The sequence below is a fragment of the Haemaphysalis longicornis genome, unplaced genomic scaffold (genome assembly GCF_048455015.1).
Source record: "Haemaphysalis longicornis isolate Haplotype H1 unplaced genomic scaffold, Haemaphysalis longicornis Haplotype H1 scaffold_1, whole genome shotgun sequence".
In the NCBI taxonomy this organism is placed as follows: Eukaryota; Metazoa; Arthropoda; class Arachnida; order Ixodida; family Ixodidae; genus Haemaphysalis; species Haemaphysalis longicornis.
This window is the reverse complement of record NW_027526203.1, coordinates 353131965-353204053: the sequence shown is the minus strand read 5'-3', so window position 1 is coordinate 353204053 and position 72089 is coordinate 353131965. Positions and strand designations below refer to the sequence as shown.

The following is a 72089-nucleotide window of genomic DNA, read 5'->3' as shown; positions in this document are numbered from 1 at the left end:
GTCACTTTCAGATGGGCTGGAGTCCATACGATCTGGATCTGTCGCTGCAGGGGCTGGCGGAGTAGGATTGCACAGGCCACAGCGTGAAACGACTTGGAAGTGCCGGCAGGCCTGTTGGCTTCCGTCACTACAGTAGTAGTAGCCTGGGTAGAGGAGATGGCAAGGGCGATTGCCGCCTCTTCAGCTTCAGCTGGTGAGAGTGTTTTGACAGAGGAAGTGATAGCCTGTCCTCCTTGGGCGGGGTTTATTGCCAAGGTGAACGCTGGCTAGGAAGGGTATGCTGCCGCGTCCGTGAAGACCGCGTCCACATCTTGACTGTACTGTCATGAGATGGCCTCCGCGCGAGCCTTATGCTGTCCACTGTGGTGTTCAGGGTGCATGTTACGCGGCAAGGGTTGAACTTAAATGAGTTCTTGAGTAGGTTGGGGGAGGGGCTCTAGAAGCGGGCCGTTGTAGCCCGGTGTATTTATTCCGTCCTGAGAGGACCTGGTGGCCCACCTTGGTGAGAGAAGCCTTCGGTATTGCTGCAAGAGATGTCCTTCAACTAGTTCAGACGACGTATTGTGGATACCGAGTTGAAGGAGTAGCAAAGTGGATGTGTTTTTCGGAAGGCACAGTGTGTGCTTGTGTGATCTTCGGATTATTGTATTGACGCTTTCTTCTTCATGTTTGTTGAGCAGGGCATATTGGACTGCGTACGTGATGCGGGAAATAATGAAGGCGTGCACAAGACATAGCGCCGCATTCTCCCCAAAGCCGCGCCTCTTTGTGATGATTCGGCGCAGCATATGGGACACCTGATCCATAGTGTGCTTTACCCGAGTTCTAAAGGTGGGGTTCCGTTTATTGTGCTGGAAGATCATCCCAAGGATCTTGATTTGAGGAGTAGGGCAGATGGTGTGGCCCTCGAGGTGTAATTCGACCGGTCGAGGTGGGTCCCGCTTGGGTCTTCCTCGTTGGACCACAAGGAGCTCAGACTTTGCGGGGTGCATGAGAGTCCGCAGTATTTGGCGTACTCAGTGACCACATCGGCCGCTTCTTTAAGGCAAGCTTCCATGTCCCCCCCACGAGCCTGTGCCTGTCCAGACTGTCACATTGTCAGCATAAAGCCCATGTTTGATGTTTGGAAGAGCTGCAAGGTGTTGTGGCAGTTTGATTAGGGCGATATTAAATAGCATTGGGGAGAGTACTGCTCTCTGTGGAGTGCCTCTTCTCGCCAGGTTGATGGGGTGGGACTTTGCTTCGCCAATGTGGAGTACCGCCTGCCTGTTAGTGAGAAAGTCTCGCACGTAAGCGTACGTGCGTTCCCCACAATGCAGCTCTCGCAGGTGGGCCAAAATGACTGAGTGGGACACGTCAAAAGCCCCCTTGAAGTCCAATTCCAGAATTGCCGCGGGAGAGTGTCGGGTGGCCGGGGTCATGACTTGTTCTTTAATCTGGAGGAGAATGTCCTGGGTGGAGAGATGGGGTCTGAATCCAAACATAGAGGTTGGTATGAAGTCCCGATCGTCTAGGTGACGCTGCAGGTGAGCGAGGATGAAATGCTCCACGAGTTCACCGACACAGGACGTTAGCGATATAGGTCGCAGGTTGTCAATGGAAGGGGTCTTGTTCAGTTTGGGAATGAGGTGAACATAGGCGAGCTTCCATTCTGCAGGGATCTTGCCCTCTCGCCACACTCTTCTGAGGCACGCAGTGAGGGACACGAGGGAGTCGTCATCGACGTTGGCTGGTACCTTGTTGGAAATTCCATCAAGACCTGGTGCGGTGTTTTTCCGTGTGTGGGACAGCGCCGCTCGTACCTCCGAGATGAGGATGTCTTGATCCAGTGCGGGGTTCGGCGATCCATCGTAGTCTGTGTGGCGCTGTTGCGGACCGGGTGGGAAGAATTTTTCCTCGAGGTTCGTCAAAAGTGTGCCGGTTTAGTGATTGTGCAGGAGGGCCTGTAGTTGGTTTGATGATGTTGCCTTCGAAGAGGAGGGGTCCAGGAGGTAACGAAGAATTTTCCAAGTTTTTGACGTGCTCCCGTGGTTGCCCATGGCGTCGCAAAGGGAGAGCCAACTCTCACGGCACAGTTCCCGTGTGTATTTTACCGCCCTTTCAGTGAGTTGCGCAATGCGGATGCGTTTTTTATTGTGCCACTGCTTTTTCCAGCGCTTTTGCAGGCTGCGTCTAGCTTCCCATGTGTGTAGAAGGTGCGTGCCTACACAGGGATTGCCAGTATTTGTCTTGATGTTAGTAGTACAAGCAGCCTGGTCCTGAATTATTTGGGCTATTCATGCGAAATATTGATCTTCCTCTGTCGGATCTGCGATGTCCTCTGTACGGCGCGATGACCTCATTTTTCGAAAACCTGGCCAGTCTGTCAGGGCGGCACATCCCACTGTGTGGACTAGCTCAAGGCCTAAAATGATTAATTCAATAAGAAAATTATCACTGCCCAGTGCCTCTTGCATGTTTCGCCATACGCACGTCACCTGCTGGTTGCTCAGGGAGAGGTCTGGTGTAGTATCGCGAGAGGCGTTTGTGCCCATGCGAGTGGGTATGTTGAGCTCATTGAAAATCAGCCATGCCTTCTCGTCTACGTACTTGTAAAGGTAGTTGCCCCTTGGATTAGCATAAGTGTAACACCAAAGGGGGTGCACCGCATTGAAGTCTCCACTGACGATGAGTTAGTGCCTCCCTGCTTTCTTTCGCGCCAGTTCCAGCATGTCATTTAGGGCCTGTGGGGAACATTTGGGTCTGCAGCTCTTAAAACTATTTCTTTTAATTTTTAAGTAAACTCTGTGAAACTTGTCAGCCTTGCTGCTTTTCCCCCACTGATTTCAAATATGGCATTATTTTTTTACTTCATCAATTAGTTCCCGAGATAATTAGAGGTAATTAACCATTTTTGGAGGAACAATAGACAAAAAAGTGTTGGTCATAAAACTGTAATCTTTACATTTTCCAGCGCTATGAACCCTGGTGAGTGCAATAAGAGAATAAGTTTTTTGATGCATCGCTTGGAACTAATTTTAGAGCTCATTAAACTTCAGTGCTTGAAATGGGCATTCAAAATGGTTCCTTGCCACTGGTGCCACCAAGGTTTAATGAGCTGTAAAATTAGTTCTCCATACGTTGTCAAAGTCATGTTGACCTGTGGTGCAGTTTGCATTGCCCAGCCAATATTTGTTTTGACTAGGCTAGGAGCCTGCCCTGCTATTCACTTCCGAAACATTCATTGCCGAGAGTAAGGGGGGGGGGGGGGGGGGAATTATATTTGGCTACTCAGCACTACCATATTGTCACGTAGCCAAGGACGACGCAGTTGTCTTGCAGGAGAAACAAGTTTATTGGAGCGAACTTGTGCTCCCCTAACAACTTAAAAGAATACAGAGGCGGCGAAGCAGCGGTCAACAAAGTGACTTGCGTCAGCGAGCGTCGCAGAATCGAATGCCCCGGCGTCCGCACTGCAGGCTTTTTATCTTTTGGCGCGCGTGGTTCTCGAAACGTCGATTCGCATCGAGAACATAGTAGACCCAAGAAGATTATTCTGGGCTGTTCACGTTAGATCGGAATGCTCTCCCTATCACAACAGATAACACATGCGGCACAGAAAGAAAGAATTGAACACGCGCTTTCCTTGGCGCAGAGATAACACAGACCGGCACAGCCGGGCGGTAAAAGCAAAACACAAATAAACAAACCCAATGTATGGTTCGCGGCATTACCCCCCCTCTAAGAGTGCATCGACCCGATGCTAACATAAGCGACAGTCCGAACAAAATGAAAATAAAAGTTCGTCATCGTTCGTAGAAAGGTTTTAAGCGAACCACGTGGACGACTTCAGGCCGCGTGCGTCGTCGTGATGTGCCGGAGTCATCATCGGGGATCACTTCGTAGGTAAGTTGGCCAACACGTCGTAGAATCTGGTAGGGTCCGAAATACCGTCGCAGGAGCTTCTCACTGAGTCCGCGTCGTCGGATGGGAGTCCAAACCCACACACGATCCCCTGGTTGGTACTCGGCGTCTCGGCGACGGAGGTTGTAGCGGCCGGCATCCACCAGCTGCTGGTCCCTTATACGAACTCGAGCGAGCTGGCGGGCCTCCTCCGTGGACGTCGGCGTTGAGGTCGTCGTCTTCTACGTGCGGAAGCATGGCGTCGAGCATCGTAGTCGGCCTTCTACCGTAGACAAGCTCGAACGGCGTCAGCTGCGTCGTCTCCTGGATAGCAGTGTTGTACGCAAACGTGACATACGGGAGAACTTCGTCCCAAGTCTTATGTTCAACGTCAACGTACATTGACAGCATATCTGCGATTGTCTTGTTCAGACGTTCTGTTAGTCCGTTCGTTTGGGGGTGGTACGCGGTCGTTCTTCGGTGATCCGTGTTGCTGTAGCGTAATACTCCTTGCATCAGCTCTGCAGTAAATGCCGTTCCGCGGTCTGTGATTAGGACTTCCGGGGCTCCATGTCGTAGCACAACTTGGCTTATAAAGAACTTCGCCACTTCTTGTGCAGTCCCCCTCGGAAGAGCGGCGGTCTCTGCGTAGCGCGTCATGTAGTCTGTCGCTACGACAATCCACTTGTTGTGTGATCGTGACGTAGGGAACGGGCCTAAAAGGTCCATTCCAATCTGTTGAAATGGTCTCGATGGGACGGCGATCGGTTGCAGAAGTCCGGCGGGTCTTGTCGGCGGCGTTTTTCGTCGCTGGCAGTCACGGCAGCTCCGGACGTAGTGGGTGACGTCAGAGGTAAGGCCGGGCCAGTAGTACCTCGCCTTGATTTTTCCAATAGTGCGGGCTGTGCCCAGATGTCCGGAAGACGGGTCGTCGTGGCACGCTTCCAAAATTTCGTCACGAAGGTCCGCGGGGATGACAAGGAGGTAATTCGCTCTTGTTCCGGGGCAGAAATTCTTCTTCACAAGGACGGAGTTTCTCAGGCTGAATGCTGGTAAGCTGCGTTTGAAGGTCCTAGGAACGGCAACGTTGCATCCCTCGAGGTACTCGATTATGACGCGTAAGTCGGGGTCGGCACGCTGCTGGGCGGCTAGGTCGCTCTCCGTCACGATCCCGAAGAACGCTCTGTCTTCATCAGAGTCTTGTGGTGGGTCGACGGGGGCGCGGGACAGGCAGTCGGCGTCGGAGTGTTTCCTGCCGGATTTATAAACGACGGTAACGTCGAACTCCTGCAGGCGCAAGCTCCACCGCCCAAGACGGCCAGAGGGGTCCTTCAAATTGGCGAGCCAACACAGCGCATGGTGGTCTGTTACAACCTTGAATGGCCTTCCATACACGTATGGACGAAATTTTGAAATCGCCCATATAATAGCCAGGCACTCTTTCTCAGAGGCAGAATAGTTTTTCTCCTCCTTCGACAGACCACGGCTGGCATAGGCGATTACCCTTTCGCAGCCGCTTTGCTTTTGGACAAGGACGGCACCCAAGCCGATATCACTGGCGTCCGTGTGCATTTCCGTTTCGGCATTTTCGTCGTAATGAGCTAGCACGGGCGGGCTTTGCAGGCGTATTTGCAGCTCGCAGAATGCTTTTTCTTGGTCGTTTTCCCAGCTGAAAGGGGTGCTATCTTTCGTCAAGCGCGTGAGTGGCTCTGCAATGCGTGCGAAGTTTGCCACGAAGCGCCGGTAGTATGCGCACAGCCCGAGAAATCTTCGCACGCCCTTCTTGTCTTTCGGCCTTGGGAAGTTCGCAATCGCTGAAGTTTTTGCCGGGTCAGGTAGGACTCCCGCGGCGTTGACGACGTGGCCCAAGAACTTGAGTTCCCCGTATGCGAAACGGCACTTTTCAGGCTTTAGCGTCAACCCCGACGTACGAATGGCCTCGAGTACAGACTCCAACCTTGCAAGGTGTTCGTCGAAAGTCCGGGCGAATACCACTACGTCGTCGAGGTATACGAGGCAGGTGTGCCACTTAAGGCCAGCTAGCACAGTGTCCATGACTCTTTGAAACGTCGCTGGTGCTGTGCACAGCCCAAACGGCATCACCTTGAACTCGTATAGGCCGTCTGGGGTTATAAATGCAGTCTTCTCTCGGTCTCTCTCGTCCACTTCAATTTGCCAGTAGCCGGTCTTCAGGTCCATCGATGAGAAGTACTTCGCGTGGCAGAGGTGGTCGAGGGCGTCGTCGATTCGGGGGAGGGGGTACACGTCCTTTTTCGTGATTTTGTTCAGTCGCCGGTAGTCAACGCAAAACCTTAATGTGCCGTCTTTTTTCTTTACGAGTACGACGGGCGCAGCCCAGGGGCTTTTCGATGGCTGTATAATGTCATCGCTCAGCATGTCGTCGACTTGAGTCCGGATGGCTTCCCGTTCGTGTGAAGAGACGCGGTACGGTGACTGTCTGGTAGGTCGGGCTCCATCTTCGGTTATTATTCGGTGCTTCGCTAGAGGGGTCTGACGTAGTTTTGCGCTCGACGAAAAACATTCGCTGTAGCGACGCAGCAAGGCCAATAATTTTTTCCGTTGTTCTTGCGGTAGCGCCGGATTCACGTCGAATGGCTGCGGGAGCTTGAAGGTTTCTACGGGTGTGCGTTCAAAGTCGGCGACTGCGATCACATCACTTGCTTCTTGCGTTTCTTCGAGGAACGCAATTGCAGCTCCCTTGTTTAAATGCTGGTACTCTTCGGTGAAATTAGTGACCAAAACGTGAGATTGGCGTTGCTTAAAGTGCGCAATGCCTCTTGCGACGGAGACGCCGCGGTCGAGAAGCAACCTTCGATCACTCTCTACGATAGCGTCGATGTCAGAAGCAGCATCCTCACAGTAGACGGCGATCATCAAGCTTGCGCGGGGTGGCAGGGTGATGTGATCGTCGGCGATCCTGACAGCAGCACGGTGATCGGGGTTCGGTTGCGTCGTCGTGGAGTGATCGGAGGAAAATGTTATCGACTTGGTCTGCAGATCAATTATTGCGCCGTTGTCCGTCAAAAAGTCAATTCCGAGAATCACGTCGCGGGAGCAGTTAGGCAGAACGACGAACGCCGCAGGGTACGTTGTGCCGTCTATGGTGACGCGCGATGTGCACATTCCACTTGGCGTCACGAGGTGGCCTCCTGCTGTGCGTATGTGCGGACCGTCCCATCTGGTCATAACTTTCTTCAGTTTAGACGCAAATGGTCCGCTCATTACCGAATAGTCGGCTCCCGTGTCTACGAGGGCGACTACGTCAAAGCCGTCGATGGACACCTTGACGTCGGATGCCGCCTTCCTCGAGTTCCGGGTGTGTCGGGGCGTCGCATCTCGGCTTGTGCGTGTTGACGGTCGGGCACTGTGCGTCGTCGTTGTCATCGTCTTCTCAGCGGACGTCTCGTCGTGTACGGGAGTCTCGTCAGGTCTGGGTCGGGTCGTCGGGATGAGGGCATGTTGTGAGTCACTGTCTTCCGCGAGTCGTTGCGTCGTTGGAGGGTTTTCATTTTTCCGCGATCGTGCAACTTTACCTCCAGAAGTTGCTGCTTTTAGTTTCCCCCGCGTGGGCTGGGGGACCTTCCACGTGAGAACTCAGCATTGCTACGGCGGTTCGGCGACTGGTATGGGTAGGGTGACGGCGAACGGTTGAAACGGGCTGGTCGACGGCTGGTGTTGGACAGGTACTCTTCGATCTCCGATGGGTGCTGACCAGTTCGGGGGCGGGGTGCGTCGACGGAGAACCCTCGCAAACCGAGCCTCCTGTAGGGGCAGCGACGGTAGACGTGGTCGGCCTCTCCGCAGTGGTAGCACAGCGGACGATTGTCGGGCGTTCGCCACACGTCGGTCTTCCTTGGGGCAGGGGGTTGCGCCGCAGGTGGTCGGGCCGGCGAGAGGGGACGACGGTACGGAGCCTCGTGACGATAGGGTGCAGGTGGGCGAGGGCGATGTACAGCAGCCGCGTAGGTCATGGCTTGCGGCTCGCGAGGTGCTACTGGCGTCGTTGAAGTTCCCAGCGCTTGCTGCACTTCTCTAATGACGTCGGTAAGAGAAGCGACTTGTGGTTGCGGCGTCGTCGGGAGCAGTTTCCGCAGCTCCTCCCTCACTATTTCGCGGATAGCCTCGCGTAGGCTATCAGCCGGAACCCGCATGTTGTCGATGTAGTTCGCACTGGCCGCGCCAACAAAGTTCCGGTCATACTGCTTAGCACGCATTTCGAGAGCCTTCTCAATCGTGCTGGCTTCGGTCACGAATTCAGCGATGGTTTTGGGCGGGTTGCGGACAAGTCCAGCAAACAGCTCCTCCTTCACACCGCGCATCAAGAAGCGTAACTTCTTTTCTTCCGTCATTTCAGGGTCCGCGCGGCGAAATAATTGCTTCATCTCCTCAACGAAGATCACGACCCCTTCGTTGGGGTGTTGTGTCCGAGTTTTAAGCAAAAGCGCAGCTCGCTCTTTTCTCACAACAGTAGTGAATGTCTTCAGGAACTCCCTTTTGAAGTGAGTCCAGTCGGTCAAAGAACTCTCATGGTTCTCGAACCAAGTTCGAGCAGCATCTTCTAAGTAAAAGAAGACATGCCGGAAAGTTTCTTCGTCGTCCCACCTGTTGAAGATGCGGACGCGCTCCAGCTTCTCCAACCATTCTTCGGGGTCTTCAGCGGGGGCTCCCCGGAACGATGGCGGTTCCCGGGGCTGCTGCAGGACGATTGGCGATGTTGTTTCTTGCACCATGGTGTTGGTTGCAGCGTTCTTTTTCTTGGGTCCTTCTGGCATCAAACCGAACTCGGGTGGTAAATGTTGCAGGCGGGGGCTGGCTCTTGTTGGACTGGCTTGGCGGCTTCTCGAGGTTGTAGTGGGCATGAAGGGTGCGTACCCCGCACCTCCACCAGATGTCACGTAGCCAAGGACGACGCAGTTGTCTTGCAGGAGAAACAAGTTTATTGGAGCGAACTTGTGCTCCCCTAACAACTTAAAAGAATACAGAGGCGGCGAAGCAGCGGTCAACAAAGTGACTTGCGTCAGCGAGCGTCGCAGAATCGAATGCCCCGGCGTCCGCACTGCAGGCTTTTTATCTTTTGGCGCGCGTGGTTCTCGAAACGTCGATTCGCATCGAGAACATAGTAGACCCAAGAAGATTATTCTGGGCTGTTCACGTTAGATCGGAATGCTCTCCCTATCACAACAGATAACACATGCGGCACAGAAAGAAAGAATTGAACACGCGCTTTCCTTGGCGCAGAGATAACACAGACCGGCACAGCCGGGCGGTAAAAGCAAAACACAAATAAACAAACCCAATGTATGGTTCGCGGCAATATATACATGCTTACAAAAGTTTACATTTAGTGTTTCAGTGAGCAGTTTGTGTAATAATTCTGCCACATGCATGTTGAGGGATTTAGTCAAGATATATTATTGGTCTATGCGAGAGGTCTATGCGATGCTGGAAGACACAAGCACCACGCTCTGAAATGCTGTCCTTGTCAGTGTATCTGATGCATTCAGTATTAATTCTAGAAACACCAACTTGGACCAATGCACCACAAAAAGCTGGTGTGCTGCCTAGCTGTCAGAAGTCCTTGAAGGCCTTCTCAAATGATCCGAAGTTGTCAAAGGAAAAAGCAGACTCGGGCAACGTACCTCAGGGATGTCATCTTTAGCTTTAGCTAAGTCCAAAGTGCCCCATTCAGACAATGCCATTACTCAATATTGGGGCCCCTCCAGGCGTGAAAAAAAAGAGCCAAATCACTGCCACACAACAAACGATGCATGTGAGACGTGCACGCAACTTCTACCAACAGTAAAAAAGTACAGCCAATGAACAGAATACTATGAAACGAAGCCCAAGTCATCACACCCTAACTGGCCTCGAGGAGTGCAAACAACTTTTAACATAATTCTTGCCAGGAGTACGAATAGGGACAGCTGAAACTATCCCCTATGCCTGGAGGTGTGCACCGGCATGGAGGCTTGGTCAAGGCAATGTCTCCTTTGGCTGTTATGCATTATTAGTTATCTAATTAAATTACTAGTTGATCAATTTACTATTTTCTGCTACATGTTATTTAATGAAATTATTAGTTTATTCATATAAATGCCTCAATCATTGTTTCTTTGGCTGTAGATACTTGTCGGCCAAACCATTTGGAGCGGGAGAATAGAATCATCCATACCATTAAAAAGCCAAGAGCAGACACAATAGCGAAAAACAAAAACAAAAACAAGTGAAAAAAAAAAATCTAAACAAAGAGTGCTACAACCCAAGTGCCATATACTGGTGCAGTTATGGCAACTCAATAAAATTCTGCCAAGCACCAATGAGTAGCATGATGTAGCACGGTGCTACTACCAGCTGATATTCATTGAAGCCACTGGCGATATTTCCACATGCAACCTTATGGCTGCACTTCTCTCAGACCACAGAATCGTGCACTCTAGGTACCACGGGCATCGGCAAGAGGTTGCAAAAGGGGCACTTGCCCACCCCAAGCCACACCAGAACAAAAATGCCCCCTTCCCCGCCGTCTCCTCCATAGCGCAGCAGGTTTGCCTCCTTCAAGACAAAATCCTGCCAACACTCATGCTAGGTACCCAGCATTCCTGAACCTTACCGAGGCCGAAACACCCTTAGCTGGGGCGTGGTGGCAAGATTTACCTAATGCATACCGAACATACGACACTGCCGACAGGCTTTGAGTGGCCCGGCCTATTTAAGGAGGAGTGTTCATATCGCGACCTATTAAGCCAGCGAACATAGTCTTTCTGGAGCTTCAACCCAAAGTCTGGGAACAGAAGCTCATTCGCACTTGGTAGCTTGAACGTGAATGTCAGCCCCATAGTGCACTCTTTGAAGGCCTTCAGCAAATCCAGCGCCGAGATGTCTTAAGTACAGAATCTGGTGGCCGCATTTTTGAGCATGTAGCTATAATGTGCGCCTACAGCAGCAGCTATAGGTTGTCGCACAATTTTGGCATTTTTTTCCTGTATAAATTTGTGCTTACGCCAGGCACACACAGCAAGCGTGTAGTTGACAGCCTGTGCTTGTGTTGCAAATATCTTATTTCAATGCTAAGTTTCATTCAGCTCATTCATTTTCATTTGCACAGTTTTCAACTAAGGACATGTGCCAACTCGCTCAGTTTGCTGTTCTTATGTATGTAAACATGCAAATGACATGTTTTGATTGTTTCAGATGACATTTCCTAGCGGTGGCATACTGCATGATCAATGCACAATATGCATTGTCAATATTTAGTTAGTAAACAGGCAGAAGTCTTTTCACAAATTCTCATGCATGTGCTGGTGTGTGTGGACACTTTTAGCACAGATTTGAGTCAGAACACAACACTATGCTGGCAGTGCCGTCCGACATCACTATAAGCCCTCCACTAAACTCATGTCCAGTCGCGTTCTTTCGTGTAACACCGCGTCTGCACCTAGTTCGCACTCCCAAACTTTTTTAGATTGGCTAATCTGACAACACTATGCTTTCCTTAACGTAACCTCACCTCACCTAACCTAACCTAACATAACCTAACCTAATGTAACGTTATCTAATAGAACTGATCTTTTAAAAACACGAATGTAAATAAAAATAATTAGCGAAACAAAAACTAAAAAAAAGACACAAGTGCTGGACTTGAACATCGGCGTTTTGGATTACGAACTTCAGCACACAGTGTCGTTTCAAAATGACAGATGCCACTTCAGAAAATCCAGGCCCATCATGTGCCTTTCCAACTTTATCGACCATAATCAAGCTTTAGCTGACATGAGCCTCAGCATTCCTGAATTAGTGTTTAATAGCAGACCCATTTCATATTACTCAGAAGGTCATCTAAGGTGAAGTTGTGTGTATCAGTGGTAAAGGAGATTAGGGCATTGGCACATTGGAAAAGATGGGGGAAAATTAATTAAAAAGAAGACAATGTCATCACAGTACCTTCCGGAGAGTACTCAAGGAAAAGCAGCAGATAATGAGGCTAGCATACAGGTATCAAATGGGAGAAAAAAGCAAAAAAAAAAAAACTGTTCTGATAAGCGATCAGAGCTTTTCATCAGAAACCTCAAAAGCCTTGAATTATGAGTCAATGATTCTGTACGCAGCCTGCATTGATTTTGACACCACGAACACGTTAACTGCTTGCTACGATAGTTTTTGGCACTACAGTTGCACAGTACAGTTGTAGTGTTGGAAACTCACTGCACACAACATTCATGGTCGCACATCTTGTGTTATCATCAACGGTGCATTTTTAGGGCATCACATGATTCCAAGTTGAAAGAAAAAGATGGAGGCAGCAAAATTTATTTTGCCTGCCTAAAGGCTTAGCCTTGCCCAAACAAAAAGCGAGCATGACAGATCTCATGGAGGACTGCACATTGAGTTTAGTGTCATGAACATCATATTGAATCTGTGTCTACATGTGAATGACACAATAAAATACACTCTCATTGTTGTCATTGAGAGACGAGAGGATGAGGAAGAGCAAATTACACAGCCCGCTGCCCAGCTTTTCATGCATGGCAGACAGGGTGACACCCCCTTTGTATTGACAAGCTTGCCAGCAGAAGGTATGATGGGATAAGCTTTTATCAGGAGTCTGTAACTATGTTGTACATGCCGACATGACAGGTGGTACACTGTAAAGTTTAGCCAATTAGGTGAAGCATGGTTCGTTCTTCTGTAGTGGTACACTTGGTGCATGGATACCTAAATTTCCCAGGTGCCATTTAACAGCTGTGGGCTATGTGCAATGTTACCCTGTGACACAATACAGTAGTAGGATATCTGTCGCATTTTTTAGTGTACAAGTCGTGGCTTTTTTTTTTTCACAAAATTACAGGCTATGGTATGCAAAATTTTCAGGGTCACACAATAAGCCTGCTATAAACAATGTAACATTTCCACCTTAGTTATCTCTGATGCCCACAAGGATTGGTGCTGCCACACTTCTGAGGCAGAATCCTTTGAAAAAGGATGCAAAGTGGAGCACTGCACACAGTTGAAAGTAAAAAGTGGATACCAAATATGAATATTTTTTTAATCAAGTGAATTGAGATTACCACATCAAATTGTTGTAGCTGCAGACAGAAGACATGTAATAGATTTTAGAGATGACAACTTAACGGCTTAGTCCCAGTTGGAAAAATCCAAGTTGGGAGAACAAAACTTCTTGAAAGCAATTTACCCAGACTCGCTCATCTTCTCCGTGTATGCAATGGCCGGCTTTTCAAACAAGTTTTAACCACATAATACAGCAGTGGCCCACACGTGGGTATTGTCGCAGAGGTCATGGTTCCTACCACATTCTTATTTTGAAACCCCCTGCACATTTCATAAAGGTGTCCCTGAAAAAGTCCAAAAGTTGTGACAGCAACTGAATGGATGCATATATGTATTTCACGCTGCTAGTTGATGGTTTCCCATTCCTACTCCCGTGTCTTAAAAACTTCCCATGTGGCTTATACTGAGAACAGAGCATATCAACTGACATCTGATTGCTTTTGACATTTACATTCCACATTCCCACGCGCCAAACTTTAAATGGAGAGAGCAAGCTTCTGATAAAAAGACGGCAATTTCGCATACAGGCCTATCTTAGCTGTCTTGCTTTTGAATGGAATGCTCTGGGGCACTGTAAAACACATCACATAGTAAGCTTTCTAGTTTTTGCATGTTTACGCAACTGTGCTCATATTCAGGCAATAGTTGTGGCACCTCTCCCCGAGTCCATTTGAAACAATGGCACAAGGTTTGCAAGAATGCCAGTGAAGGGCCAAGTTCAAGGCTGATATCACAGTGAAAAGCTGCACAACAAAAATTTCAGTGGAAATAGCATTGTCCCATTGGCCACGTTGCTTGTATGGCTCGCTTATTTTAGGAAAATGAACATTAATTTTGCAAAACAGACTGAAAAACAGGAAAATTCTCTGACATTTCCCAAATTTTCCCAGGCTTCCCATGTTCTCTGAAATTTCAAGGCTTTCCGGGTTGATTGACATCTCAGTAGTGCAATCGCAAAAGTAATAAAACTGGCTTTCACTCGTGTGTGGTTGGCAAAAACCAAACGCATATGCAGAATTCAAAGTGAATTTTCATTGCACCCATTGTATAACGCAAGACCTATGCAAGAAAATATTTAGGACAAAAGCAGTTTTGAGGGACGTGCAACTTATACAATGGTGCAACTTACAGATTAAAAGTATGGTACATTCGAACCTCATTATAACAAAATATTATTGGGAGCAAGAATTTCTTTGTTAACACTCATTACAAAAGTACAGAACCGTTGATGAGCCCTGCAGGCGGCAGGCACTTACTATCCACAATGGAACAGAACTAATGCACACTATTTTAAGACCTCCGCTGCACTATGAATGTAATCGTGCACCTTGACATTATCATCATTGTGTAAATCAGTGGTTCTCAATCATAAGTGTGCTGAGGACCCCTTTGGGGCTTGCAAAGGTGATGGAGGACCCCAAAATATTTTTCGGAGGGAAGGTGGGGGTGGGGGGTGGGGGGGGGTGGGGGGTTATGTCACCGGTAGAAGAAAAGTAAAAAGAAAGAGAGCCTATCCCAAACATCGTCTCCGTAATTTTTTTTTTATCCTTGTCATTTTTATTTTCATTTTTATGTATTAATATATAAATTTGGCATATAAATATGGACGAAAAAGACTGAAAGGGGGAGATAGGGCGATTAGAATATTACCGAGAGTGTTCTGAACAGATGCACCCCCTCCCCTGGTTACGCCCCTGCCCCACGGTGATCGTGTTGATCGTGTCAAAATGTCAAACAAGCTACACTTGCAGCAAGAGTTGCCAACATATTCATTCAATTCCCTTTTATGTCTGACTTTTATGCTTATGCATTTAATATTGGCGAACAATTTGCTCTTGCAGCCAAGAGTCACCCAGCGGTTTGCGAGTCTGGCTTTTTTGCATAGCTTGCGTGTCGTGCAGAAAGCCAACATTAAAACATGGGCTATGCAAAGAAATTTTATGTACAAGTCACGCAGCAAAGCCACCTCTTCGCATTTCCAACAAGGTTTAGCAAAAAGAAGAAATGAATTGGGTGGGAGGGTTCTGGAAGAGCTCCGGGGAGGACTTTGCAGACCCCTGAAATGCCCTTGCGGGCCCCCTGGGGTCCGCGGACCCCCATTTGAGAACCACTGGTGTAAATCATGGTTCCCTCTGCAGCTCCTGGCCCTTTGTCTGCTGGTTTTCCATAACATTGTGATGCCAGGAAACATGTTAGAAGACTGGAGGGACCAGGCGCCTGGCTCCCAATTCGGTGCGGAGTCAACTGAGCGAGACAGTGGACGCACCCAATCCTCCCCTTCCTCCCTCAGCACGCTGGCGCCCCTGCCTGCCTCAACCTCTTCCTCTTTGTCAACACACTCTCGCGGACATGCTAAGAAAATCCAGAAGACACAGTGCCGGGATGCAATATTCCGTTTCCTAAATGGTACGGCATGACTGACTAAACTTTACTGAAGGAAAGACGAGAGAAAGAGAAGGGGAAGAGAAATGTTTGAAAATCACAGGTGGAACCCCTCGTTCAGGGCTCCAGTGGCTTCTGCTCCTGCCTTTGCTTGGCTGATTAGGTCCTTTGGGATCTGCAAGTCGGGGCTGGCGAGAGTGGACTCCACGAGTCTGGAGAAGGGAGCGGTCGGTCCTTTGATGTTTGGTCCCTTCCCAGAAGTCTGGGCAGGCCCATGTGGCGTGGAAGAGGGTAGCCTCACCTGCTGGTTTGCTTTAAACACAAGTGAAATTTATTTGACCAACTGCTAAAGGCAGACCTGCTGTTCAAACTTCATGACCTTGGGATGCTGTCTCTGGTTCCTATTCTAAAGGCCTGGGTTTCAGTTGAGAGATTTTTACATGAAAATCTCCTAAATCAATGCTCTTGTGCCAATCTTTTTCATAAATAACAGTGGTTTGGTATGTTTTAGATTGCTTTAGGCACCGTGTTTGATTGATGCTTTTCACCGTGCAGGAAGGGCTGGCTCTGTACTGTTGAGGAAATGGAATGTCACGGCTGGGACATGCAGAGGATACCATTATTCTATTTAAACCATGATGATGATGTTAAGGTGCACGGGAGTCAGGAGGCTTCATCATCTTTTTCAACAGCAACCCTTCAGTCAAGGGATGAGGTTTTGGAGAGGCTTTGACTGTGCCCACTAGCTTGAATACTGCTTTTGGCCACATGGTGAGTGAAATTCATTCACTATAACCAATACTGTTTCGTATCAGTACTGTTTCATATCAGTAATTGATACCGTGTCATTTAAATTCAGCATGACCAACCAAACCTCAAATTTCATTCGTTATATTCAATAATTCTTAATCAGTGAGGTTCAGCTGTAAACAGTTATCTGCTCTATGTATAGCTTAAGTGTAAAAAAAAGCATGTCCAGCATACTTGGTAGGGTATGTAGCTCAGTAGATGTGAAGGCACAAGCAGGCAATGACCATATGAGTTATTATGCAAGTAGCCTTCATGCCACAACACTGGGCACCCGACGGCGCAGAAACTAGGAGCTGGCATGTGCTCGAGATGGCAGATATTCGAGCACACGTAAATCTATAGACATCACCTGAATTCTAACATAGGCACAATATGTCAATCTAAAAAACATTAGGCACGATAATAAGTCGGTTAGTCTCCATGCACCAGTAACAAAACGCCAAAAATCTGCGTTCCTCCTTTCTGAGGCCTGCTTGTGCACCAGCCAGCTGTGCCCCACACCTCACTTTGGATACCCATGCATGTCCAGAAGGCAACCCTCAGGATCATCCAGTGGTTCTGGTCCAACACCGACCTAAACAGAATTACACAGGAGAAAATCAATCATCCACCGCCCTTCCTCAACACAACCACCCTCCCCAAAATAAATGCAAATGCACAGGTTGATCAGCTAACCCTAGGTACACAAAAATTCATGACATACATCTTACATTGGAAGCTGTTCATGCGGCCCCCTCCCCACCTTGCTGTTCTTCGTGCAACCTACAGATTCAGCAACCTGCCCAGCTGGTGCCATTCGATTACAGCAAAGGCACTGCAACTCCCGTTTTAATGCACATATTTTGTTTCACTGCTGAGACAATCTTATAAGTGTGCTCAGTTTCACAGACTTCTTAAAATTATTTTTTTTCATGGAGTCTATATTTTTGCGCATATACCCTGCACCGAAAATGTGAAAATTTAACGGGCAAAGCAGAGATCCGGATTATACGCGAGGTATTTCCTTCTGTGCAGCTTCACTGCAATGAATGTTGTGCCGTGAGGCCCCTACAGCAGCTACTCTTATTTCATTGATAGTACTCATTTTTCCCACACAGCTCAACAATATATCAACCTGAGAAAAAAATATTTGGCAAGTCAGCTAGAGTTTTCTGGAAAGGAAAAGGACCGTTCAAGAGTAAACAGCGTGAAAGCCAATACTCAAAAACACCATGAAAACACCGGTGCATTCCATGATGATGATAGATATCTGAATTTTGTTTGAAAAGAGGTGGTGGCTTTTGCCGCCACACTACACAGCTTATTTCAGATACTTAATTTATTGTAAACTGTTTCGAACTTTTGCTCTATGATAATTGTATTCTGCATTCATACAAGAATGATAGGTGGCGACACCTTTTTATGCGTCACTGAACAGACCATTCAAAGCACACGTCGAGTGTATTTACGCTGAATGGATGGCTCAAGGTCTCTATGACTTAACACCGACAGGGAACGTCTGCAGGCCTGATGTTGCACTGTTTTGTAAGTGGATCGCCACGGCATGGAAGGCGATTCCACGCAAGATGGTTCGCTACAGCTTTAAGAGATGCTGCATTACAAACAGCATGGATGAAGCTGAAGATGATATTGTGTATGACAGTGACGACTGCGGCCCAAGTGATAGCTTTAGCGAGAGCAGTGACAATGAGTGATTATGCAGAGAATGTACTCGGTATGAAATATAGGGAAGTTTTTTTTTCCGTCGACAAATGTGCCATGTTGCTCATTAGCTTTGGTCCAGCCTTTCCTGTATAAAATGAGCGGGCAATATGCAGGGATATTTATTTTTTTTTGTTTGTGGATTGAAATGGGGGGTGCGGGTTACATGCAAAGGCGGGTTATACGGGCGAAAATACGGCACGCCTAAGTGAAGCACAGTAAGTTCAGAGGCACTTATAAGAAGCACTATAGATATCCTGTTAAGGTTACTTCCAAGCTCTCCTAATTTCTATACAGCACTAGATAGCTTCATAGCTGTTAGTTGCAATAACAGTTCACAAGGTTTTATATTCCAAAGTAACTACAAGTTGTAAGAAATGGTAAAGGGGAATTACGACAACCCTGATTTAAATTGTCTCATTTTTTATGCGGGCGGAAATGATGCACAACCAGGTGCAGCAACAACTTCCTCGCTTTTTTTCCGTTTTTTGTTTTTATCGCCTTTCAGGCTGGAAAAAATGATGCCAAATTAGTGTGTACATTCGGACTCAATATACTCCTACAGGACCAGCCAAAACTATGGCAAACTTTTAGAAAATGCGCATGCGCCTTCCGTAATTCTCACTTTTTCAGCCTTACACCCTGGTTGTGATTGGTGATGCCCGTGCCACCACATCTGGTCGACGCCGTATTTCCCCATTTGTCTATGACCCCAGCAGCATTCATTGTGCTGGCATCATTCTGACTGATACCAGGCGAACACTGCGAAACACTGGCACACTTCTCTCCAGGATTGTACAGACAGGCTGCACATAGTACGTGCAAGGGCAGGTGCCAATGGAACAGAACATGGCGCTGAACAGATTACTGGTCAAAAGAATGCTAGCAGAAATAACAAAATTTAATAAACAAAATGCTCTTACATGAGTAAGTATGGCAAACTTGATGGCATCATGTAGCGGACTAATGTTCATGTAGTCCATAAGGCCCTGGAAGCAAATATCTTTTTAATGGCTGTCTCCGGATGAACTATTGCATCAGAATCAGTGAAGCCAGCAAGGGCCCATTATTATATGACATATATTATGACCAAGCAAAGAACGCAAGGATATCAAACAGTATGAGAGTGCAACTCTTTTGGACGATGTGTGAAAGGCTCGTTTCAAGGCACTTCAATTAATACTTTCTTTTCTTGCAGGGGCTCTTCGAGTAAAATTGGTATTTAATCATCCACCCCTTGTCGAACCGGACGTTTTCGTAGAATGTCTGAGAATTTTGTCACATTAATACCTGAAAGGATTGTTTGTGCACTGGCGTGATAACTGAACGGGCATGACATTGGCAAACACAACCTTGGGGCATAAGGTACGAGCGCTGCTTATCATTGTGCAAGTGCATTGCTGTACCAGACACAACTTGCGAATACCCCTGCTACATTGGCGTCTCAAATGCTTTCAAGGCGATGTCATTGGACTTAAATGAGGGGATTCGAATGCCATTCAAAATATGCCGTTCTCCACGATTTTGATGGCAGCATCAATTGCTCGCCGTGCTGCGTGGCACTGCTGCCATTGAGTTTTCATAGAATGATGTAACCATCAAACTAAGGAGCAGTCTTTGGCAGTAAAATGATATCAAATTGCACTGGAACCCCCCCGCTGATACATCCCCCGAACTTACGACGACGCGCTTCTTACGACGGATCACCACAGTCCCCATAGAAACTCCCCATAGAAACAATGCATTAAAACCCCGATGATACGACACTCAAGTGCATGCGGTCCACTTCCTATGACGAACCCTGGCATGGATAAACCGGCGTTTTTCCCATACTTTACACCGCTTCACTGTCTCGTGCCGACCTTTCTTTATTTTGAACCCCCATTCGATGCTGCTTGATGTGCAAAGGTCCACATGCGGGCCAGACCACTTGCTGAACAGATGCAAGCAAGCAGGCGGGTACTTGCGAGCGGGAGTTAACCTTCGACGGCCCCACGCGGCAGCAGTACGCCAACGTGCCAACCGCGAGGAGTTGAAGTTCAGGTGGCAGGTAAACAGTGAATTTGAAGCTCGTATCGAGCCGCCGACGAATGCAAAAATACATGCGACACAACCCCATGGCGATGACCAAGCACCTGCTTTCCCCACCCACTCGACGCTAGTCGCTCGACAACGCGCTCTCTCCCTATATCTCTGCTCTCTGCTTATCAGTGTCTTTCAAAGCCGCATTGTCACTCCACTCCATTCTTTGCTTGGGCGCCTCGATTCAAGTGCGTCCGCCGCAAGGGTGGCGACACGTATACGTTGGCGCCGCCATTGTAAGTCACTCGCTGGCCCCCTCAGCAAGTCACTGTAGCAAGACCATGCTATAACCTTCGCCGCAACATGGTTTTGAATCATCTTATCTATTTCGCGTTGCTGGGTATTGTGGGAAATGAAAACAGCTATGTGTTGAGCACTTTGACCAAATAGCGATGGCACGGTACAGTTTAAGGGGGGACGTGGCAAGTAAAACTATTTTTGTTAATTATGGACCAAATTTAGTCAAATTAGGAAATTTTATGTAGTTAACTAACCTAATAATAAAACTTATATCAGTTTAAAAATATCTTCTATACTTTTTGAGTTATCAGACTAACTACCTTCACAGAGCTGTCACAAGATTATTTTTTTTTATTTATAAAATACTGCAGGCCACAAAAAAATAATGGCCCTAGCAGGAGTGGGAGGCAGTACAACGATAATGATATGACCAATTACATAGTTGTACAGGTGTAGAGAAAGACAGAAAAAAAAAAAACAGACAGGTATTCAAAATATTCACAAGTAACCTAAATCACACTTCAAAGTAATTTTCAAAAGTTTTTAGTACATTTCCAGGCTCAAAAATATGAAATATGGTGCGGCAGTTCGTTCCAGTCTGTTGTTGTGCGAGGGAAAAAAGTACTTAAAGGTGTTAGTGCGTGCAAAGATAGGTGTCCATTTGTAAGAATGGTATCCTCTAGTAGGACGTGAAGATAACGGAGTGAGGACGTGCGAAAGGTCTATGATACTGTTTTTCCTTGATAGATGAAAAATAAATTTACGTCTCGCTAGTTTCCTTCGGGATTCTAAAGTTGAAATTTTGTTATTAATTATTAGTTCTGTCGGGGAGTCAAACTGGCGGAAGCGATTGTAAATAAACCGAACAGTTAATCTTTGGACTCTCTCAAAATTGTTAATATGTCTTTTAGTGTGTGAATCCCAGACTTCAGATGCATACTCTAAACAACGCCGGACTATTGTGTTAAATGCGAGAAGTTTAGTTCTAGGGGAAGAGCTTTTCAGGGTGTGCCTTAGTAAGCCTAATTTTCTACGGGCAGATGAGAAAATCTTTTCAATGTAGCAGGTTAAATTGTTGGTGATTGTGACGCCAAGATATTTATAACTTTGTGTAAGTAAAATGGGAGTTCCTTTAATACTGTACGAGTTAAGTAGTGGTTGTTTTTGATGCTTGTTGACTTTTGATGCTTGTCCGCATCAGACTTGGTTTGTGCGTAAATATTAATCATATTAAAAGATTTAAAATCGCATACACTAGCTCAGGGAGCGATTTAAGATATAGTTTTTGATACCGCTCCTGAAGAAACATTGCCGCCGTCCCCCCATTCCTTGCGAAGCCGGTCCTGTGCGGAGCGCAAAGAGTTGTAGCTAGGCATCAGCTCCTGTATCTCGCAACCTTTCAAACAAAGGGAACAGTCACCTGCTAATAATTGTGACAACAGCAAAAATGCAAAACCAAAACAAATTATTAGGACTTGGCCTGCTGGCTTTGGCAGAAGGCATTACAATTCCCGGTAATCGTATGTAAGGCAAAACAGTTTTTGCAACTTTGCCAAACACTCGAAAGTATTGTATCACATCCCTTTAGGTTGTCATGGCATGAAATTATGCCAACATGCACTATGGGCCGCACAAAATATACGTTGAGTTCCAAATAACCTAATAGGCGCGTACGGGTTTTATACCAGGCTTCTAACCAGTACGGAGCCTTATTGAGCAAAACGAGTCACGTGCACGGTAAAAATACAGTAACACTACGTTTGTTCAGACCTGGAGACTTATTTTGGTACATTTCCCACAGCCATACCTTCACAATATTCAGACATGCGTTACAGTAAAACTGCACACATGCGGAGGAGTAGGGGGAGGAGAAAATTTTAGTTTACAGTAAAATCAAGCTGGTTAGTGGGAAGGGCTCCTCAGTCCAGGACAAGAGGGTAAGAGTAATTTTCTTCAATTTATAGAACGCCCCCCAGAGTAGACCATTATTTGTTCTTTACACCCGAAAGGCTTGGAAAACAATAAAGGGCTGCTTGTACGTATTCATCGGTTTCGATTCTTGCTGTACTGGAAACCGGCACATATACTATTTATTGCGTCCATTAGCAAGTAGGTATATCAAGAAGACTTCACCACCGTAATCACGCCTTAACTGTGCAGGTTGAGAGTCCGTTCGTTATGATAACGATGGTCACGACAGAAATTCGGGGCACAAAAGCCACCTTCGAGTACTCTGGACATTGTTGGCTGCGCCGTTTCACAGTGGCGTAGCAGAAACCTTTTCATTGCATGCGCATGTGAATAAATGCATGCTGCGGATATGCACACTGCGGATATGCACCTTCTTGCACACAGCCATTACGAAAGCCAATTTGTGAAGAAGGTACTGTATGCCTTACAGCCAGCAAAAAATATCCACACGAACATTACGAGCCTCCCAAACACCCCCAAACTTCCTAACAAGACATTTGTGATGGTGCAGAAAAATTAATGCGTTGGGCACAGAAAAAAATATTCACCTGATAAAAGCCAACAACAACAAAAGGAATAGTCGTTTTATTTCCAGCTGTGTGATGCATGTGTAAGGGCCCGCTGCTCGGTGCGTAGCATTAGACTGTTGAATCTCTATAAGAGCATCTCAAAAATACTTCAGCGAAGCCTACTCCTTTGGATACTTATGGAGGAGCTCCGACCACTGAACCTTGCAGATATAGGCTAGAGAGGACGAGTTACACACAATCATCTGACCAATGCTCTTAAGAAAGTTGTTCTCTCTCTGCTCGTGTGTTGCAAACTTGGGCGGGATACAGCTTGAAATTATACAGATCTGTCAGAAGCTGAAAAGATAATTTAATTACTGCAAATACCCTTTTTAATGCACTAACGCATCAAAGCGGGCTATTTCTAGCACAGGCACTGTTGCCCCTCAGAAGCAGAGTGAAGCAAACGACAGCGGCGCGAGTCCCTAAGCCGACGTCAGAGCCAGGGGGCGCCACTCAAGCATCTCACCGCCAATAGAAATAATAATACCACAATCCAGGTGTTCTTGTGGCACAGTTGCACCTCAAGACCTAGAAAGTGCTAGGTGAATTGAAATTTTTTTTTGTCTATAAGTAAATCAAAAATGCTGTAATTCTTGCCTTCTTTTCCATTCACATGTCGTTCCGAGAAATAATTTTACACGAACAAAAATTCAAGAGGAAGCATCATCGCCGAAATAAGAGAACAACATAACGAAATTCTTGGGTGCACAAAACAAGGACATGGTGATAAACCTGCAGGAAAGCATAAAGCAAGCATGTTCAATGGCCAGATTTTTAAAAAGCTTTCTGCTTGAAAGAAGAGCACTCATTGTAACACACACTTTGTACAGCCAATTTAACTTTTTGAAACTTATCTTCAGTAGCTTTCTTGTGTCACATTTCAAACAAGCTCATGCAAGCTTATAGTTTCAGAGTGATCGTTAAGATACCAGGCTTGGACAAAAGGTGCGCTTTAAAATTTTTGCAGGTATTAATTTGAGTTATCTCGAGTCCACCTGAAGATGTTTCAACACAAATGGGTAAAAATGTATGAACACACACGGGGTCAACATGGCCTCCAAGTTCGACAGTTTGAGTTAACAAGGTTCTACTGTAATAAATGAAACTGAAGTGGTAGTTTTACAGCTGCAGATTAGATGGCTGGGCATGTCTGAAAATACAACAGGAATTGGGCGACGAGCCTCTGAATCTAGCTATAGCGGGCCATCGGCACTTAATTGGCCTCACACGGAAAAGTTTAAAGAGGGCAAGCAATTGACCTCTAGCATTTCATCACAAGCTCAGCATGCCATAAACCTGCCCCGTCTTTGCTTAACCTTTCAATTCCAAGTTCTTTTTTTACGGCTGGTCCTCACTCCCTGCAGGTCTTTTTTTTGTTTTTCATGTTCAGAAGAAATTTTACCCTAGTAATGCACTACCATGCTCTGCTGGACGTGCAAACAATTTATTCAGCTGTACTTTATCCAATAAAAACGTTGTACCGAATATAAACAAACTATTATTGAAGTAATTATAAAAATATTTATGTGGTAATTATGATGTCCAGGTGTTCCAAAAACCTTCGAGTATCATATTCTTTAAAATGACGCACCACACAAAGCAGCAGCTGGCAGCTCACATAAAGATAACGAGGCTCCCTTTGCTGCTTTGGCCGCACCTGACCCGCCATGGCCAGCACGCCCATGTGACGCGAATGAAGAAACATGCGCTTCATCTATTTGTATAAAACTTACCTGACACGATCTATGCATTTATGTGACTTTTCAACATGGCACGAAATGATCGCAGTAATACTTTTACATGAGTTTCCTCGCAAGCAGTGGCGAGTGAGGACGAGGCGACACGAGTATACTCGGGCACGGTAGGGGGTGTGCATGTGCGGCTGCCCGAGTTATCTCGGGGGGAGAGGCAGTGAAAGGGTTAGAGAGCGTCGGGCCTCTTGCGTTGGGGCTATCAGACACAGAATTTTGTAAATGCGCTTGCTTGGTATTTTCTGTAACTGCTTAATGAGGTTTGGCTGAATTAAAAAGAGGAACTGAAATTATAAATGTTAATGGCAGCTGAGTTAGAATCCTATAATCCTAAGCATACACACGCATACAAAAAATAAACGGAAAAATGCGAAAGCTAAAAAAAAAAAGCTGCATTTTACGGTTGCACACTTTGCAACAAAAAAAAACAGGAAAACTTTTGTAAACATCATCCTACGGAGCCTTTGCTGTGAACCTAAATTGGATGTTGATTTAGCGCCTTTGAGAAATAAATACACTGCTTACACAAGTGTGAGCATGATGCCATGGAATAGGTAGGGTTGCCACCTGCCTGGTTTTTGACCGGCCCGACCGGTTCTTTAAAGGAGCCATGAAAAGAAAACACAAGTTTGGTTCATTCAAAAGATTGTCTCGTTAGAATCATACTGACACCACTTTTAACGTAAACTTCGCTCAAATAAGCTACATAATTAGGAAAAACGGGAATGGTCATGCGACCCACCAGCTCATTTCCCGCAACAGAACCTATGTCGTCACATGGGCTAAGCTCTGCGATTGGCGGAGGCTGGCAGAAGCAGACGCAAATTAGGTAGAACTTACAAACTAGACGAACGAGCGATTTGCGCTTAAATTTAGGGCACATTCTTTACAAAGCAATAAGAATGATGGGACAAACAGTGGAAGTTACGAAAGCACATGTAAACATAGAAGTACTGATGCGTTCTGCTGTTCGTACTGCGCACAGCATGCTTGGTTTCGCTGCACAGCACTACGGGGCTTGGGGTTGTCTCAGACGACACTGGCCGATTGACGCAAGCAACGGTGTCTTACATGACCCCATTTGTCGAGCGAGCACTGTTTCAGGGAACGAATATTTTCTCCCAGAACAAAAACAAGCCAGGTTTAAATGCGGGCAAAAACAAACCAAACGCTTGCCACGGTATGGTGGCGCCATCTAGGTTACGGAACGTAAAGAAACGCGGGAACAAACCAACACCGCTGTACAGGGTGGAGACAACCTTTGAACGGTCCCGTGCCGCCGCAATTGGGCCAACGGGCTCAACGCGTTATTCTTTTCGTTTCCCACGAGACTTAGCAACGCGAAACAGGCAATATGATTCAAACTTCTTCAGTAAACCGCGTTGCGGCGATAATTTTAGCGCGGTTTTGACACAATGACTTGCTTCGGCGGCGAGCGAGCAACCGAAAATGGCGGCGCCAGCGTATACGTGTCTCTACCCTGTACGGCGGATGCGTGAATGAAGGTACTCTAGGCTGCAGAGCGGTCGGTTTCAGTGATGTCACTTGGGACCACGAAAACGCACGATTGAGCGGGAAAATCAAAATTTTAACCTAAATTGTTTAATTTCTCAGTGAATAAAGCACCGTTTGTATCCGGACAAGCGCTGGGGGCACTATAAAACATGAAATCTTTCGAATAAAACCAACTTGCATTTTCTCTTCATGGCTCCTTTAAATAGCGGGGCGGTTGCCACTACGTACTTAAAACAGACCGTCATTGGCTAGTTTTTTGGCCACTGTGACGTGATTATATTTCTTTTGGCACTTTATAAGCGTCAATTCAGCAACTATGACAATAAATATGTGTAGACAAGCTGCGCAAAGACACGCGAGCAGAGAAAATACGCGGGCGAGCACGCTTCCTTCGATGGAGGGAGATCAAGAGGAGGAGGAACAACACAACGAAATGCCGCCGCCGTGGCCAGGTGGCGCCATGTGTTCACTTGGGAAATAATATGTGTATGCTTTGAAACGCCACTACACAAGGTTGGTTCTCAAAACGGCATGTCAAAAAAACATGACGTCTTTCTTTCGACACAAATTTAACCTCCTGTATGCCCCCCCCCCTTCACCTTTAAAGAGCCAGGGATTTTTTTTTTTTTTTTCAGTGAAAGGTGACAACCTTAGAGACAGGGTGGAACATTTATCACTATTTTCTCATTTTCTGCTGCCCTTCTAAAAGAAATTGGCTAGGTTATTAACAGTGCACTGCTTCCAGAGCACAAAAAAACGGGAGTAAGCAAGGAACAGCACTCATCCAGTTGTGTTTTGTTCTTTCTTCTCACAGTATGTGATGCACGCCTGTCTACAAGCAAACACATTGCCTGCACATTTGTTACGCCACATCATCATAGTCACAAGAAACAGCAACGTGCCACTGTTCCTCTGGAGCAGCGGGGGCCCCGATCCTCCTCCTGCCAATGAGGGATGCCGGTGATGCGCTGTACAGTGGAACGATTGACTGATTGATTGACCTAAATACTTCATTATCCTGGTGGACTGAGCATCCTTAGTCCACAGCACTTTCGCAAATGGGGCCCAATTTCAGTGAGCACAGGGTGTGAGGCACTGTAGCAAGCTTATCTTGCCAGGCCAATAAGTATGGCCACCTGGCTGATTCTGCCCAGCCAGAGTCAGCCAGGCTGGGCTGAACAGGGTGTGCAACTTTGTCAGAGAGGGCAGTCGAAGATGTGGCTTTATGGCCGGACATTCCCACAAAACACGAATCTTGTTTGGATAGGCTGCCCAGCGATAAACAAGTGGCTCTGGGGAGCTTTTGCGTGTGTCAGCAAGCAGAACACCTTGTTCTCTGCTAAGAGCGGGGAGGAATCACCTGGCGGTTCAGCCGCAATTGGGCCACGAGGCATTCAGAAAGAGGTGGAGCCCCCACACTAGGAGCTTGTGGAGCCCTGCTCTGGGTGATTGCACGTCCCCAGCTTACATTGCCATTCAGTAGGGCCACCATTACTACGCGACAATGCAATGGCTCAACACCACACTATCATGCGAGAGAAATCGAGAGGAACGTGTTCAGTTTTCATTCAGTTTTTGAAGTGCAGCACTTGCAGGACATCCCTGCTGCATTTTCACTCTTTGTTAATGAAAAGGAAAAAAAAAAGAAACCAGCACCTTCAGAATATCCCGTTAAACGGCAGGTCAGTAATTGAAAAACACTCATTTTGTGCAGCCCAACGCCAGCTCCGTGAACACTCACAGGTGGCAATGTCCCAACAACTGCTGGTGCGCCTCGAAAAAATTCCCTGCTCCTGGCCACTGAAGAGAAGGCATACTCAACAAGAGCGAGCACCTCTGGTAACGACTCCTCCAAGAGAAAGAGGCAAGCATTTGGGCCAGCGTCAAATGAATATGCCAGCTGTCAAAAAAGAAAAACACGTTAGTTGTCGCCCCCACAATATACAATACCTTCGAGTTACTCATGATAAGAGCTAAAAAAAAAAATGTCAGCCAGATGTGCGCTTTACTTGCATTTCAAGTTCACGACTTTCACAAAACATATGCATGCAGAATAATTGACTACACTGAATAGCTTCAGATCCAGTTTTTCCAGCTGCTTTGTTCATGAAATTTACATCAATTTTGTAGATACAGTAAACAATGGTATAGCAGCTTTGGATATCGGAAATTCCGTTGTTGTATTAAATAAAAGGGCTGGCCGCAATTGATTTCACATGCCTTTTGTGGAAAAATATCTCAATATAGTAAATAGCGAAACGAGGCAAATTCACTATAGTAAACACCGGTATCCTTGACAATGGTCTCAGCCTTGGAGCTTCTGATGCAGCACAATGTTTTGAGGCAGAATACTGGCAAAGTTTTGCTACGCCGTCACAAGCCAGTTTGAATTTTCAACCTTGCAGTATCTGCGGGTGTGACTGGATGAATGACTCGATGTAAAAAGAAAACGGTTTTCACAATAGAAGTGTTAAGCTGGATATAAAAGTTCGTCAAAATGCAGAAACCGAACAAGCAGTGTTTTGCAATAAGGGTGCCTGAAAGTGCTCCATCTAAGCCACGGAGCAAGAATATATAGGAGGCGAAAAGGCCCATCGCAGCGAGAGCGGGCGAGCGACCAGATAATGTCGCAATGAAAACCAAGGTGGACTGCAAAGCTTCGCAGCTGCGATGGCGAAGGAAGAGGGTAGCAGCACCTATTGGACTGAATGATAGCGGCCGCAACTCATTTCGTGGCTGCGCAGTGAAATGCTGATCACAGTGGCCGCGCAGTATCTTCACCCACGCAGATGCTGCTAGGTTAACCTATGATGAGCGCTTGTGACATTATCTGGCCGCGCTAGGAAGCCTTGTTTCATCTCCTATCTTATTTTTGCTCCGTGATCTAAGCATAAACTTGTGTTGGCTTTGTATTCTAAAGGAGAGAAATATACTGTAGATGCTGGAAATGATAGTGCATGCCAAAGACAAGCTTGGAAAATTCTTGAATGAAAGGCAGACTTTTTATACCAAACTTTTTCAATGCCCCATATCTGATGCGGCATATAACACACACTTGCTGCATCAATGTGGCATTCCACATGCCCGCAGAATAACAAACGTTTCAGTTAGTTTCCAAGCAATTTCAGTAGCTTAAATCAGCGTTTAAAACGACTTTATTTATGGTGAACCTCTGACTATAGAAAACACTTCACTCAACACCAACTGGTTTACAATAACAGGCATCTGCTGCACTGCGATTCATGGGTTATATTGCTGCAAGACCGGGCCAAATGAAGTTAACTACAAGCTCAGCTAGTAGGTGCCCCCCCCCCACCCACCCTGAAATGCCACCCCAGTTGAAGAAAAGTTTGTCCAGGGTTTTAGTACGCAAAATTTGTCCAGCATTTTTCCTATTTCTGGAAGTGGCATAGCTTTTCTTTGTAGCTGTGTCGTTCCATCAGAGTGGATGGCTCCCATGTTACCTAGAGGCTTCCCAGAAACATTCAAACAGATACCAGGCGCCCCAGCAAAGGTCTCGTGTTGGTTTAAAAACTTATCGTAAAATGGCATACCTTGTTTGTGCCGTAGAATTTATTGTAGCGATGAACCAGGGTTACCACGTGCCATGAAGCTGAGTTCATGTAGTGGATGGGAGGGTAAGTGTCCAAACATACAGCGTGCAGCTGGTTGCTTTCCTTAAAATAAAAAAATTGCTTGAACTCTTTAAACTCCAAAAATAACCAAACACAACGAAAACGCAAGTGCCGGGTGCGCAAGGTATTTGAGAACAGAATGTTGGCTTCAAGCACAACAAAATATCTCCACCAAAACCAGACCTATTTTCACCAAACTTTGCAAAATATTTCTCTTATGGTTTGTTTCCATAACTACTCAATGAATCCACCATCAACAGCAGTAAGCGTTTCGATTCAGCTTTAGAAACGGCTGCATGCATGGATCAGACCAAAGGATGAGCAGATGTTGGCCATTGAGTGAGCAATGGCGGCCTTCGATGAGTCTTTTGTATTATGTGGCTGTTTGTTGGCCTCTCCCTCAATGACGACCCGGACATTGTAGTCAAGCGTATTTAAATCTGGAGCACTAGGAGGCCACAAGGTGGAAGTGATGGGGTCTTAAGAAGTTGTCAGCCAGCCATTCTTGGGTGACCCAGGTGGTGTGGGCAGGAGCCGAATCTTGCTGAAACACTCTCTATGCATGGCTTTACAACGGTGGAAAGCATATCCACGTATGTGGCAGCGCTAACGCGAAGTCCTTATGCAAAGAACTGTGGCAGCATGATGTTATCCTCGTTGCTGACGACGGATAGCAGCATCACAGACAGAAATTTTGTGTGTATCACTGTAGGCACCTCATCAGCGCTTGCACAAAGCCACCTGTCATTACGGCGGTTAACTTTTTGGTCTTGGTCAAAATTTTTTTCATCTGGCTTACAAAACTGCTCTTGGACTCCCCGCATTTACCTCTACCGAACGACTTTTACAACTAGGCCTGCACAACACACTATCGGAGCTCATAGAGGCACACACCAACAACCAGTTACAACGCCTATGACTCACAGCAACCGGGCTACAAGTACTCGCCAAGCTAGGATACTCCCTCCCCCAAACTGTGGACACTATACGCCTGTCGGCTGCTCATCGAAGCGCCATACACATTCTCCCGATACCCAGGCACATGCACCCCATCAACAACACAGGCCGACGACAACATCGAGCCCGCCTCCTCTCTACAAAATACGCCAGTGATCAAGAAGCCTGCTATACTGACACCGCATTCTATCACACTCACCCCGCACATGCGGCTGCAGCCACCAAGCCAATGGCACAACTCTCGCTACGGCTAGCCTCCTCATCATCTCCATCACCAAAGCCGAAGAAGCAGCCATTGCTCTAGCAATAACACACGCCCCTTCCTGCTACATAACATAAGCCACTGAACAAGGCCAGGAAGAACCAACGGATAGCACCAAAATCTTCTGCCAAGATTCCGCAGAGTTGTGACAGCGAAATCCAAGAAAAAGAATGCCATACCCAGCACCAGGAAACTGCCCCCAAAACTGTCATTGTTCCGCGGATCGGTTGGAACAAAAGAGCGGTTGGAACACGTTGAGAGAGCCTAGATTTTCAACAGGTGGGACAATGAAGATACTTTCAGACAAGTGTTCTTCTGCCTAGAAGATCTGGCTCAAATTGGCTTGGGATCCGCAAGAGCTCCCTCAAATCATGGTCAGTGTTATGACGTTCCCACAAGTGTGCAGAAAGAATAACCTCGGCTTCCTAATAAAGGCATTGCCATGTTCATCAAGAGACAAAGAGATTCTTCTAGCGAGCTGAACTTGAAATGGCGGAAGAGAAGCAGCTGAGCTGCTTCATGTGGGGCATCAAATGGGAACACTTCAATGGAATCGTCCGTAACCCCCCGAAAACCATCACCAAGTTCGCATCTGAGACTGCCACGATGGAGAAGGCCTTCCACATGGGAGCAAGGCAGCATGACCAGAAAGTTTGCACTTTTATGCTTTTATGACAAACTACGTTGAATGGAATCACAAACACCATTACCATGGCATGGTTCGCACAATATTTTAAATGTTAATCTGCAATGCAGTAAAACCTGTGAAGTTATACATTCTGCAATTAATTTTACTCAGCTTCTGAAATGTATAAACTGAGATGCCAGAGTGCACACACCTGCATAGTGATTTCAGCAAACTTGTTGAAGTCTCGATTAAGGATGGCCTCCGTCATTTTAACCATGCGCTGCGGCACTACATCTTTGATCCTGTGCTGCAACAAGCTGCTTGTTTCCATTGTTTGTGCCATTCCTTGCGTACTTGAGGTGTCCTTCTTGGCATCACTTGCCTGAAAAAAAGAAGACACTCTATTGCACACTCTCAGCACAGCCAATCCCTGGAGATATCTAAGCATATAGATTATAAAGACACAAAAAAACATTGTTTATTTAAGACATCTCACACCCAATTGGCCAGGCAGAAATAGCACAAATGTAGAGGCGCAAAAAAGCAGATTAAGTTGAGTAAAGTGTACGAATCGGGAAGATTTACGGTCCCGATCCAGGATCGCGGGATGTGACTCGTCGAGATTGTGACACCAGGTGGCACTGCTAATTCAGCAGAGCCCCGAGAGACGGCACCACCGCTCCATGCACACACGTGAGGGCAGGTCCGCGACTGCGCATGTTCGCCCGGAGATCAGCTGAAGATGGTGAGTCTTTGCTGCTAGCCGTCTCTGCCTCCCACTCCGATCCCAGCTGAATGGCATTAATCATGAACACCGTTGGGCCTCGTGCTTGCATGCTTATCATCATCATCACCATAATAATAATAATAGTAATAATAATCCTATCTACGCTCACTGCAGGGCAAAAGCCTTTCACATAGATCTCCAATTATCCCCGTCCTGTGCTAACTGCAACCAATTTATTCCCACAAACTTTTTGATCTCATCTGCCCATTGAAGTTTCTGCTGCCCCCTGCCACGCTTACCTTCTCTAGGGATCCACTCTGTTACCCTTAAAGGGACACTGAAGTGATTTGTAAACATTGCGGGATTACTAGCGCAAATTGTAGTCCGGAGTCCATAGGCCATGTTTCGACCACTGCGTTTACACGAATTTATTTAGTAGAAAAATCAATTCGAAAATGCTGTCCTCCTCTTTGCATCCTCGCCCATTTTCTGTGGCATTTTCGTGTGACGTCAGGAGGAGATGACTTGGCTTGACTGTGCTACTGCACGGCACGCCGAACTTCCGACAGAGCCAGTCAGCGCAGCGTTTATGGTACAGCGTTTAGTCCGCCGGCCGCCGACGGGTCGTCGCAATTCGTTCGCTCAGCTGAAACTAAGCCATGACACGTTTGTGAATGGAAGAATTTGCATTTCTTTAGTTTGCTAGTTTGTACACTGTATCAAGCTCCAAGTCCAGGTCGCTCCACACAAGTGCTGCGCAAGCGCACATGCGACGCTTCGCTAGGAAAATCTAAGTAGGAAAATCTAAGGCCACTTGAAGGCGGGAGAAGTCAGTGAAGCCAATATAGGTACTAAGGAAATAAAATCAACTGAAACTTTTACCGTTCAGCGTAAAACTAGGGAGCAGGAAGCACTCTTTTGCGCTGAGTGAACAAGCACAGCGGTCAGCAGCACGACTACACATCTGCGAACGCTTTTCCGTCTAAGAAATGCAATTGCTAGACATGAGATATTGGGGGAAATTTGGGGGGCGCTTACTGCACGAGCGCTATACAACTAAGCTGCTGCTTAAAACGCTAAAACCTAAGCTGCTTAAAACGCTAAAACTAAATAAAAGTGTAAACTGGTTATACATTATATACCTTATATTTCCGCCATCGACAGCGCTGGCCCGTGGACGAGTGTTCTCGAGCGCTAGGTATAATGTTTTGCAAGTCACAAGTTCGAATCCCCGAGGGTTATTTTTTTTTTTTTGTAAGCTGATTATTTTCGTTTGCGGCCGATGTTTTCTAAACTGAGTTCACCATTTTTGGGCCGTAACGTTCACTTCTCCACGAGCGAGTTCGCAGAACGCGCGCATACTGACACTGACGTGCTAGCCAGTTCTCGTTGGCATGCTGTTGCCACAAGCACCGACTGCTTGCAGGCAGTGGGCACAGGCCAGAATCAGCAGATGCTTGGCTTGGTGCGAACACGCTTTTTACGATACAGGCATGAGTCACGCAAGCCCCAAATATCGGGGAAAAGCGCATGGAATTTGAGCGTCTGCGGTAACACGGAGGACGTTCATCCACTGCGTAGGCCTCGGCTAGTGATTGCTACGATTCCAAGCCGTCCTGGGAGGCTTATCTTAGGCATTTTACAGCCAACAACATGGCATAAGCGCAGTATGACGATTACTGAGATATCGATAATGCCCATCAGATCACGTCGGATGTCAAGCACGTTGTTTTACAGAACCAAAACCGAAACTTGTTTGAATGCTAACCGTGGGCATCGTCCAATCACGGTGCACCTCCTCCCGTCGTCACAGCGTTTAGTTGGTGCGGCCGCCGCAGACCGCGCATGGTAGTTTTTCTTCTAGCTTTATAAAATAATTACCAACAACTTGTCAACCAGATAAACAATGAAAAGTGTGCTAATTTGAGCCAGTTTACGCAGTGCAAGCAAAAACAGGAGCTTGACCAATTCACTTAAGTGTCCCTTTAATGACCAACGGTTATCTTGCCTTCGCATGACATGCCCTGCCCACACCCATTTTTTCTTCTTAATTTCTACTAATATGTCCTTAACATGCGTTTGTTCCCTGATCCAATCTGCTCTCTTCTTGTCCCTTAATGTTACACCTATCACCTTTTATTCCTTTGCTCGCCGAGTCATCCTCAATTTAAGTTGAACCCTCTTAGTGAGCCTCCAAGTTTCTGCCCCGTAGGTGAGTACCAGTAAGATGAAGCTGTCATACACTTTCTTCTCCAGGGACAATGGATAGTAGGCTGCCACTCATTATCTGAGAATGCCTGCCGAATGCACTCCACCCCATTCTTATCCTTCTAATTATCTCTGCCTCATAATTGGGATCCGGGATCACAACTTGGCCGAAGTAGACATATTCGCTTACCACTTCCACTGCCTCGCCACCTATCTCAAACCACTGTGCTCTCCCGAGGTTATGCTTTTGGGAGATCGCAAATAAACGGCTGTGCTTTGGCACTACTGTCTACTGTGCTCTCGTATCAGTGACTTTCGCTGGGCTGCCGTGGGTACAGTGGCCCACAAGGTTAACGGGCTGGGGAGGGCGTGGTGGCCTATGCCAAAGAGCCGGCCAGATCACCCCAGGATCCCAGACACTCCACACATTTGATTCAAGATTTAGATGTACCAACCAAGGTAGTTATGGCCACTTCTTCTGTATGTGTTAATGCTAGGGGACAAATGTAAATGTTACATAAATGCATTGATTGTTAGCCATTTTTTCATAATTTTGAGCCCACCTACACCTAAGTAATCCGCCTCTTTCACAACCCCACTGCGCATGCGCAATCCCCTAGCGGCCAAGTCCCTAAGCAGTCCAGTAGGGGCAGCAGACGACATTCCCCACAGCTCCCGCACAAGCGGGAAGGGGTCGTGGTTGTATTTATATCGTTTGATTTTTTGTGTGCGCTCGTTGTGCGCGGAACAATGCCCACAACTTGTGCTGCGTTCCGCTGTAACTCGGAGTGCCGAAAGGGGAACGGTGTCGGCTTCTATCGCTTCCCGTCGGCCGCACGCGATCGGCTACGGCGGCTTGCGTCGCTCGCGTCGGCTCGGGAGATGGGAACTGTAGGCTTAGCATCCTGGCGGATATTTGATCGCTGCTATCTGTGCAACTGCGAATGACAATCCGCAACACAACTTTTCACTACACTATCATCCCCTTTCTCGCATGTGGAACTCTATTTAAGTTATAACTGCCGTTTGAGCGATCGGTGACCAAGACATCTGCGTAGCCTGTTTCGATGCTTCCGCGCAGGTATCGCCATCTCTCGGCTGCTCGGCGCACCGCGCGCCGCGGCGACCGGTCAGCGTAGGCTTCCATCGCAGCAGATATATCTGATCGCCGCTTGTAAAATAAGCCCTGACAACAATCCCTAGCACAATTTTTCACCACACTAACACCTACTTTCTCGCATGTGGAACTTTTTAGCGATCAGATTGATTCAGAAGAGCAGCGACAAGCGCGGTTGCTACCGTGGTCTGCGCCGGTTCGAGCCGCTGAGTGTGCCGAGCTGGCAGGCGCGGCCGGCGTGTGCGCGGACTGTTTCCGAAGGCAGAAAACGCTTCACGATTGCTTGCTTTATTCATTTCTTGCGAACAAACGCGCAGAATCTACAAATTCAGCTCAGCGATCATCGTAGTTGACCATGGAGCAAAAACAGTGGGCGGAGCGACGCCGACGACGCATCTCATGCGCGCATCGGGCCGTCTCAAATTCACGCGTACGACTAGTGGCGACAGTCGTAACGATCAGTCGCATGCGAATCGCGTGTACCAATCGTACATGTGTCCAGCGCTTAAAGGCATTTTGCGAACTGCCGGCCTTTGTTGAACTGGCGATCGCACTTCATGCCAGACGACTCCAAGTACTGCTCGCTCTGCTACTCGGACGGCACACGGATCTGTCCGAGATTTCTCTGCCAGCCCTCATTCAGTGATAAGAAGACGCCTGGTATTATATAAAGGCGTTATAACACCAACACAGAAGTAAAACTTCGGCTGCTCCTCGCCGTAATGTGGGATTGCCGTGCATACAACGAGAACACAGCCGGAGGAAACGCCGGCAAACCCTACAGCTTCAACTTCCGCTAGGCACGCTAGGTGGCAGCACACCGCAATGAAAAAGGCGGATTACACCAAATGTCCAATTGATGACCACCACAGCGAAAGCAACTTGATACACAGTGTGAAGAAAATGTTTACTGATTCTAAAAGTAAACAAATTGTCACAGCATTACAGCAGTACTAGCACGGGTGAGACATTTTTAGTGCACGAGACATTTTTAGTGCCCATTCTGTCACTTCAGTAGCATGAGACGCCAAGCTTAGCAAAGAACAACGTTTACCATATTTACTCTCGTAATAAACCCACTTTTTTTCCAGAAAATTTGGCATGAATTTGGGGGGAGGGTTCATTATGCGGGAAAAAATTGAAACAGATTTTTTAAAAGTTGAAATTCCACACAATAAAGTTGCTAGAAGAAGCGTGTCAGAGCCTTACCAGTTCCGTAAAAACACCTGGGTGATTAGGTAATAGAATTTCTTTTTTATTCTGAACATGCCAGTGGCCCCCTACTCGCCATGGAGCTGCCCTCCTCACTGAACTCGCTTGCGGCTTCACATTCGTAGTCGGCCCACAGCGCACCGTCTTCCGTGCCGTCAAGGCACTCCAAAAGTTCTTTTCTCACACCCGGAAACTTCCCTTTTTTGGGCCCACGAAACACACGACGATCCTTGTTCACCGACCAAAAACCTTGTTTTCGCCCGTAGCATACACGCAGTGGGTTAACACTGAAGTGCCGCCCAGCCGCGCGGTTTCCATGTGCATCAACGCATTCCCCACTACCGTCAGTTTAAAACCGTCTGTGCAGCTCATGTACTGGCCCATCGTACGGCACGCACCAGGAGCACAAAAAAAAGGTTGGAACACAGCTGAACAACACCACCACGGAGTGTCATGGCGAAGTCGCGGAACAGCAAGAGCAGGGGAGTGCGGAATACGTTTGGTGCTTTGTTTGAACGCAGCCAAAACCAGCCGGAACGGCAAAAAGCAGGGAAGGAGTGTGGGGTCCGTTTTGCGCCTTGTTCGCACGCCGCAACGTTTTTGTGGCGCAAGGTTTGTTTTGTGTTCAGCAGGTGACGCACCGCTAGCGCGCAATTTTTAAATTGTGAGCCACAGAATTCCCGCTCACGTCTCCGGCTACTGTTGAGATTTATTTTTGTTGGAATGTGTTTTTAGCATTTCTGCGTGTACTGTGGCGTGATATCAAGTTACTGCGATCGTCTACGGCATCAGCAACCATGCTGAGATGAAAACATATCCCCGCTGCATTTTTTATTCAGTGACAAAAAGTACATTCTCAAGAAGAAAAGTGGGGGGAGGGTTCATTACGCGAGTGGGTAAATACAGCAAAATATGGCTAATAAATACGGCAAATGCGTATGTATCCCCCTAGGATGCAGAATAAGGGCCCACAATGCTGCAATTCTGCCCTTCAAGCACTGTTGAATTGATTTTGCATAAAGTTTAATTTCTTTGGTTCCTGCAATATTGTTCAACAAGTGAGCAGCCTCACTTCCTCTAAAAACGTGCATGCTAAAACAGAGCCAGTGGTCCACGCTCACGCGGGCTGGGGTCAGCGAGAAGCATTGGCCATATCCCCGAGATTGCTCCAACAAGCTCTTACACACAGCATATGGGGTTGTATTAGCAAGGCTCACCAAGATCAAGAGATTTATTAATGGCTCACTTTGGCAAAATAAGCCACGGCATGCAAGCGAGTGACAAAATGCATTGCTGCACCCTCTGTCACACTTTTGGTGTCAAGACACCAATGTGTGCGTGCGCATCCAACCACGCTCGCTGCTCTTTCTTCTCCTTCACTTGAAGCACCAAGCTGATCTCATTTAATGTTTGGCACCAGGTGTCACTTTAAAGTGGTTTGCTCAATGCGTCTCACTAGCACACGCTTCAGGGGCTGGAAATATTCAAATACTTTGGAAATAGTGTTTGATATATTTGATTTAAATTGCAGCACAGTTTCACCATTAGAAGTATTCAAAGTTTTCAAATACAGTCGAAAACACTTTTACCAGGGTGTCGAACCGGAACCAAACCGAACCGAAAACCGGAACTGAACCAGTATTTTTGCCGGAACTGGACCCGAACCCGAACCATTATTTTTTGAGCACGCTGAACCCGGACCGGAACTGAACCGAAAAAAGAAATAACGGTTACTGGTTCATGCCGAAACGGTTTGACCCTCCGTTGTTGATATCGCACAGTCAATGCAATTCAGGCCTTTTTTTCTTTCACGTACCATCAACTTCGTACCTGCTCGGGCACTTTCCCCTCCAGACAATTGAACACTATCACGCTCTATGATAAAACAGGGGAAATGAATGAGCACCAATGTAGCAATGGTCTGTTGCTGCTGGAAGCGCGAGCATAGAGTAAGCCGACCAAACGAAATGTCATTCTCGGCAGCTTGCAGGGGATAAAAAACGACTTTGCCCTTCCCTAGCTGCGACTTTATTGAAGCAATCAGGCTGCAGAAGTGCTCCACTGCGCAACAGCGAAAACCCACACTTGATGTGTGCAAACTTTTTGCATTTCGTAATTTGTTTAAAAGGTCCGACACCTGCAAATTGTTAATACTTGACAAGTGTGACCGCAGGAGCTGCTCAGTGGCTAAGCCGTTTGCTGCTGATGCAGTTTTGTCTCTTTCAGATCTGCTTTTTTTCGAAGGTGCACTTGGGCTGACTGCCCAACTCGCTACATTACTTCTACTGCTACTCGTTACGGAGGGGAATACTGCTGTGGACGAATTAAAAACCGTCTACCCAAAAAATCTCATCTCATGCTCCACACGTCAAATTTCCCTTTCATTTTGTAACAGCATGATCTGTTATAAGATTCCGCAATATAGCACACGGAACGATGGCCGGGGTCAGGCGGTACGATGACATACTGATTGTAATGCACACATCCGGTATAGCTATCACAAAAGGAATTGCAGTAATAAGAGCAATAATGCAGTGACTGAGCGTTAACTAAAGCTTACATTTAGCAAAAGTGTGGCTAACACATTCGATAAGGTGACAGCTAACAAATTATTCAGGGTGACCAAATAATCTAATTCATCGGTAGTATTTATGTGCCTGTTGTAGGATTTTTCTGCTTAGTTACAAATATAAAAAATGTGCGCCATTGGTATTAAGCGCTGGTATTTGAACGCGCCAGTACGCAGGCCTAAATTTAAGGCTTCAAGGTTAGCGTGATGGGCGATTCCATAGCGACGATTGCAATTTCAACAAAAAAGGAAAGGGCAGAAAATATATCCCACCATCCTATCTCTTGGCGGTGGCTTTATGAATAGTAACTAGGACAACATAAAGTCTGGGCGAGAAAGTAGGTGGTAAATCGTCGCCACTTTATCTGTTTTTTAATATCTCGTAATTGTTTAAAATTTGCTTTGCAATTGTGCTACTGCCCTTGGGGAACAGCAGCATTTTGAATTTTTGTTTGTATTTTGATTTGGCTGTCGTTTTAATCTACTAAATGTTTTTTTTCTAATTTCAGTGATAATTCAACTCATCGAACCGGTACGCGAACCGGTTCAAGCTCCCGAAACAGTTCGGTACGTAATTTTGTCGGACCGGAACTGAACCGGAACGAAATGATTTCACCTGAACCAGAACCGTAACCGAACCGGTATTTTTTTTTGGTTCCACACACTGCTTATAACAATCCCAGATATAATGATCTATCGGTTATAAAAACCATACCATTTCAATGCGCTTACGACTTTCCTACGCTACCCATTGAAACCGCGTCCAGATATACCGAACGTTTTTCAAAGCGTCCTACTTTTACTTTTCCGACACGGTCACGGTAAAAATATGGCGCATACAAAGTGAAAAAATATCAAAACAGCCCTTAAAGTTCTTTGGCTTTGAAATTTTTTCAAGCGATATTTCGGCACACATTCCACCTCATGTGTTCATTGTAAAAAATAAACTTATACCCGGGCCACACGTACATAATAAATGACATTAAGTGCTTAATGTCTTAAGTTTTAGTGCCATTAACTTGCTGCTACATGCAAAAATCTAATGCCATTCGCTTTAATCTCATTTGTGGCTTAAGGACTTCCGCACAACTCATTCACCTTCACAAACGCCTTAAATCTGCCTACTCTCGAATGCGATGAGCCACAAATGAAACCAACGAAACTCTCAGAACCAGAGTGTTGACGCGGAAATGTAGCTGAACTGCGAAATAAGACGGTTTTTTGTGCACTCTTGGTGGCGAAGCTCTGAAGAAGACCAAGTTCACTAAAACAGCGGCAAAAGGCAAAACATCGTGTTACCTGTCGTTTTGAATTTTTCGGAATTTGGCTACCGCTGGCAGGCGACAGCAGCTGCTGAAGCCACTTTTAGAAACGGCTCACACCATTTTTAAAAACACTATTTTTTGTAATGTTTTCTTTCACAAAAAAAAAACACTTTTAACCATTGTAAGACGTTTTTCTCTACGTTAAAAACTTCTAAAATATGAGTGCATTTCTCTTTTTGGTCATTATCACCATCATGCCCAACACATTTAATGCCTTTGCATTTTCGCGTGTAGCACGGCCCGCGCAAATATGTCATTCAGTATCTTAAGGCCTTAGACACTTAATGTCATTTTTCATGTATGTGTGGCACGGGTATTATTTTGGCTTTCTGTTATTGCTTTTTCTTTAGATATCGTTAAATTTGTAGCCATTGTGGTAATTAGCAGCCCTAAATTGTACACCATGGTAAAGTTAAGTGTGAATATCAGAACCTTAAGCATATGCAAGATGCTACAAATGAACATTACATGCCATTCCGTATCCGTAAAGGCCCGTTCACACTTGCGACGAAGCGACGCGACAAAGCGACAAAGGCAAAAGCGATCACCACCCTTGCTGTTCACACTTGCACGCGACATCGAGCGATGGGCAACGACTATTTTTTGCTTTTCGTTATTGTCTCGCGCTCGGAGTGAGACTTCACGGGAGCTTCGCCGCTTGTGGAGACACAGCATCCGGGTGCTTTTGCAGGATATGACGTCAGGAAGTCTCGCCTCCTGCTTCCGCTTCAAAAGCGATGACGCGACGGAGGCGACAAAATTTGGTCGAGACCGATCGCTTTCGTCGCGCGACGAAAGCGATGAAAGGCAGCAAAAGCGACAGAAATTTCCGTCGCTTTCATCGCTTTCGCTCGCTTTTGTCGCTAGTGTGAACAGGCCTTAACTGCCGCTCAAGCATTGCTATCACCGGTGTCGATTTTCCCACCGCCCAAGTCGCCACGAAAGTGGCACCGCGCGCTGCAAAATGCGCCGGTGGTTACTTAGCTGCCATCTAGAGATTGCGGTTCGCCGACACTTTGTTTGCACAGTTACTGATAATGAATCGTGATGACATTCAAACTTTTGAACTTCGCTCTTCTCCAGCCAAAGCGACACAGCTCCCGGTACGCTCAGCCTGGCACGGCTGATAGCTAGCTAACAAGGCCATTATGGCTTGTGGAGATTTTGAAGACGTCCAAACGAATTTCTTCGTGGGCATTGTGCCAGTAGTGGCAGGTTCGGCGCAAACACAGTTTAGTTCGTTTGTAAGCAAGGAGCAGGCATCCCTTCATGAAGTGAAAAGGCTTAGCTTGTCACCAAAGGGGTCGTTCGACATGTTCACTAATTTGCGCGCTTTTTAAAGGGCGAGTCCATATACAATGAACTACTGATACAACGACCACTTTTCGCGGCACTTTCGATAAGCGGGTTTGACTGTGTTCAAATGTATAAATAATAAACTTGTGTGAATATTCGAGTGCTTCGAATATTCGAACAAATATTACAGTATTTGAATTCGCTTCAACCTGAATTTGAAATTTCCAATATTTCAAAGTATTCGGGGTGAACGAATATTAAAACTGCGTTCAAGCACTATCAGGAGTTTCGGTTTCATTAGGCAAGCAGCAGTGCCATTGACGTCAGGCCGACATCTTGACTACATGTGGAGCCAAGACAAGCTAAGCCACAGTCACAGCATTCCACCTTACGCGCGCACGTTGGTCAAGGAAGTCAAGGCTCCCGTTTCATTGTTTCAAACAACGAAACGGAAGCCAATGAAACTAGCAAATTTGTTTTAATACCGTGCATTGAGCAGGTGTTGATTGCACTCCGCGCTTGAAGTTCAGTGTGCATCAGTTGCTTTAATTAGTCAAGCAACATGGTCAACACGTCTACGGGTGCTAACCCGATATGAAACTTTATTGTGAAGGTCCTTCCTGACCAGGAAGCTCAGTGTCCCAAATGCCACGCTACTCTGAAGATGCCAACTACGACAACTCTGGCGAAGCATTTGAAGAGGCACCTGGAGGTCTTCATGGTATACGAAAAGGAACGTTGTGCGCGGAAAATCCCGAAGTCGCTAAGCCTGGCTGTGGCTAAGATGTCGCTAAGCCTGGCATCGCTAAGCCTGGTGTGCAACAGGCTTCAGTAGCTGACCGTTTCAAGCTGAAGATAAAACATACGGCGCTAATAGCAAAGCAAATAAAAAAGCTATTGCCAGATTCATAGTGCGCCGGATGCATTCTTACATAGAACCACTTTGCATAGCATAACTTTCAATTTTAATTTTCTTCTTCGGACCCCTGACAACTATTCTAATTCGCTTCGAAAGTATTCGGCCCCAAGGATTATTTGCTTCGAATTCACTTTGAACTATTTATTGATTGTAGGGTTTAACGCGCCGATGCAACACAGGCGAAGAGGCGCACCGCAGCTTTGCCAGATTGAAAATACCCATCGACACCATCTCCTGGCCCAAATTTCACCAGATTTCACCAGCACTAAATACAGCCACTATTACATTGTTTTGGATCCTTCACGTCTTCTGTGGATGTAATTCTCAAAAACACAGCCTTTTGATATGGCGTTTTGGTTGCTTATGGCAATCCATCCAGCCTACCCAGGGGGTGATTTGATCATCTCATAATTAAAAATCGAAGAGTGTTACTCAGTTACCTATATTATTAAATTGGCAAAGTAGTTTCAAAAGAAGTGAAATATTACTTCGTATTCATATAATCGCAGTACCTGTCTAAGGAACCCTTATTCCATGTTCTATGGGCACGCTCGCAGAGCAGGTTTCAGTTGTCGCTATGCTTTTTCACCTATGATGAAACACAAGACCTGGTACAACGTAAATTTCTCTTTAGTTAGTATGTGAGGATTTAACATTGCACTATTGTTTTATAATAAACATGCCATACAAAACTTATGTAGCTGTAACCATTTAGAGAGGGAACCTCAGGACGCTTTTGGGTACACGCCCTCCGTTAAAAAATTCGGAGGTTGTGGTTCATTGTGGTGTATTTGAAATACAAAATGCACCATTTGAGCTTTCGTTACTTTTACGCAGTATATTGAAAACCCAATATACTTATCAAGCACAATAGAACACGCATGCTCAGACAGTCCAGCGGCTTTTGGTGTTTATATGCTGAAAAAGCTTTCATTCAAGAAATAAAACAGTCTAGTTCAAAGAAACAACACGCTTTTTTCACCAGTTTTCACCAGATATTGTCTGGTGTAGCCGTATTGGTACCTCAACACCAGTAGCCCCCGAATTTCACCAGATTTTCACAATCTGGTGCCGTATTTCACCATCTGGCAACGCTGGCGCACCGTAGTGGAGGGCTCTGGGTTAATTTTGACCACCTGGGGATTTTTAATGTGCGCCGAAATCTCACACACGGGCGTTCTTGCTTTTCGTCTCCATCAGAAAAGCAGCCGCCACGGCTAGGAATCAAACCTGCGACCTCATGCTTCGCTTTGAACTAAAATATTACTATTCGCACAAGCCTAATGAATAATAAGCAATAAAAGTTGTCTCTGCCATGCAAACTTCCAAACTTCACCGCACAACTTTCCCCCGTGGGTTGGCTTTTTTGCACGACACTGAAGCTGTGCCAAAAAGCCGAACACATGTAAGAGTTGTGTGAAACAAATGTATGCTAATTCTGGTATAGGTTAGGTGAAGTAAAACACTATGTATGTAAAATTTATAAGGTAAAGTTTCCTGTAAATATAAAGACATGAGCGAGTGATCAAGAGGTATTACTTGTTACCTGTCAAGCTGTTTAATGCAGCTTTTAGCCAAGAAGGCCATCCAGGGTTGCACTTGTGTGTGTTTGGTAAATAAACTTCACTTGACTTGAGCTTGCAGTAAGGTGATACCAGACACTGGTATGCCCAGCCTCTTTTTAATGAGTGGAGGGACCAGCCTAACATACACTCCCTGTATATTCTCAGCATGTTGAGGAACCTGCCTTTCTTCATGGCAATGTATACCAAATTTTCATTCCACTGCTTCGCCATTTGGTCTTAACTCTTTCACGACGGCGCCATTGGCAATCCGAAGCTGGCGTCCGACGATTTTAAATCTCCCACAAATCTGAAACCCGCGCTCCACAGACAACTATCGCCATCTGGTGTGTTCATTGGCAACTTCTTTTTCAATTTCGGTTTCGTTTGTTTATGTGTCTCGTGTGGTGGCGTTGAGCAAGAGAAATTTGAACCGACGGTAGAGGGGAGGAGGAGGAAAAATGGTGTCGGGTTCGCGCCGCGCTCCGCACAGTCGGACTGCTGTAGCAAGCACTTCGGCAGCTCCTGCTGTCGATTTTTCTGATTCCAGCAGCAGTGAGGGGTCAAGCAATGATGTGGGATCTTCAGATTTCAGTTAGGACGACGAAGCTCTGGTTCAGGTGCCTCGCACTTCAACAAGCGCTGGCAGGTAATTTCGTTGTGACTCCGCGCTGTATTTATAAACAAAACGTTCTTCTTATCTGACGACTGCGGTTTTGATTTTGTGTTTAGGGTCTCGAGAACGTATGGCCAGAATATTTTGCAAAATTCACCGTGCTGTATCGCGCCATCACCTTCAAGATAATCTGGCGCTCGTGTCAGATTAGCGCTGCAGGGTTCAGGTGCGACGCTTGTCGAGAGAGTTCGATTTTTTTTCTTATTTTTTACCACCGAACTGATAAGGATTTTGCGCGAGGACACAAAAGAGTATAACTTGGATGCACATTTTACAAAGACTCACTCACCCTTGAGTGCGCTCGTGGCGTGGCACAGCTGTCAGTTGCGCTAGGTTGACGGGCCCTCAAAAATCCAAAACTTGGTGTACACTGTTGATTTATATATTGAATCATAGCCAAGGAACGTAGGAACAATTTGCATATCTTAAAATACCTGAAATAATTTTTAGTCTCGGTAAAAGTGCCGATTTGTGTTTTTCGTATACTTTTCTTGGGGGCTTTTTTCTGGTTACTTGACAAATAAACTGTAAGTAATTGTACCTTTAACAAAACTGCTGCTTTGTGTTTGGAAGAGCAATCTATAAGCTACAATTTCATGCATAGCAAGGCTACGTGTGTCCAGTAGCTCAAGAGAAAAAAAACGTTTTGTGGAAGCACTTAAAATCCGCCGTTTTTCCGCCGTAACGACAGAGTTAAACATTTATTTTTCTAATTTTTTGTACCATTTTCTTATTATTTAACTTGCACTCAGATGCGTTAAGTCCTGACTCTGTTATCTTTTAGTTCATAGCTGTGTTCTAGACCATTTATACACACCAACTGAAGCGAAGATATCCATATTAAAAATATTCTATTTGATTGTCAGTTTTTACTAACTATATTCGATTTACAGCCACAAACATGATATTTACACCCTTGTACTAATTACATATTGAAATAAAAAGTAAAAATGCTGGGAGATAGTTCCTTCTGCCATGAATGATCACTATATATTTGCTGTTTTGCTGGAAAATACTATACTTCTCATTGCCACTGCGTCTCTTTTCCCTGTGCATCTGAGAAAGTAGCCCCTCTCTTCACCACCGCAGTGCCGAGCGCACAAAAGAGAAGGGAGCCACACGCCTGAAGCATGCTTTATAAAACTTCATGCCAGACAGAACCTAATGCACAGCCAGGAATACACGACATGGCTCATTAAAAGCAAATGCTTGCACCCACCGGAAGAGAGGTTTCCTTTGCAGCCGGCCCAGAGAGAAGCAGTACTCACCACAAGTATGATCACCCGCATCTGCGGCCAGTGATCACTGGGAGCAATTTGCTTGGCTACAGAGTCCAAACCATCCTGCCGAGTGCCCATGACCCAGGCCACAAAGCCACCGTACATGCTCCGGCAGGCACTTCCAGAACCCTGCCTGCACAGACAATGCCGTCAAGTGTTCCTTCGCAAACTGGACGGCCAATAGAATGACCCCTTTTTTGCGACATTACAAACCACTGTGCACGCTTTCCACGCCACAAAGAGAGACACAACAATCACAAGGCCTTATGTGCCAGATACAGCCTTTCGCATGACCCTTATGCCCATGTATTGCTGAAGTGTGTGCATGTGTACTAACAACAATGTATCATACCACACAATGGAGTTGGAAGCAGATGTGAACCTTGTGCCCAAAAGTAATATAAAACATTCAAACTTGTCACACTTTTTCATGGACATATTCCACAGAGACTTCTTGTTAGCACGCAATCAATTACTAATATGGCTAACAGCTTACCGGACTAAAGAGCTCTAAGTTAGATGGCATGGCAACCAACCAGTTTTTGCAAGTTACAGCTTTCCTAGCATTGCATTAACTCTACAAGTTCGGTGTAGCCTCTAGCACATTCTAATTACTTGAGAAGATATCAATGTAGACTGCTACATAAGACTGCAGCCATGTTAAGCCCATTTCATTTTCGTGAAGGCAGTAAAGCTGACAGTTCGAGATAAGATGTCTGCACCACCACCAGCTACCTTACTGTTTGAATCTGGGAGGTGCAAAAGCCTTTATATGTAGAGAATTTCAATAGGCAAACATGCTTTATAGCCCAGCAACAACATATGCAGCCTGCCAGTGTGCCTGCTTTTGTACATTTTTTTCAATAAATTTTGTACTTTAAAGGGGCCATGCAGACAAAACACAAGTTTGGTTCAATCGAAAGATTGCCTCGTTAGAATCATACTGGCACCACTTTTAATGCACACTTCGCACAAATAAGCTATATAATTAGGAAAAAAGGGAATGGCCATGCGACCCACTAGCTCATTTCCCGCAACAGAACCTATGATGCCATACGTACCCAGCTATGCGATTGGCTGAGGCCGGCAAAAGCAAACGCGAATTAGGCATGGCTTATAAGCTTGCCAAACAAGATATTTGCACTTAAATGTAATGCATATTCATTTTACAGCAATAAGAATGGTGCGGAAAACAATGCAAGTTACGAAAATACACGCAAGCATAGAAGTACTGATGCGCATTGATGTTGGTACTGGGCGCACTATGCTTGTTTTAGCTGCACAGCAGTTCGCCGCTTTGGAGTTGTCTTAGACAATACTGGCAGACTGGCATAAACGACATTGTTTTACGTGACCCTGTTTGTCAAAGATACTCAATGTTTCACGAAACGATTACTTTCTACCGTTACAAAAATAAGCCAGGTGCAAATACGATCCAAAACAAACCAACGGCGGACAACGGTCTGTGGATGAGTATGGTAGCGCACTCTGAGAGAGCTGACGGCAAGCAAGGCTGCAGAGCCGAATGACGCAGTGGGAGTTCGTTGGAATACTCGCACTTGATTGATTGATTGTAGGGTTTAACGCGCCAACGCAATGCAGGCGATGAGGCGCGCCGTAGTGGAGGGCTCCGGATTAATTTTGACCACCTGGGGATCTTTAACGTGCGCCGAAATCTCGTAAACACGGGAATTTTTGCTTTTCGCCTCCATCAGAAAGGCGACCGCCGCGGCCAAGAAACAAACCCGCGACCTCATGCTCAGCAGCGCAACGCCTTAGCCACTGAGCCACCGTGGCGGGTAATACTCGCACTTAGGACTTCATTACTGACATCCTGAAAACACACGATTTGGCAAGAGAATAAAAATTTTAACATAAAGCTGATTATTTCTCAGTGACTACGGCAACATTTGCTGCTGGCCAAGCACTGGGGACACTATAAAACACGAAATCTTTCGAATAAAACAAACTTGTATTTTGTCTCCACAGCCCCTTTAATGTCTTTTGCAAAAATTGCAGTTTGCACTTGCCAACATGCATGTTGGGGAACTTCCATCTGCAATACCGATGGCTGCCCCCACTCAAATTCTTGTTGCTTTGCTGCGTAGTTGATAGGTTTGTCTAAACAGAGTGCTTCCTAAGCTGCTTACCATGCTGTCTTTGAGTTGGAATTCACCCCCATTTACCTGCCCAATTTAACAACAAAGTGTTTACGATAAAACTTTGATTTTGTCTTCAACTTCTTAAAAAATTGGTCCCAGATGCACATATAAAGATCCAAAAATAGTTTTCTTTTTCACCTGGAGGCCCCATGTTATTCACTTTCACAGTAGAGAATTACTTCAAGCGTAAATTGTGAAATTTCCTTAATTTCCCAAAGTGGGCAAACTGGCAGCACGCCACATGAAAATTAGTGCGATCCTAGGGACCACTGACATGTTTGAGGTACTAATGATAGCTATTTACTTCCTCTTTTATTCTGCACAAAGACGAGCTGTATCCCTTTCAAGGACGTCAGAGAAATACTACAAGCTCAACACCTCTAAGTTGGCATGCCAGCAAGTATACCAGAGCTAGAAAGCGGTAAGAGCATAAAACAGCTGTGGCCCAGGCCCCTGTCGCGATAAGCAGCAATTGATAAAGCCAGAAATTCCGCGGAATATGTTAAGCATGTCCTATTAAAAGAAAGCATTAGATCTTTAGAACAAAAAAAAAAGAAATGAGGGTTGGCACAGTTATTACTGGTTCATTGTTTGTCATGAGCTGTAAACCACATAACGTGGTTTGTGAGATAAGAATCACAACTCGTAATTTAAGTAAGAAGGCTCTCTCAGGCACATTATGGGCAAGGATCGCATCGCAAGGCAGTGCTGTTTTAAGTGGATGATTCTATTAACAAGTGTGTGCCATCCCGTTTGCTTTTTGCTACACACCCAACGGAGCCTTAAAAACGTAATGACTTTTTGTGTGTGCATGTGCACGCATACAGTGAAGCCCACCAGCCCAAAGCTCATGGACTTCCCAAGGCATCCTGAAAAAGGAGAAAAGAAAAGCCACATCTGCTGTGCCCCATGGACGACCTCTGCGCCCAGGAGTGGCGTACGACAACAGGGACACCATTTTGGGGGGGGGGAGTGGCTGCACAAGTTGCTCCTTTAAGGGGGACTCACCCGATCACGTTCCTATGGGACCTACTGATACATGACCCGTGAGCTTAAAAAGCAGTGTGTACTGATACAAAAAGTCCTACAGATACATGAAAATGTTCCTAACGGCCTAGTTTTCTTTTTTTAGAATTATGCAATTTAATTACTGAAATAAGAATTAAACAAGATACACATTTTGGTTAGATAGAGTTGGCTGTCTAGCAAGCGAGAGTTTTATTCCTTTATGTAAAGTACAGAAGTGACATATTTCCAAAATAAGCGAACTAGGCCAGTGGGGCATTTTTATGCATCTGCAAAGCTTTTCGCATTGGTGCACGATGGTTTTCTAGCCCGTGGGTCATGAAGTAGCAGGAACGTTAACAGGTGAGCCCCCTAAAGGCAAGGCCCACCGCACAGAAACAATGCCTTTGTTCGACTCCTCTTCGAAACCTTTTCCCCCAGTCGCTGAGCAGAAGCGGCTGCAGACTGCACCCTGGACTACAGCGAACAGGCTCCATAGCTTTTTCCCTCATATGAAGAAAGGCACATTGGCTCCTGGTATGCTGTTGAGCAACTAGCTAGAGTTTAGTTTATGCAGGCTTTACGAGAGTTACAATTGGCTTGTAGTGGCAAACCCATTACAGAGCAACAACTCTAGCTTACAATGCACTTCCTGGCTACTTTTACTACCTCTTCAGCCTCCCATCAAACGGGACGAAAAGATCTGTTTGCTTGCATACCTGGCGATCCCGGAGAGGTCTCCTTCAACATGAAACAGTGTTCCCAATGACTGCACTGAAAAAGAACAAAAAAATCTATTTCACAGTTGCCTTAGTAATCCAGTTCATACGTATAAGGGGAGGCCCTGGAATTTCGGACCATTTTAAGTTGTCCAATTTGTCAAGAACCTTGAATCAATAATTTAGAACTAGAATTAGATGTGCGCAAATGCTTTCACTGTGATAGGAAATCCATGCTTGCTCCACCCTTACACCCTCCCCCCTCCCCAGGGCCCTTTCTATGAATGTGTGCCCACCCCCTCCCCCATCCCCCCTGGAAAAAGTTCTGCAGATGCCCATGCTCTTATGGTCTATCCAAAAGGCACTGGCTCACTGCTCACAGTGTCTGGAGCATTTATTTGTGCAAATCCAACCGTCAGAGGTTTACAGATGGCACAAGGGATTTCAAACTGCAGTGAAGTAAAAGTACACAAAACAATTCCCAACTCCATCCGGGGAGCCCGGTGAGTTGTGCACAGAGCCACGCACATGAGCAAACAAAAGCCCTGAGTCGAATTCTATGCTTGCCCGTACTGGCATGTACTGGCAAGTCAAGGAAAGTCTGGTTCCCTCTGCTTCACTGCTGCTGGTGGGACAGGGTTTGGCGCACAAATGCGAGAATTGGTGGCACATAAATGAAGCACACAGCAGCTGATTTGCAGCAGTATATACACTCAATGTAAATTGCAACCACCAAATTCTAAGAATTCTAAGCCAGATCTTTCTATCCAAAAATAAATTACAATTGTTTGACCGAAACCTCAACGTACAACGTCCCATATTTTCCAAAATGCTATCAACTGTCCTGCCAGTAAAAATAAGCTCAATAGTACAATGTACACACTACAGATTGAAAAATACGTCATTTGGACCTGGCAAGATGGCTGCTATTTATCCAGTGGTCCTTTCTGTGTGACGCCAGAAGGCTCTGGGACAGGCTTCAGTGACGTTGAATACCATGCATTGACACCCCAACTATTTCTACAAAAATCGTACAATCCAAGAAGTTGGCTCTGACAATACTAAAGAATGTTCAGACAAGACCTAATTTTAAAGTTTCTTCCACAGGTTACGAAACTGGCCTTTTCGGGTGCCTACAAAGAGCACACTGTTACAATCCTATAAAAAGTAATTGCCCTGACAGCAACTGCTTCAAAGTCCCTGACTAGATTGAGAGTCTGATAAGATAATGACAAGATTCAGGCCAAGCCGAAGGACCAAACACCTAGGATGGTAAGGGCAGCAATTCCATACCAAAAGTGAGAGAGAGAGAATCAACTTTACTGAGCTCGAAAATTGGATGGTGCGCGCAGGCACCAGACGGGGTGGTTCTCTATTCACGGGACCCATATGTCTCCAGCAACTCCTGGCCCCTGGCCGTCAGTGCTAGCTGAGTTGGCAGGGCGGGGCTGGACAACAAGGTCTCCCATTGCTCGGGGTGTTGGGGGGAAAGGGAGGTGGGGGGTTCTTGAGGTCTTTGCACTCGGCTACGATGTGTGCCAGAGTGCCTCTTTCCGTTTTGCAGAGAGGGCAGAGTGTGCCGTGCTGCGCCGGGTACATTCGGTGTAACAGAAGTTGCTGACAGCCCCACCAGTTAAAAGAATTTTTCTTGCAATGTAGCATTTTGGAAGATATAAACATTTTGCAGGGTAGGCGAAAGAATTGATAAGGATAAGAAAACACAAGCAAAGATTGAATACAAGGAATCATCTGCCTTGACAGCACGCATAAATGTCCACAACGCTTGGGCTTATGCTGCCGATGGGTGACTATGGCATCGAATCGCAACTTTCCAAAGCAGCCTTTTGGTTTTGACATGGAGCAAACTGCCTAAAAAGTACTAAATTGTGTGGCATCTGGTCTTGTTCTTTTTCCGTTTTGGGCACTCATTTTATTCATGTTTCTACTCACCATACGAAGCAATGGCTGCACACGATGTGCCAACTATGAGAAATAAATCTGCCGGCCCCTCCTGCAATGCCCTTGCCCCATCCCTCTTGCCTACACCTTGGCCATCATTGCTGACACCAGCACCAAGCTTCAGTCACGAAATTTAGGAGAAGGCCAACAAGATAGTGACAAGACAACAAGGAAAAGTGCAAGCCGCCAATAAGACCTTCATGAAGGCGGCATTACCTACCTAGGCACGCATATCCAGCAGCTGATGATGCCAGCCCCGCAGCTGTGGGGAAATTGTTCACGGAGCAGACATGAACGGGCCAATCCGAATAATCAGGCAGACGATTGTGGCTTTGGAAGTATGCACGGCTCCTTTTGCGAACTAAAAACAGAGGTGGTATAAGTAAAAAGAAGTAATAAAGCAGGAATAAATTACAAAGCTATGTCGTAGAAGTGATGGTTGCAAAGCGCCTCACCTCATAACTGAATGTGAGCACTGCTCCCTAAGCATACTATTCTTTAATCAGAGGAATAACTCAGAGCTTCATGATGTTTCCATGCAATTGCAAGAGGTGCCGAACACCTCAGCTTGACCTACGCACAAGGCCAAGAGATGAGACAGATGCTGGAAACATTTTTGACTGCAGTGCACCAGTTCCAACCCAGCCTGGATGCACTTTAGGGAAGGAAATGTACAACACGGGCACAACCCTACGCCGTGCAGTTACTTCTTGTTACGTACGTCTACTAGCCAGTAAACAGGCAGCCTCTAAAACAAAACAAAGAAAGTGCGACTTCTGTGTCTGACTCTGTACACATGTCCTGCCACTGCTCCAGCGTCACACAAGTTCAGGGAGAAACCAATTACAGCAGCAGCTTTGTAATAATGATATAGAAAAAACACTTACTTTCACGAAGGCAATTCTGTATTCTGGCGGAATGTATGGATTCTTCTCTGGAATGAAATGAAAAATGTGTAGCCATATTGCCACTTAAACAGAGAACTGGTCACCAGCGTAATGAACAGGAGCTTGCCACCTTAAAAAAAGCACTAACGTGACTGCATTAAGCACCCCTTTCCAACGGTTGCAACACTGTCACAAAAATGAAAATGTGACTGGTTAAAACTGCACAAGACACAGAAATAGGAAGCAAAATAATTTAATACAGAAATGAATAGCTTCACCCTTGATTTGCAAGGTTTCTTCAATTCTTATTATACTCTTAAGGTAGGTCACCACCTTCGAAAAAAAAAATTTACAGGTGTAGCCCAAACGTTACAATTATATTGTTGGCTTGTAAAGCTTATACAGTTAGAAACTTTAAAATGATAAAATTGCTAAAAATGTTAACGAAAAATTTATATACATCAAAATGCGCGAAAATATGCATGTTGCGCAAACAGTCATAACTACAAAATGGTAGGTGCAATTCAAACACGACTTGGCAGGAACATAATGAAGACAATAACCAGTGCATCTAACCTCCACGATCACATCTCTAATCTAAGTTGCGTAATCATAAAAAGACTGAAAAATTTGATATCCAGCACGTTTGGGTTTCACACAACTGGCCATAATATAAAAAGTTACCGACATTTTTCAGTCATTTTGCTTCATTGCATAGTTCTATATATAAAGAAACAGCATGCAAATTTCCGGGCGACTATAATTACTAGAAGCAAAGTTATCACTGTTAGCGTAACTGACGGATGCAAAAAATCAAGTTTTGAGAAAAATGGCTTTGAAGGTTTAGACCTATTGTACGTATAATCAAAAACAGTCAATGCGCCTAAAATCCGCCAGGCTCATAGCTTGCTCCCTCTTTGTAACCGGCACGATCTCCTTTTGACCGAGCTGAACCGCACATTTTTTTTTTTTACCTGTTTTGCGTCTTAGAGTTGACTCACATGTGGCCTTCGTCACACGGTAAGTCAGTGGTCATGCACGCCATCCTCGTACTATAACTGTAACGGCAGACTATAAAGTACTATAACTGTCTCCTTAGTTTTGACCACCAGGGGATCTTTAGTGAGCACCGAAATCTCAACATGCAGGCGTTTCCGCTTTTCGCCTTTATCAGAAAAACAGTCACCGTGGCCAAGAACAAACCCACGTACTTGGGCTCAACAGCACAACGCCTTAGCCAGTGAGCCACCGTGATGGGTAGGTCTTCAGTTTCACTTTCATGAACATTGTGGAGACTAGTTAGAGGGTTGTTTTGCTTTTCGACACCCTGAAATTATACTGATTTTGTTTTTTTATACAACAACTTTAACACCACCTCTCCATCTCCCGCTGGGAAAATTTCTGCAGATGCTTATGGGTGGAACAAAAAAGCAACTACCTGGCTTGAATTTGCGAAAATTCAGCCTCATCAAGACTACCATAGATTTAAAGTCAAGTTATTTAAACAAAAAAAGGCCTGTTACTTCTTAGACACTACGTCCTGTGAATGTGGTGAATGGGCCTCCTCCAGGAAGTGCAAGAAAAACATGCACGCTCTCAAGCCCCCAGACACATTACCAATGGCAGTTTAACAGCCCACCCACCATTCAGGCATTCTGACAGTCAGCTACACACAATGTCATCACCTTTGTTGCAGTGCACCTCAAGCAAGTTTCTTGGCCCTCTGTGAGCCTTGGAATTTTGCATGTAGTCCTTGAGAATGGTGACTACATTGATGTACTCTACAGCCTTACTGTGGCACCACTAAGTCCTTGGACAAACAGACTTATCTAATTTTTTTTCTGATCAGTTAAATATTTGGCCTCGCCACCAACTAAGGGTCCAGTGGATGTGCGAGTGCCTACATAAATGCTCAAATTAGTTTGGATTGCTTCTTAAACCTTGTTTTATACTACGTAACTACTGTGAGCCCATCTTTTTTGCAACCTCAAGCATAAATGCAAACGAAGCTTTCCAATGTGCATCCAATTTCTCGTGCGTGCCCCAAACCAAAAGCACCCATGCCTGGCAGGCAGGAATTGTCACGACAAACGCGGAAAATGAAACTGTACACTTACTTTCCATTTAGCCAAATTCTATCCTCTTTGAACTTCTTCCCAACTGCTACCGTAGTCGTTGCACACAACTGAAAGATTTCTTTGCATGTTAAAACACCAAGACCAAAAGTCACAAAAGCCACAATGTCTCAGTTCTGAGCCACATGAGCCACTGTGCCACAGTGACAGATTTAACGGATCGTAGCATTAAGTACAACATTCCTGGGCCTGTTTAGAATTTTCTAGCACACTTAAATACCCTGTGCCTGAAAAATTACTCGCACTGATACCACTCTGCAACAATGCAGCAAGTCAGTGGTCTGTTTCTACATTTAGCAGAGAATGAGAGCTTGTTTTTCTGGGGTTTCTTTTCCTCTTTTTCGAGAAATATGACTGCTGACCCGACAAGCACCACTGCCATGGTGATGGCGTACAACGCACTAATCACACCATTCCCTATGCACAGCATCCACAAATGCTGTAAAATCGTACTGGACTGGATGGTGGCAGCCATCGTAAGCGTCATCAAGTCTACACATACCCCGGCAACCCAGTGTCTCCCCCTCTTCACAACTCATGGTGGGAGCAGTCTGTCTTGATTTTCACCCAACTGGCCAAATCGCTTCCATTTACTGACTAGCCAGAGTGACTGTGAGTTGTCAAAACCTATTAATAATTGCACACAATCGAACGTAACTCAGGCTACTACGTGTGGATGAAGCCTCAGCCAAAGCAAGGAGTACGTCTGGGCTCAACCTCAACTGAAGCAAGAAACAGTAGCTAATAACAACTTGGAGCAATGCTGCCTGTCACGCCTCCTGCTTCCTAATGGGAACAGTAGGGACGCCTAGTTCCAAGGGCATAGCCAGAAGGGGTGTTCCAGTGTCAGAACCCCCCCCTTCTGCCCATGCTTTTTACCCACTTCTATAAATTTAAATGTAAACAAGAAAATTAGGTATTGTTTGGGCACAGACTTTTTGTTTTTTTTACTGGTGGAAAATAACGCCCCCAAAAATATTTCTGGCCATGCCACTGCCTAGCTCAGCCACTCATACATGGTGTGGCACCCGGAATCAATAGTCCCGTCTTGCGTCACTACTTGAGCTAGCTGACATGCAGCTTGACAGGCAGACACCGAAAACATGGAAGGGTAGGATCACCATCTCGCAAACGCTGGACAATCCTGCAAATTGTTTCCCACAGTTTTCGCAAAGTGACACTGCCAAGTGGGTGACTGCCCGAGATGGAAGCACACGAAAACGCTAGAGTATAGGAAAGAGCAGGAGAGGGCAACAGGAAAGTGGCTGTTTGGCTATTTTCGGCTTATGCAACAGGCAATGTTATACATGTGGCGTTGCTTAGAGTGACTCTAGCTGTCAGTGAGAGGAAGCAGTTTGGACAGTTGGGTGGAAGTCAATTAACCGTTCCCACCAAAGTTGTGAAGAGGGTGCAACACTGGATTGCTGGGGTAGAAGGAGATTTGGCTAACTGCGATGGGTTTCAAAAAGTTCTATCAGTCCTTTAAAACAACAAAATAAAATACAAAATGATTGCACCAGCGCCGTCCTGCCAAAAAAGGGTGGCTCATGTTTCGTAAAGCAGTGCATTGACCTTAAAAAAGCACGCTCTGATAGCTTTTTGAAATAGTAGTGACAAAGTGAAAGAGAAGGATTGGCGATTAAAGGTTAAATGAGTAAAGGGACTGCAAGACCGACTGTGAAGAGGAACAAACGTGTTTTAATAAGGCCAGAAGGAAGTACACAGAGGCACTCCACGTTTTCCTTGTATGCTTGTGTATTAGCCTGCAGCAATACATCACGAGAAGAGCTGCACAAGACGCAGCACCGCTTTTGGCACTTTTCAGACGCTTTGCAACAGCGCTGCTTCGAAGCAAGGAGCAGGAGGAATTTATTTCAGTTTGTGTGGAGGCTTCCCTACTCCAGGTCTGCTCCCCAAAGCAAAAAAAAAAAAAACATTTCTACGTCTCATTTTTTTTTCTATTGTTTCAGATCGCCTGAACGCAACATATCAATGGCCACATCAGAGCGGCCCGGGGTACAGGAAAGCAGTACTGATGACACTTTTCGCAGATTTTTCGCGCAACCTGAGAGATTATTGCGTAAAGGAAAATGAGGACCTCCATACGTTCAGAAAAAATACATCAGCCATTTGGCCTCGACAATAAACGCGCAACCGTTCAATCAGCCTCTCATCATCACTGATGCGCATCCAATGCGATATGTCAAAGCACTGACAGGCATCCGTCAGAGCATACGAGTGGTGCTTACATGCTCATTGCTCAAAGTTAAGCTTAGAGAGTCATTCGCAGGGATTATCAAATCCTCGTTGGTTTTTCCCCCTGGAAAAAAATAAAAGGTGTCATCAATCAAACGTGAAACCACGAAGCTAGATATGATCAAGAAAAATAAAGTCGCAGCAATACTTACAGTACTTGATAACGGCGATGTTGACGGGCGCTTTAGTTGTGGTCATGTACAATTCGTCGCTAATCTTGACGATGTGGTCCATGCCGGCTCGCACAGAAGCGGCAGCCGCACACAAGTGAACGAAAGAGAACAAGTACACTGATGCTTTTTCCTCATACCACAAAAGCAAACCCGCAGGAGGAAACTCAATTTTCGTGCCACACGGCGATGGCCACACGCCCACGGTACACCAGGGTCGCCACACACCACGCACACTTGGCTGCGTGGCGGCGCCACTAAGCTGAAGCCGCTGAAGCGCTGAAGCATAACCTCCTTTATATAGGAGGCTATGGCTGATAGCTGAAGTGAGGTTGTCACTATGTGCACGCCCTGTGCGGACAACTTTCAAAATTGTCCGCACGCCTTGCGCGGATAACGATGATGATGATGATAACGATTAGTGGCTCTTTTTAGCTTTTTCTTTGATACGGGCGCCGGCGGTCAGCAACGTCAGCAACCGACTTGCCTGCTTTATTACGCTTACTTGCCCTACTCCTAGCTAACCCAACAGATTTGCTTCCTCCCCCCCCCCCCCCCCCCCATCTCCCCCTCATCCCTGTTTTAAGCTCTCATCGCTCCCATGTCCCCATGTCGCAGCGGCGAAGCCCTCGTCTCTCACCCCCCTTTTTTTAAGCTCTCATCCCTCCCGCGAAGGCGGGAAATTTGAATTGTATGGGGTGGTAGCAGTAAGCGGATAACGGCCGTACAAACGTTTGGGGCGAACAGCCTATTACGGCGAATCGCTGCTCTGCACTTTCAGCAGCTTTCACGTTGAGTGGAACGGCTTTAATTTTTTTTTTCGCTGAATTGTGGCTGATGGCGGCGGTGAGGTCAGCGGTATGCGGCTATATGCATTGAAGTGGTCGGAGTTGTCGAAATGTCGTGCGCGTCTCGAATGCGTCATTGTTTGCCTATGCGTGTTCTAGCCTAGGATATCAATAGTTATGGCTAGTTGTTGGAACTTTATATTTTTCGTAGGGCAGTGGGCTTGTAGACTGGCGAAGTGTGCGCAATGGCCAGCGTAGTGCTTCTATTCTTCGTACTGCCTCTGTGTTCTGCTAGCAGTACTGAAATTGCCTTCTCTGATGGAGGCGAAGCTAGCAGTACTGAAATTGCCTTCTCTGATGGAGGCGAAAAGCGCCTCAAGATTTTAATCTTAATCCGGATTAATCCTGAGCCCTCCACTACGGCACGCCTCATAGCCCACCTGTAGTTTCGGCACTTTAAACACCTAAATTTTGAATTCTTGAGTCTTACGCGCCTGAGCGGTCTCTTCGTACGGAAAAGTTGATTCAGCGTCTAAAGGCCCAACGATACGAAAGATCCAACAATTAAGGCGAAAAGTCCGACAGCTGTATCTTTCGTCTCGATGGATGTTTCATCGTGGACATTCAGTCTCGATTGAACCTTCCGTCTCGGTGGATCTTTCGTCTCAGTGGATATTCATGCTCGATTGGACCTTCCGTCTCGGTGGATATTTAGGTTCTTCCGTATTATATGAAGGTCAGAAGCACACTACAATCACCTTCACTACATATTCAGCAAAATAATACCGAGAACGTCTGCGTTTCAGGTGCGAATGTGTAACTTCGCCTAAAAATACGATAGCTTAAATTGAAATGTACTCCCGGTATCAGCCTTTCCACGTTGTCAGGAACGCTAGCTATTTCCGAACAGCTTCACGAAGATGAAATGACTAGTTTACGAAATATGGGCTATCGCTCTCGTATCTACTGGAGAACGCCCACAACAATTATTTTTGCGGATGCGCTGAGTTCTCCTTTATGACTGTGTGTGCGGGTTTGCGAGGTTTGTTAAATTCCTCTTAGCAACAATGCGCCAACCGCCTATCTAAAATAATATCTTCCTACGAACGAACTCAAGGAATTCCTTTTCGCCGCATGGATACGTGCAGCACTTAAGCAAGCGTAACTTAAATTTGCGAAAATTTACTTGCTCAATTGTGCCCTTTGCTATTTTTAGGGGGGTTTGCGGGAATACAAAAGTCCCCTTCATACCATTCAGATAATTTCACACTTTCTACCTGGGAGCCTAACTATTTATAAATATCAGAAAGTGCCCCATTTTACTGTGCCGCCTCCGAACCTGTGCAAGACTGTGCGCTATTCCGGTCTCACCAGAGTGAATGGATAAACTCTGGAAGTCTGAGTTTGGTAATTAAGGGTGCATGGTAGAATCTCGATGATACGATTCTGGGTGATACGAATTTCGGGATGATACGAATTTCAAGAATGTTTTGGACGGACTACGCTATGATTCGGGATTATACGAACAGTTTCTTAAGCCTTCGCGGATGATACGAACGCGCGACTGACCGGCGCGGGCGAGCGAGGAGACCGGAGGCGGCGCAGTTCGTCTCGGAGGGGAAGATAAGCGACCGTGGCTAATGCGCAGGGCTGCCGCCCCTTTTCATACCCGCTTCCCTTCACCTCCAGTCTCTGCCGGCCGGCGGAGCGGCAGCGGCCACGGGCCCTCCTCTCCACACCCACCTCCCGAAACCGTACAAGCCAGGGCGAGTCACGTGCCTGACAAAGCTACGTCACCCATTTCCTGGGAGCTCATCAGATGCTAGCTTTTCATTTCTTTTTTTTTTTTTTTTTCGTTGCAACGCCGCGCTTTAGTGGTGCCCACGCTACCCACGCCCACAAGGTGCTGCCGTGCTGCTCGCTGTCGCCACTGCTTCCGCTGCTGCGGTCGTTCTGTGCGCGGTGCTGCCGCTGACCACGCTGGTTCCGTGGAGCGCTGCATCTAAACGTGATGGTCGCGAGTGCGCGCTGCAAGAACGAAGCGTTCGACATGTCGCGAAAACGGAAAAGGAGAAAATTCAAATCCTGAAGAAGGTGGATGAAAACCAACTGCCGTCGACGTCGGAAGCCCTTCACGCTCTCGATGTTCTGCGCCGCACCGTAAGTGCCGGCAGCGTGAGCGACGAAACCGCTAGACGGTTTTATTCCTTTCAGGCAGGTCTTCTCGGCGACATTCGAGGGCAGGAAAGTGCAAACGAACATTACGGACTTTTTCGGCCGCAAGTAGTTATGCCCAATAAAGTATGTATGCGTTCATTTTCTTGTTCTGCTTAGCTTGTTTGGCTCATACGAATTCGCGATGATACGAATATTTCGCGTGCTCCCGACGAATTCGTATCATCGAGATTCTACTGACCTGAATGGTATACTGACCCGAATGGCGACAGTGCGGTGGAACCGTGCCAAACTTCTACAAAAGTGTTGCTCTCGGACCTCAATTTCCCAGCCACTGACCATTACGGTGTTGGGACGCAGGGGTTTACGCAGAATTTCGATTTTGGGGGGGTGTCGGTAGGATGTTTGGGGGGGTGTTGTATAAATCCGTAGGCAGGGTGCTTGTGGTTGGGGAATCTTTTTGGGGGGTGTCGAAGTCCTTCTGGGGGGGTGTTGGGGGGGGGGGGGTTAGGGGGTTAGGGGGGTGTGTATAAATCCCTGTTGGGACGGCCGCTCGGTGAAAGCCTATTGAGTTCTTTATCGCAGCTCCAAGACAAAGCTTCGCGATTCATTTTTGTCCAGTTCTCTAAAAGCCGAAGGCACATATTTGTGGTAGGATGGAGTCGGTACGTTTTAAGCGGTCTGCGGGACGTCTGAGCACGTATTTGATGGTTTAGCGGACGAATACCTGCGTGATTTGTGTTGACCATGGTGTTGGCCGAGGTTTGCGATTACACCCCAAATTATTCAGGCATTCAAGTGTCACGGAGAACGATTTTTTTTTTCGGAGAGTAGGATCAAGCACCCTTAACAACAGGAATGACCATAAACATATGCGCACCACCTGTGACGTTGCACCACACACATCACCTTGTGTATGGAAGAAGTGATTTTCAAACATGGCGGGATTGCTTGCGCAAATTGCAGTCTGAAATCCCTGGGCCAGGATTCCACCACTCTGGGTGCGTTTGCGCAACTTTATCTACGAGAAAAATCCATTTGAATGTGCTGTTCTAATCTCTGCATCATCTTTGCCGATTTTATATGACGTTTCGAATCACGCTTACTTTTGTAGGCTTAGCATGACTGCGCTATACTGAGCGGCTCCCTGACCCTCCGACAGTCGGTATAGCTAGCCGGCCGCCGACAGGTCGTCGCAATTCATTTGCTCAGTTCAAAGTAAGCCAGGAAAAGATTTGTAATCGGAAGAATGTGGCTTTATTTCGTTAGTTTGTAAAATGTCGAATTAAATGTATCTCTCCGCTTGCGCACATGTATATTGGCTTATCGACGCTTCACTAAGTTCGCTTCACTAGAGCTGTAAGCTGCATTTGCCCGTGCAACTGGCACGCTAGCAGAAAATCAAAGGTCAATAAAAATTGGGAAAAGTTCCAGCGAAGTTAATGTAATACCGCCCCATTGCATCCACCTCAGTCTTGTGCCGCACGTTCGAGCGAATTCTCAACTCTAAAATTCGCCTGCACCTTGACAGCAATAGTCTTCTGTCACCCTCACAGCATGGGTTCCGTCGCGGCCGCAGCTGTGAAACCGCCCTTGGTACTCTGGTTCACACCATCAGTGCGCACCTTGACGACCGCACACACGTCGAGTTGGTCCAGCTCGATCTCTCTCGGGCCTTTGACCGGCTTCCCCATCCTGGTATGTTAGCGAGTGCTGAGCTCAAAGGGCTGCGTGGGCCCTTGCTTCGCTGGCTCGGTTCTTTTTTCACTGGCCGTTCCCAGCGAGTTATCTACCGAGGCGCTTCCTCAACAGCTGTTCCTGTTCTTTCCGGCGTACCACAGGGCAGCGTCCTTTGCCCTACCTTGTACACCATTTTCATCGACAGCATTACAGATAACTTGGCATCCAATCCTATCCTGTACGCCGACGACATCTCCCTGCTCCAACCCCTCCGCTCTCCTGCCGATTACGTCAGTCTTCAGGCTGACCTTGACCGTTGTCTGTACTGGACACAGCTGCACCATCTCCCCATCAATGCAGATAAATGCTCAACAGTTACCTTCACTTGCTCAAGTCGCCCACCGTTTTCTCTCCAACCACCTCCTCTAAAGCTTGGGCAGCATGTAATAAACCGAGCAAACACGGCAGTTGTGCTTGGAGTCGAGCTTGACTCTCGGCTGAACTTTTCCATGCACACCAATCGCACTTTGTCCAAGTCCCACGCCTGCTGGGTTTCGTGACGCGTGACCAATGTTCGAAGTTTGTACACAGCGCTCGTTCTACCTACCCTTGAATACTGCGCTGCCGTATGGTTGCCCCAGTCCAAGGCACTTCAAACAAATCTCGCCAGCGTCCAACGTCGCGCGGCGTACACCTTTTATCGCCGTACTACGCCTAAGAGGGAGCAACTCCCCTATGCTGGAATTTCCTCCACCAAGCTGCTCCGGCATGCCTCCTGGCAACCCCTTGATTCAAGAGTACGGGCCTCAACAGTACGACTGATGTGCCGAGTTATGCCCCCAGGCCACCAAGAATTGCACTACGGTCCGCGCCTGAGCCAACGAACAGGCCGTCTTCAGCCGCGCACGCAACGCCATGGCTCATCTTGGCTGCCCCGTGCAGCAGCTCTATGGCGCCAGCTCCCATCTGACTACAATGGAACATTCCCGCCCGATGACGACGACCTCAGGACTATAATGAGGGCTGCCCAACGGACTGCGTAGTGCAGCACTGGTGTAGTCTGTGGTGAATAGCTATGAACATTGGGACCCAGGCTGGGCCCGCAGGCCTATTGGTATGGGCACACTGCCTTCTGCGGCCCTTGCAGGCTTGGGTCTCCCATGTATGCTAATAAAGTATTATTATTATGTAGTTAAGGAAAAACATCGGTGAATACTTTTTTTTTTTGTAAAGCGTAAAGCCAGGGCGCGGGAAACATTTTTTGCGCAGGATGAGCTATAGCACAGAGGCCAGCAGCACAACCGTACATTTTCGATCTTTTTTTTTTTTCGCCTAAAGAGCGCAGTCACCATAGTGATAAGATATTTGTGAGGATTTGGGGGTCGCAAAAAAGGTTCTCTTTAAGCTGCCTACATCAAAACTCTTAGTGAAAACATGCTTGCGCGAAAAAGGAATGTCTATCTTTTGGTCGGACAATTGCCGCTTATATCAACTAGAAACCATTAATCATTTTTTTCTTTACTCCATGCCATTAATCGTTGCTTTGTTTTGAGCCGGGATGCGGTGTTTTTCTGGGATGTTTCGCAACGAACATTTAAAAGGGGCATGGACATTACCCTTTACACAATGCAGTTCTGGCCTTTTTGAGATACTACAGGAGAGCCCTACGATATATTTTTTTGATGGGATTGTACAGCTTGTAGAAGTGCCGCATGACCGACCGACATTAGCGACTGCATAAACGACGAAAATCATGTTTATTTGCGCCCGCCTATGCGATGCAAGTACAAACAGAACTTAAACAAATTCAAAAAAGCGGTTCGTTATGACTTAGCAACCCATATTAACTAGGTTTTGTTCAGTGTTCTTAAAATTCCAAATTGTATTTTTTTTTCTTGGCGTGTGCAATGTTCACGGAACTCTACATGGGATCCACTTTCACAAAGCAGTTCAATGATTATTCGAAGATGAGGAAAGTCAGATTGGTGTGACCCTACGGCGGGGATCCTTATAATTTTCCAAACATTGATATTAGAAACGCGTTTAAATAAAAATCACACGCCGCGGTGGCTCAGTGGCTAAGGCGTTGTGCAGCTGAGCCCAAGGACGCGGGTTCGAATCCCGGCCGCGGCGGCCGCTTTTCTGATGGAAGCGAAAAACGGAAACGCCCGTGTGTTCGAGATTTCGGCGCACGTTAAAGATCCCCAGGTGGTCAAAATTAATCCGAAGCCCTCCACTACGGCGCGCCTCATTGCCTGGGTAGCGTCGGCACGTTAAAACTCAATCAATCAATCATTTATAGAACAATCTCATTTGAAACCATTTTAATATGGCAGCTCGGCGCATGAATAAGGTGCTGCGCTAGTGAACACGAAGTTTCGGCTTGATTCCTGGCAACGACAGTCGCTTTTTCCATGAAGTAAAAACAAGGCAGCAAAACGAGAAAGTAGCATAAGCAAAAACGTCTATGTATACCTCGAGTGTTGCGCACGTTCAAATCAATCAGGCGTCATAAAGCGGTCCGTGGCCCCTCCTCTTCCTCCCACGGCTGTCCGCAAAGCCTCAGAGTATCTCTTACATGGAAATTCCCAGTTTCAACTGTATTTTAACAATTTCTAAATGTTTGTCATCCTCAGATCACTTTTCTCCTTCCACCAATGTAATACACTACAACTTTACAATAACGAACAGCTTTATTTGAAAAGACGGAGGGAAAGAGTGACAGGGCTGGTTGCCGATGCTGCACAGATTCAATTATGTATTCCGGTATCTCTCGAGCTGCTTTTGTCTGCACGTTTATTCCCCTCAAGCTTAACTTGAATCAAGTTTTATTAGTGCTCCGTTAGGATAGATCATGCGTTCATTTCAAAGAAATGGTTTGTTTTCCTAGCCTGCGGGCAATTATCGAAATGGGATTTTCTGACGCCAATGTTCACGTGTATTTAGTAATGCGACCGGACTGTATGCAGTGCCGTATTAGGAAACTTTGGGGCACGGGACTACTGCGTCCATGGGGCCCTAATGATGATGATGAAAATGATGATGATAATGATTCCGCTCTATTATGCTTAAATTTTGGAAGCCCACGTTATGTTCTCTGATTAGTGATAACATACATAATTTTACAGTTTCCGGAAACTAGTTTCTTGGCTTGATGTGTAGTATTATATAACGGATTTTATCAGGCGTAAATGTTAGTATCGTTTGATTTCCGGTCCATCACAAATTCACAATTAATCGAAGTGGCGCGTCGGCCTGCACATGCCATAGTAAAGAAAAGTATTTTCTTGCAAGAAGAACACTTTAAGCCTTTAAAGGAGCACTGACACGAAAATTTTATGTTACACTTTTATTGCTTTTATTGATGCTTAATGGCCTGGCCAGCCTGAAACAGCACTTCAAATACTTCAGCGCACGATAGTTAATTACATTGAGCGGCCTGAAAATCGTTTGTTTCAAATTCCCGCGCTTTCATCTTGAACGGCGTATATGACAGACTCCCTGCCTGACCTCACCGCTTTGTGCGGACGTCACCGGCGCCCGCTTGAGAGGGTGTTGCGCCCGCTCGCCGCTCCTGGGGCCGCGCGCGTGAAGTGACGTCACGAGTTTTTGACGAACGCTGTCGCGTCACTTCTTTTTCATCTCCTGGAGTGATGTCACGCTGATGTCCATTTGCTGAGTGCCGCTCCGCAAACTGCTCCGTCAGCGCGATAAATGAGATCCAATTGAACTATGTTCTTCGCGTCGCAGGGCGCTCATATTTCAGCCAGGGTATTCTGTTGAGTGAAGGAAGCGAACTGTGCAATAATATGAACGCCGAAAATTGGTGTCAGTGCTCCTTTAAGGTTTTAGTTTAATACACATAAAAATCAACAGGACGTATGTATTGTTGCAAATTGTAACCAGTAAAGTTTTTTCCCGAAAGTGAGGGCGTTGCGATCGCCGAAGGAAGAGGACGTGCTCACATCGGCTCCGGCTTTTATGCTAATTTTCGCAACGCTAATTAACAGTTAACGCTGTATAATTAGTACCAATGTGTCCGTGAAGGTGCGGGGCATCGCCCGGTACCAGATTTGACCAAGCGGTACGTCCATTTTAAGGAATAAGAGGAAATTTATTCCCGCGGCAGCGGCAACCCGCTGCCAAGCCTAACCGAGCGGCCGAGGGGTACGGCCGCTAAGCCTGCGTAGGCCGGCTAGGCCTAACGCCGGCGTGGCGATGGAACAAGGCGACAGCGTGGAGATGGAGACGACGACGTCATCACCGGAAATACACGCGACCCCAGCAACAGCGACGGGCAAGTGCGCATCGCAGTCCAGGGTGAGGAAATCTCCCCAGAAGAGGCAGGAGAGTAAGAACCGCGGCGAGCATTGAAAGCGCAACCGGTAACACTCGCCAGCCTCAACCTAAAACAAGAGAGCACGCCTCAAGGAAGACGATCGCGACGACGACAAGGGCAGCGAGGATGCCGAACACGCTACCGAGAGAGGAAATCAAGATAACCGAAGGCCACGAGGAGGGCTGAACATCGCAAAGGCGCGAACGATGACCGTCGCCTCTGCAATCATGGCGGCGGCAAGGGTTGCGAGAGAAGACGGCGCGGCGGACACCTTTTGCCCCAACTTCCACCAAAACATCATGCTGGTGAGTACCCCCGACGAGGGGAGAGCTCTGTCCAACGCCAAGATCCAAGTCATACGAATCGGAGACAAGACGCACGAAGTAGGCGCTTATCAAACCACGCCAGAAGGCATGGTTAAGGGAGTCATACGCGGCATCCCCGTCGAAGACACCCCGGCAGAAATCGACCGAAACATCGTCAACCCGAGGAACCCGCTGGCGAGAGGAGCGCAGAGAATAGGCAACTCGACGACGGTCATTGTGGTCTTTGAAGGCCAAAAGGTCCCAAACTACGTACGCTATACGGCCCGGTACTCACGAGATGCAGTCTGCACCGCGAGCACTTCGATGTCTGCAAGCAGTGCGGCAAGGTAGGCCATAGAAGGGACGTCTGCCCCAACCCGGATGCGAAGGTATGCTTCAGCTGCGGAACGGTCAACCCGACGGAAAATAACGAAAGCGAATGCAACCCGAAGTGCAAGCTGTGCGGAGGGAAGCACCCAACGGGCGGCAGGGAGTGCAGAAACAAGTACAAGACCCCCTAGGAGACAATGGGGACGCAAGATGGCGGAACAAGGAACAACAGGAGAGACAGCAGCTGGCCCCGAGGGAATTCCCGCCGATGACATCAAGAGAAAGCAGCGCAGCAGGCAGCCGAGAATCACGGCCTAGCGAATAAAAGCGCGGACCGAAAACGAGACCGCAGTGTGAGTCGCCAACGCCAATACCGATCCAAGGACCGAGTCAGCTGGGCAGACGCGGCAAAAACGGAAGCACTCAAAAGGTCGCAGCAGCAAAGTCAACTCCCGGATAGCGGCACGAGCCTACCAAGGAGAGAGCGAAATGATTCGAGCCCTCAAAGGAGAAAACGACGCGTGGAGAAAGAGATACCCGGAGCTCGAGGCAAAAATCAACAGGGACATCGCACCGGAGAAAGATGGAAGCCCAATTATAGCAACAGCAAACGCAGCAACAGAAACCACAGCAACAGGAACCGACAGCAGCAACAACAACGAAGGAGGAGACAGAAATGTAAATGGACCCGAGAGCGACAGAGTGGTGGGACCGGCACCAAAGAGAAGAGAATTCGAAAATCTCAAGGAGCGCAAGCTCAGCGACAGAATCGGCAACCTAGAAGACAGATTCAACCGATTTGAAGAATACAGCTGTGCATCCTTCCAGGCATTTAATGATCGACTAGCGACGCTAGAGCAAATGTGCCAACAACTAATGACGACAGTACAAGGACTAACAGTACAAATAGCTAACCTCCAGCAAGCATGGACAGGACAACAACCGGCGCCAGCAACAGCAGTGAAAGGCCTCCTGGCCTGGCACTGGAACTGCAACGGATACGACCCAAAGAAAGCGGCACTGCAAGAACACCTAAGACAAGTAACGAGAAAGCCGGACATCATCATGCTGCAGGCATTGGCGGATCCAGAGGGGGGGTCCGGATGTCCTGACCCCTCCCTTAATTTTTGAACTTATACCCCCAATACGATGACCCCTCAGGTGGTAGAGAAAGTCTAGGTAACGATTTTTTATATTTCTTAAATTTTTTGCTTTTCCGAAATATTTGCAAATAAAAAAGACTCCTCCCGCTCCTCCTCTTCCTCCTCCACATGATGATGATCATCATCACTGATTGAAGCTGACCCCCCTCTCAGAAAAAACCTGGATCCGCAAGAAGTATTTAAAAACTTTCAAATTTCGCGCCACAGTGACGTGTTATGAGCAAGAATGACGTCATACGGGCCAACAATAAAACATAATTTTCAGTGCGTTAACTGCACGTGAGCATTCAAGTGATGCGGTCAAATGGAACTAGAGGCCCCATTACAGACGTCCAGTCATGTGTCGAGGCGACAGGTCAGTTAGGCGGCCGCCAATCGCACAAACAAGGTTCCGTGACGTCATAGAAAAGTTGCGGGAAATTGGCTAGGGGGTCGCGGCTGCTTCACACGTTTTCTTTAATACCTCCGTTATTTGTTCGAAGATTGCGATGATATTGGTATAATTGTTATCGGGACTAAGCAGTCTTTCTAATAAACCCAACTTGTATTTTGTCTTCATGGCTCCTTTAAAGGCTATGAAGATGAAATACAAGTTGGGTTCATTAAAAAGACTATCGTTCATTAAAAAGACTGTCTTGTCCCATAACAACGATACCAGCTCTATCTCAAACTAATCAAAGGAATAATCGACATAATAAATTAAACATTGGGCGTCCTGCTACAGAGCAAGAGGACGCGGGTTCGATTCCCGGGCGCGGCGGCCGCTTTTCTGATGAAGGTGAAAAGCAAAAACGCCCGTATGTACCAGATTTCGGCGCCCGTTAAAGATCCCCAGGTGGTCAAAATTAATCAGGAGCCCCTCCACTACGGCGCGTTAAACCCTACAATCCATCAATCAGTCAATCAATCAGTCAATCAGTAGAGGGGCCTCCATTGATCTTATCATTTGAATTCTAACGTGCAGTTAACATACTCATAACTACGTTTTAGTGCTGGCCTATATACATCACTCCTGCCCATATTACTTCACTGCAGCGCACAATTTGAACATTTATGACATTTGTTGCATTGCTTCGGTTGAAAAAACGTCTGTGATTGAAATGGAGCTGTGCGAGTTACCAAAGGCTAGTGCTATTAAATTGAACTAGGTTGTATTTTGTCTTCAAATAGGCCCTTTAAGGTTCTCTCATGATATTGGTGTTGATTGTGATTGTATTTGTGCCAGGTGAAGTTGTAAACTGGGCGAAAATCCGCAGACCGCGTGGTGTAAATCTGCGCCCGTGATACGGGACGTACATTGCACGCACGGGTACATTGTGCAGGCATTGCACTAAATGGTCACAGTTTCACGTGATTACTTGCTTTATTTCAAACTGTGCAGTATGGTATCTGTGACATCCGCAATAGAATTACTTAGGCCATAAAAATGAGACCTTTTTATTTAGTTGATGTTTAAATGCAGAAATTGTTTTGCTTATAAGCCTTCTGCGCCCGTACAGAATATTTTAGTGTAAGGCCAATGAAGCAAAGTTTGTGCAGAATACACCGAGTCTATGCACTTACGTTATATGAAGCGCAGGTTTTATCTTAAGAAAAAAAAACGACAGGATATATGAATTATGCATACAAGAAGCGTTACACAGACATCACGCACGAGAACTGCGCTGTTAACGGCGAAAATTACACGAATATGGTAGGATTAGCCCTCACGCAAAGCGGAATAATTCAGCCATCGGTACTGTCAATTTTGATTCTGTGACGCAGTCCACCTCATAGCTTCTAAGGACGCCAGGTAGATATGAGAAGCTGGTGCTTTGTAACATCGCCAATCTGGTTAACGTTTCGGTACGCCCAAATGTCGACTCTGTTGTAAAAAGCGCGGCCTTGGTGTTCTGAAATACTTGCATTATTCTCTGTCAAGTTTTCAATGCTTCGTGCGTAAATTCCCTACAGTCTGCCTGAAGGAGTGTACTATTCAGTAACTTTTGTGGGGCGGCAATCCCCTTTAGGTGTAAGTATCTCTCGTGGATGAGGTAGAGCAAATCACTGCGAAGTTCACTATTCAATGCAATAACGAACTTTAAATTTATCAAGGACAAATATTAACGCAAAGACGGTGTTGTTTGACCATATTCTTGCGGTTAGGCATGCAAGTTGAGCAAAACCTTGCTGCATTTGGAATTTTATCGTGAGATTTCAGGAAACAATTATAATGAGGTCCTACCATTCTGGTTTCAAGGACGCGTGCGCTGCCATTGTTGAGCCGAGCACACACTGGCGGTTTTAAAGGTAAACGATAAAACAGCATTGGAGGACGCACAGGAATTTTGCGGTTTTCGTTAGCGAATCGGGAAATGGAAATATATTGTTATGTTGGGACGCTCCTTGGTCCACCAGAAAACAGGGTGCAGTGGGAAGCTGCACATGACCTTCAGGCTTGGGTCGATGCTCGAAATGAGTCAGCATTTTGTTGCCCGCAGCACCAAGAAAACATGCGTAATGGCATGGCCCCGCGTACATAAATGCCACAGACTACAGTATTTCAGCATGAAATGGGCAGTAATGGTACAGTTATTGTGGTACAGCGACCGTGATGTTCAAATTGAAGCATGGTTTCAGGCTACGACACAATACATTGGCAAAAAATTGCAAATTTGTTTGCAGTGATAATTCATCGATCACTGGGTTACTTAAGTAATGCTCGAAATTTACTTCATGCGATATTTTAGGACGTATAACAGTAGTGGATCCCGGCAAAATCACTTCAGCGCGCACCCGTATGTGGGGCGGGGGGCGGAAGTATACTGGTGTTCTCGAGAGGGCCTGTGGTCTGTAGCCTGTTTTTTTAATTACGACATTCGTTCATCATGCCAAATCGTTTGAGCATTGAAAGAACAATACTCTTGAGCCCACAAAACTTAAAAAAAAAAAAGGCCAGGAAGAGCTGAAGGAAAATTCTACTAGAAAGGCACGTTGGTTTCTTCGCCACCAGCACGAAGGTCCTTCACTTGCGCACACTGCTATGGTGATTTTAAAATTGGGTGTAGCAGTGAATGCGCGCGTCAGTATAAAACGCGGCAACACAAGTGCCGATAACGGGCACACCATGCGACAGCGCCTACCTCACATTGAGTTGCGTGAATGTAGATGAAGCTGCAGAGAACACAAATATATTTTTAACTCTTCATGTACTTCATAGACAGCGGTAACTCTTAATGAACGTAACGCTGTCCCGATACGCTTTGAGTAATCCTCGTCAACTTTGTGCATCATAGGATAGTTAAGCATTTATATGAGTAGAATTTACGTTTTCCCTCTTTCAAAGGTACCTACCCGGTTCATAGCTGGCGCTCCTTTCAACAACCAATTCAAACGCAAAAATTGCATTACAAATAAAAGTAGATATAATTTTTTTGGCTTGCACACATAAAGGTACTGTGACGTCGTGTAAATATTAGGAAGCAATTATTTAAATATTAAAAGATACACTGATCACGCAAGGCAGTAATCACGCAAGCATAAATCAGGGGTCAAGAGAAGAAAATGACTTACAATTGCGGCCTCTTTTGTGCGTTGCATGGCACTTCGAGTGTGAGCTTCCCAAAGCCAGGGCGCTTCTGCCCTTGCACCGTTCTCTCATGTCGGCGTTG

The 72089-nt window shown here is 46.4% G+C and overlaps 1 protein-coding gene across 3 annotated transcripts; it reads right to left on the bottom strand.

Moving 5' to 3' along the window:
* Positions 1-12267: 12267 nt before the first annotated feature.
* On the bottom strand, positions 12268-57924 carry Mvd (mevalonate diphosphate decarboxylase). Of its 3 annotated transcripts, XM_077685994.1 has the most exons (12): positions 57642-57923; positions 57483-57553; positions 55216-55283; positions 53099-53145; positions 52432-52572; positions 50253-50307; positions 46355-46499; positions 31687-31857; positions 29548-29670; positions 27735-27893; positions 18786-18851; positions 12268-16735 (listed from the first exon to the last, which is right to left on the bottom strand). In XM_077685994.1, exons 1-12 carry the CDS (start codon positions 57721-57723, stop codon positions 16664-16666), a joined length of 1200 nt encoding a protein of 399 aa, XP_077542120.1. In that variant the 5' UTR covers positions 57724-57923; the 3' UTR covers positions 12268-16663. The 3 variants fall into 3 exon arrangements, with proteins under 3 accessions (XP_077542120.1, XP_077542121.1, XP_077542122.1); XM_077685995.1 differs by lacking the exon at positions 18786-18851 and having other exon boundaries at positions 57642-57924; XM_077685996.1 differs by lacking the exon at positions 55216-55283 and having other exon boundaries at positions 57642-57712.
* Between the last annotated feature and the right edge of the window lie 14165 nt (positions 57925-72089).

Bases quoted from the DNA above. Each gene is read 5' to 3' on its own strand.
- Mvd (XM_077685994.1), bottom strand. From the start codon at position 57,723: ATGGACCACATCGTCAAGATTAGCGACGAATTGTACATGACCACAACT. The intron at 53,146-55,215 runs GTAAGTGTACAG...ATTTCATTCCAG, and splicing joins AGAATTTGGCTAAATGGAAA to AGAAGAATCCATACATTCCG. The intron at 52,573-53,098 runs GTAAGTGTTTTT...CTCTGTTTTTAG, and splicing joins ACAGAATTGCCTTCGTGAAA to TTCGCAAAAGGAGCCGTGCA.